Below are 72,089 nucleotides of genomic sequence, written 5' to 3'. Positions count from 1 at the left end.
CTGGGACCACTGTTGTGCACCATTTACATTAACAATTTGAGTGAAAATATAGGAGTCCCTGTTAGTATGGTTATCGATACCAAGATTAGTGGAAGAGTGGGCAGGGAATATAGTTATTGAAGAAGATGTTAATCAACTGGGCCAGTGGGCCAAGGAATGAAAGATGGAGTTTCATTTCGGTGTTGGATTTAGTTCAGGCAAACCAGGGAGGACTAACACGGGTAATGGTTGGGCCCTGGACAGTGTTGTAGAATAGAGAGAGACCAAGGGGTGCAGTTACATTATTCCTTGGACTAGCATCACAGGGTGACAGGGTGGTGAAAGCGGCAATTGGCACACTTGTCTTCATTGGTCAGAGCATTGAGTACATGAGTTGGAGATATTGGTAACACTGTCGTTAATAGTTATCTTGGGCAGAGGAGGCCACGGGGTGACCTGATAAAAGTTTATGCAACTATGTAGTGTCTAGGTAAGGTGAATTGCCAAAGGTAGGTGAGTCCAAAGCTAGAGGCATAAACGTAAGGTGAGAGAGCAAGGATTTAAAGAGGGAGCTAAGGGGCAGCATTATCCACAGAGGATGGCGCATAGAGGGAATGGACTGCCAGAGGAAATGGAAAAACAAGTACAATTACAACATGGAAAAGACACTCGGGCAGGTACATAGAGAGGAGAAGGTTTGAAGGGATATGAGCCAAACACAGGCAAACTCGACTCATTCCATTTAGGAAACCTCAGTCGAACAGTCATGCCGCACAGAAACAGACCCTATGTCTCCAGTTGTTGGAGGTGCAGATTATCGAGACAAGGCATGCTGTAGAGACTGAAGCAAGGTACAGCGATAAGGATGGTCACTGAAGGTTTCAAATACGTGAAATAATTGGTGAGAGGGGAGGAGATGACAGAGATAGGAACTTGTTATAGGAATTAGAATGATTGAAGACACTGGTCCTCAATACAAGCCATAGATACAGTGTTGGAGAGGGAATAGGGAACAGAAAGATCCCAGGCAGCATTACCACCCTCTCGTGGGAGGCCTGCTTTCCCCTCAGTTGTTCTGATGCTCCCTAAGAAAGCACATGCATGGACTGATAACTGACAACTCCCGACGCTGTCTCATTACAACAAAACTTGCCGCAGGCGTGGTGATTGAGCCTGGGGTGTGTCTGTACTGTGCTCCCCCTCCAGCACTTTCTTATGTCATGTCTTGTTAGCTAATGTTTGGATCCCCCTTATTACTTTCTGCTCTGTGCACTGGAATGACCTTACCTGGCAGCAGGGTTTATTGAAGACTCCCGACCTCCCTGACTTTGTCTTTCTGGCTGACTAATCATCGTCCCAACCAGCAGTTGGCAAGTCTATTGAGTCAGGAACTCCATGAGTACCTGCAGAAGACACAGAAATAGGCAGAATGGGAAATTAGACTAATGCTTTGAGGGTTACACAAATAGAATGGCACTGAGCCCACAGAGATCTGGAAAATCCCAGTCTACATTCCTGACCTGTGCTGCCTCATCTTTCTGGAGTGGAGAATTCTGTTGGCTCATGATCTGGAGTAGCTTCAAGAGTGAGAGACGCTGACGGAGGCAGCAATTAGACCCACACAGTCAGGGATACCACATGGAGAGGCACTGAGTCACATCACCAAAGTGCCGGGTCAAACAATTGTGCAGGAAGAAAGGGTTTTGATTCATGTTGCACTGGGATACACAAACCGTGAGCAGGCGAAGTGATACCCTAGTGGCATTATTGTGTGACAATTTATCCAGAAATTCAGCAAGTGCTCTCTGGACACAGGTTCAAATCCCACCATTGCAAATGATGGAATGTGAAGTAAATGCTTCAAAACGATGTAATTAAAAACCTGTAAATGAGTATTAAACGATTGCTGATGTTAAGAAAAATCCTTCGGGTGCATTCCTGTCTTTAGTGAAGTAACCTAAGATGGGACAGGAATATCACAGGTATTAGAGAAACACAGCTGAGGGAGGGACAGGACAGGCAGCTCAATGTTCCAGGGGACAGATGCTGCAGGAAGGACAGAGCTGCTGGTTCTGACTGGGTGAACCATCCCAGCAGGACTGAGAGAGGATATTCCTGCGGGACCGCCCAGTTACGCTGTGTTCGTGGGATTAATCAGTAACAATGGGTCTTCCCTTTCCTCTGATTGTTCTACAGACCCCGAAAGCCCCGCCCTCCTGCGCCTTGACCTTCTCAAGATGGCGGCACTCCGCTCCCTCTTCCCTCAAACAAATGGCGGCCGCTTCCCTGATCAGAGACCGCCGCCTCCTTACCCGGGCCTGGAGGGTCTTTTTCGGTTTTTGTTTACCTCTATCCAGGACTTGTGAATTCTCTCCGCTCCTTTCTCCCAGCGAGGCTCCCACACAACGGCTCTGAGCGCCGCTCTCTGAAGCCGATCGCAGCCGCTGCCCGAGAAAAAGCAGCTCCATGTCGCTCTCTCTCTCTCACACATGATCAATGCGACACTGCGCATGCTCTACATAGAAACCAAACTGCGCGTGCGTCTGAGATTACCGGTGAGTTTATAGAGAATATTCATACCTGCACAGGATCATGGGTGTAATATTCGTCATTAACAATTGCTCTGTCGAGTTACAGTCATTGAGATGATTACCATGTAAATAGATTATTCGGTCCAATTTAACCATATTAGCCAGGTATGTAAATTACCAATCGTTCTGGGAGTTTGAAAATAAATTTCTTACTCGAGTTGTGTAAACCGACCTGTGAATTATTCACGCCGATCTGTGAATTATTCTCAGCTCGTCCCCTACACTATTGCAAAATCACCCATGTGTTTATCTAAGGATTGTTTAAATCTCCCTAATGTATGTTATCAGATTTACATCTCAACTATTTCTTAAATATCTCACATTGATTCATGGGAGAGGTTTAATGCTCCACTATGTAGTGAAAATGATCAATCCTGCAAAATAGTTTGCTTTCTGACCAATCCTGAAGCGTTCACTCCCCGAGAATGCTTTGGCCCCGCTCCTCACTCACTCTGGTTAGACGACCGGCCGCTGCTCGGTCCTCCTGTTCCGCCCCTTCCTCTCAATTGCGGAGTTGATTCAGACGCGACTCAGCAGGCTAAGGGACAAGGGAAGTTAGAGTCGATGCTTTGTCATGTGGTGAAAGTATCCCGAATCTTGGATCGAGAGGCCTGAGTTTATTTCACATCTTGTTCAGTTGTGTGTAATAACAACTTTATTAAGAAAAAACAAGGGAAGGCAGAAACAGAGTAAAAACAGTAGAACATGCAAACAATGTGTTGGGGCTCTCAGTGCTCTGGTGATTTTAGTCTTTACCATGTGTTTCAGGGCCCCAGGGCATCCCAGTACAGACTGTGCCACTCCTCCTTGTGCACAGCCAAATACCACGATTGTGGGGCAAAGTGATGTGGTGGGGTACAGATTCTGGATTAGTGATGCTGGAAGAGCACAGCAGTTCAGGCAGCATCCGAGGAGCAGTAAAATCGACGTTTCGGGCAAAAACCCTTCATCCGGAATAAAGTCAGAGAGCCTGAATCGTGGAGAGATAAGCTAGAGGAGGGTGGGGGTGGGAGAAAGTAGCATAGAGTACAATAGGTGAGTGGGGGAGGGGATGTAGGTGATAGGTCGGGGGTGGTCGGAGGGTGGGGGTGGGGAGAAAGTAGCATAGAGTACAATAGGTGAGTGGGGGAGGGGATGTAGGTGATAGGTCGGGGGTGGTCGGAGTGTGGAGTGGACAGTTGGAAAAGAAAATAGGCAGACAGGACAAGTCACAGGGACAGTGTTGAGCTCAAAGTTTGGAACTGGGATGAGGCGGGGGAAGGCGAGATGAGGGGACTGTTGAAGTCCCTAATGATGCCCTTGGGTTGAAGTGTTGCGAGGCGGAAGATGAGGCGTTCTTCCTCCAGGGGTCTGGTGGTGAGGGAGCGGCGGTGAAGGAGGTCCAGGACTCCATGTCCTCGGCAGAGTGGGAGGGAGAGTTGAAATGTTGGGCCACAGGGCGGTGGGGTTGATTGGTGTGGGTGTCCCGGAGATGTTCCCTAAAGCGCTCTGCTAGGAGCTGTCCAGTCTCCCCAATGTAGAGGAGACACCATCGGGAGCAACGGATACAATAAATGATATTAGTGGATGTGCAGGTAAAACTTTGGATGTCGAAGGCTCCTTTAGGGCCTTGGATAGAGGTGAGAGAGGAGGTGTCGGTGCAGGTTTTGCAATACCTGCGGTGGCAGGGGAAGGTGCCAGGTTGGGAGGGTGGGTTGTGCTGGACGTGGACCTGACCAGGTAGTCACGGAGGGAACGGTCTTTGCGGAAGGCAGAAAGGGGTGGGGAGGGAAATATATCCCTGGTGGTGGGGTCTGTTTGAAGGTGGCAGAAATGTCGGCGGATGATTTGGTTTATGCAAAGATTAGTGGGGTGGAAGGTGAGCACCAGGGGCGTGCTGTCCTTGTTACGGTTGGAGAGGTGGGGTTTGAGTGCGGAGGTGCGGGATGTGGACGAGATGCGTTGGAGGAGGGCATCTTTAACCACGTGGGAAGGGAAATTGCGGTCTCTAAAGAAGGAGGCCACCTGGTGTGTTCTGTGGTGGAACTCATCCTCCTGGGAGCAGATACGGCGGAGGCGGAGGAATTGGAACACGGGATGGCATTTTTGCAAGAAGTAGGGTCGGAAGAGGTGTAATCCAGGTAGCTGTGGGAGTCGGTGGGTTTGTAAAAATGTCGGTGTCAAGTCGGTCGTCGTTAATGGAGATGGAGAGGTCCAGGAAGGGGAGGGTGGTGTCAGAGATGGTCCAGGTAAATTTAAGGTCAGGGTGGAATGTGTTGGTGAAGTTGATGAATTGCTCAATCTACTCGCGGGAGCACGAGATGGCGCCAATGGAGTCACCAATGTAGCGGAGGAAGAGGTGGGGAGTGGTGCCGGTGTAATTACGGAAGATCAACTGTTCTACGTAGCCAACAAAGAGACAGGCATAGCTGGGGCCCATACGTGTTCCCATGGCTACTCATTTGGTCTGGAGGAAGTGGGAGGATTCGAAGGAGAAATTGTTAAGGTTGAGGACCAGTTCGGCCAAACGAATAAGTGTGTCGGTGGAAAGGTACTGTTGGGGACGTCGGGAGAGGAAAGAACGGAGGGCTTGGAAGCCCTGGTCATGGTGGATAGAGGTGTAGAGGGATTGGATATCCATGGTGAAGATGAGGCGTTGGGGGCCGGGGAAACAGAAGTCTTGGAGGAGGTGGAGGGTGTGGGTGGTGTCTCGAACGTATGTGGGGAGTTCCTGGACTGGCGGGATAGGACAGTGTCATGGTAGGTAGAGATGAGTTCAGTGGGACAGGAGCATGCTGAGACAATGGGTCGGCCAGGGTGGTCAGGCTTGTGGATCTTGGGAAGGAGGTAGAACCGGGCAGTGTGGGGTTCCTGGACTGTGAGGTTGCAAGCTGTGGGTGGGAGATATCCTGAGGTGATGAGGTTCTGCATGGTATGAGAGATTATGCTTTGGGGATGGGGGGTGTGGTCATGGTCTAGGGGACAGTAGGAAGAGGTGTCCTCGAGTTGGCGTTTGGCTTCAGTCGTGTCGCGGTCAGTGCGCCAGACTACCACTGCGCCCCCTTTATCTGCTGGTGAAATGGTGAGGTTAGGATTGGAGCAGAGGGATTGGAGGGCTGTCTCCTTACTTGCTCAAGGATGCACCGGCACTAGAGGGGGTTAACTAGGTTGATTCTGGAGTTGAGGGGGTTGGCTTAACAGAGAATGGGAAATATTTATTGTAAATCAGAAGAATGAGAAATATATAAAATAATGAATGGAATGGATAAAATAGAAGTGGAGAGAATGTTTCCACTGGCAGGTGAAGCCAGGACCAGAGGGCATCACCTGAAGATGAGAGGCAGCAAATTTAGGACTGAATTGAGAAGGAACTTCTTGACCTCGATGGAATTCATTGGCCAGGGAAGTAGTTGATGCTAGTTCAGTAAATGTTTTTAAAGCTAAGGTAACTTTTTTAAAAGGAATAACTAATTAATTAAGGGATATGGTGAGAACGTTGGTAAATGGTTCTGCATCCAAAAAATGATCAGCCATGATTTTAATGAATGGCAGAGCAAGCTCAACATGTTTATTTGGAAGCACTCGCTTTGCAGCTTCTTCATCAGGTGGCTGTGTGATTTTTAACTTTGTGCCTCACTCTTGTAACTGATAAACAGCAACAAAAGCCATGAAGCAGTGCGCATGCTCCAGGCAACAATGGGCCCCTGGTGGTTGATGTCAGCGGAAGACCAATGGAAAGGCAGGGGCACAGCTGGAGGAGCTGGCCGGGCATTTGGTCCTCCGCCCAATCAGAGTAAATGAGGGACGGGACTAGACTATGCCACGTGATCATCCTCACGGTGGGCGCGGATGTACGGGACGTGTGGATGGAGAGCTGTTGGTAAGGAAAGAAATAAACAGCAGGGAAATGGTGTTGGTATGGGCTGAGAGATTTTACAAATATTTGGTGAACATCGGAAAATACAAATTTGAAATTAAAAGTCCCGTTGTTGCAGTAAACTGGGAAATAACCTCATCATGTGAGCGCCGCCATCTTTATTCGGGGCAGAGATTCACTGGACACGTGTGCGGCCGCTAGCTTTGTCGGGGGCAAAGTTCAGAGGTGTGAACGTGCAGCCCTCCCTGGTAGAGAGTCATAGGGCAGGATTTACCCAGAGCACATTCAAACCCAGAGAAATGGATTGTTTTTTCTGGATTTGTTTCTTCATCCATTTAAATGATTTGGAAGTGAATAGAGCCGGTATAGTTCGTAAGTTTGCAGATGACACCAAAATTGGAGGTGTTGTTGACAGTGATAAAGGTTGTCTCAGAATACAATGGGATATTGATCAGATGGGCCAATGGGCTGCAGAGTGGCAGATAGGGTTTAATTTAGATAAATGTGAGGTGCTGCATTTTAGAAAAGCAAATCAGAGCAGGACTCACACTAAATTGTAAGGTCTTGGAGAGTCTTGCTGAACAAACAGACCTTGGAGTGCATGTTCATGGTTCCTTGAAAGTAGAGTCACAGGTAGATAGGATAGTGAAGACATTGTTTGGTATTCTTCCCTTCGTTGGTCAGAGCATTGAGTAAAGGAGCTGTACAGGACATTGGTTGGGCCACTTTTGGAATATTGTGTGGAATTCTGGTCTCCCTCTTATCAGAAAGAGGCACTGAAACATGGAAGGTTTGAGAATTGATTGTTTAAGGATGTTGCCAGGGTTGCAGGATTTGAGTTGCAGGGAGAGTCATAATAGGCTGGGGCCATTTTCCTTGGAGTGTCATAGGCTGAGGTGTGATGTTGAAGAGGTTTATAAAATCGTGAGGGGCATGGATAGCGTAAATAGTCAAGGTGTTTACCCTGGGGTTGTGGAGCCCAGAACTAGAGGATACAGGTTTAGGGTGAGAGGAGAAAATTCAAAAGGAGCCTAAAGGGCAACCAAAATTGTAACATTTAAAAGGTATTTGAATAGGAAGGGTTCAGAGGGATGTCGGTCAAGTGCTGGCAAATTGGAATAGTTTAGGTTAGAATATCTGGTTTGCATAGATGGGTTGGACTGAAGAGTCTGTTTTTGTGCTAGACATCTCTGGCCGTGGGATCATAAAAGTGAACACTGCTCTTATTCACCTCTGGGCTCCTTGATGTCCACTTGTTCGTTATCTAGCTTCCTCAGTCTCACATGAGTGTACTTTTGCCATGTTTTGTATTTTACTACTACGTTCACAGACCTTTTTGTAAATGGATTGTCCACTGCTGCCTGACTCCTGACCGTATGCTGCTCCATTATCAGGTTATGTTTTCCACAATATCTTTGACAGTCAATAATTCTTTTTTCCAATAGTGAGTGGATTTTTCTTCTATTTCTGACAGTCAAATTCTGCACCATTTTCATTCCCTATAATTCACTACCTGAAACATCATGTGTATTTCTCCTTCCACAGATACCAGTGATCATTGCCAAAGCCCTGTTGCCCGTGGAGAAGGTGATGTTTGACTTCCTTGTACAGCTGCAGTTTGAATGGTGAAGGCGCTCCCACAACGTGGTTGGGTAAGAGACATTACAGATTATTCACTCAGCGATAGTGAAATGTAGAAGATATCTGTACAAATCAACATGTTTTTAATTTCACAAAAATATTGAGAACTTTTGACATAAGGCCACAGCTGGAGAATACTATGTCCAGTGACCAAAACCATTGCCAAATAAGCAATTTTTCAGGAATGCCTTAAAGGAAGAAAACAGATCTTAGAGGGTGGGAATTCCAGACTGTGTTGCCTTGGAATCTTTCGAAACAGTCACATAGCTGAACTCAAAAATAAACACATCATTGGGAGTCTAAACTAAAATGAGTTATTGAGATATGAAAGGGTGTGTGGTGCAGGAAGATAGGAATGATTACAGCCCGGAATTAAGTCAAGGGTGTGAAAGTAAATTATTGTTGCTTATAAATGGGAGCCTTTTGATGGATCAGCAAGTTCTGGTACAAGTGAGCACTTGGGCAGTAGAGTTTTCAATATTCTGGAGATTATAGGGAGGGTGATTGTGGGATGCTGGCCAGGAGTGGGTTTAGATAATGAAATCTAGAGTGAACAAAATGAATGAATGAGAGTTTCAGCAAATGAGCTGAGACTGTGGTGAGGTCAGATGATATCACTGAAGTTGAAATAGTGGTCTTGAAGTGGGACTGGGCTATCACCCTCCCCTCACCTCTGGAATTCAGCTGTTTGTCAGTTTGTGAATCAAGTCTGTAACAAGATCAGGAGCTGAGTGGCCCTGGCAGAACCCAAACTGGGTGTCACAGAAGGTTATTGCTGAGCAGCTGCGTGACAACACTGTTGATGACACCTTCCATCACTTCACTACTGAGCGAGTGTCGACTGATGGAGGGTAATTGGCTGAGTTGGCTCTGTCCTGCATTTTTGTGTTGAACAAACCTGGGAAATGTTCCACAATGTCAGTAGGTGCCAGTGCTGGACTTGTCTTGGTTGGCAGCAATTTCTGGAGCACAGCCATCAGTAATCTTGGTAGGGCTGACAGCCTTTACACGACTTCTCCATTTCTTGATCTGATTTGAAATAAGTTTTCAACCAAGTTGATTCACGTCTGCGATGTGAGGGACCAATGTAGAAGGCTCATCCACTTGGCACTGCTGGCTGAAGATTGCTGCAAATGCTGTTATCTTGTCTGTTGCATGGATGTGTGAGGCCCCTCCATCAGTAAGGGTGGGGATATCTGTGATGCTTCCTGCAGTGAGTTGTTTAATTGCTCATCACCATTCCTGACGATGTGTGGCAGAACTGCAGAGCTCAGATCTGATCCATTGGTTGTTGGATCACATAGTTCTATTTGGTGTTGCTTGCGCTGTTTGGCATGTAGGTTGGGTAGCTTCACCAGGTTGGCACCACATGTTTAGGTATGCCTGGTATTGCTCCTGGCATGAGCTGTGGAACTCTCCATTGAACTAGGGTTGATCCCCTGGCTTGATGTTAATGGCTGAATGGGGGATATACCAGACCATGAGATTTCAGATTGGGCTGGAGTACAGTTCTGCTGCTGTTTTGGCCCACAGTGAGACAGAAGTTGCAGGGTCAAGAGGGCTGATTGAGTTGTTGTATTTTTCAGTGCATTGGTAGATGTAATGTCGTCCATCCAGTTTCGTACCTTTGTTGAGACTGTGCAGTGATTAATACAATGAGTGATTTGATGGGCCACTGTCAGGAATGCAACTTTTAAAAAAAGGTTTTGTGATTTATGCATGAAAGAAGTGAAGCTATCATGGTATTCGAACAGATGAAAGACTCAACAGACAATCAAGGTATTTTTCAATGGATAATTTCAGTTACATCACACTAAATTTTTGCTATAAATTCTGTGCCTGAGAATTGTGCCCTCCACAATCACCTGATGAAGGAGCGGTGCTCCGAAAGCTAGTGTGCTTCCAATTAAACCTGTTGGACTACAACCTGGTGTTGTGTGATTATTAACTGAGAATATGACAGCACTACTAACAGGGCTGCATGTAAACAGGCTCAGTCCAGTTAATCAATACATTCAGAAGGATTTCCTCCAAGTTTGATGAAGCATTATTCGTCAAAACCATCAACTTCAACCTGCAATGTTGTTATTAACAAAAACTTCAGGCTGACACAAAGCTCCCCACCCCACTGCAATGTGGTAACTGGGCCCGGCCCAGGAATTGGAACTGGGACATTTGTGGACTGTGATCTCAAAGGAAGCGAGCAAACACAATTCTGACAGATTAGTTCTCAAAGATGAGTAGCAAGTTTGAGACAAGGCAGGTGGTATGCTGCCTTGCACTTACCTTAATTGCATTTCTTATTTACAGTCGTGTTTTGCAGAGTATAAAGAACCGGTGTGTTTTCCGTGGTTGGGGAGTTTGTCCTCGTTGATCACAGTTGCTGCCTCTCCCTCCCAAGTCAAACCATAGGATCGATAACAAAAAAATAAACTGCAGGTGCTGGAGATCTGAACCCCAGAATCAAAGTGCTGGAGAAACTCAGCAGTTCTGAGGGCATCGGTGAAAAGAAAAAAATGTTACATTTCAAGTTCACTGACTCTTCATCTGAACGGACAAAGGTCACTGGACTTGGAACTTACAATGTTTAATTCCCCTCAGAGATGCTGCTGGACCTGCGGTTCTCCAGCACTGTGCTTTCTATATTGAACTTTAGTATTTTTCCGATCTGTTTGTAAATAATCTCGAAAAGTGAAAGGTTCATTGCAAACATGAGCATAGTTTCTACACTTGAGTTACACAAGCACGTCTCAGTTTAAAAACAAGATTTACCTCAAAGTAACATTCCATCTCAAAATTAGCCGAGTTACACCAGTAATAAAGCTCATCCACCCAATGAGGCACTTCAGCACAACATCCTGCAGTGTTGCACACAGCCACCTTTACCAAAGAATGATCACATGTCACAAAATTGAAGGCCAAGAGCATGTCTCTTTAAAGGAGCTGAAATCAAACTCAATTTTTGGAAGGATTTTTATTAAACCTGATTGAACATTTAAATCTCAGAGCATAATCTTTGCTTTTTTAAACAAAGTGTGTGGGAAACATCCCACATCTTGCTAAAGGTTCAGTTCGGCCTGATATATAGAGCCAAAGTCAAGCAAACATCACACTTTCCATTCACTTCTACAAAGAGCTGACATCACATTTCTTCAGGATTTATAGTATTTTATAAATTGTTTGTAAAATCATTTGTCACATTAAAGAACTGGATAATAAATGTCATTGTATACAATAAGAGTGAAGCCTGTGACAGCAGATTGAGCTTGGAGGGCAGTGTATGCGCTTTCTAAATTCTGGGAGCACTTTGGGAGATTGCTCCCAGATGGTGATAGTGAGCATATCTGGAATGCATGTTTTAGATTTGGGAATCATTGGGAGACAATCTGTGGTTTAAATAGTACCTGGCTTGCGTTGTTGGTGTACAGTAAGCAATTCATAAAGTTACTTATATATTGTTGTTGACTACCTGCACGGTATTCAAATCTACCAGGTTGCCTTCAATAGATGTGAATGCATCTATTGTAAATATTTGGAATATTCCAGAACTGACCAGTGCTTGGCAAATTCAGGGGGGACAAAAAATCACATTGAGTAATTTGAAATTAAGAATCCAAGAGGACGTAACCACTGAAGTATTCAATTCAAATAGTTAAATGGAGTGCTCAAATTTACAGTAACTCTTATCCATAGGAATAGAGGGACTGACAGAATTGGGATCAAATTCCTGGCTGGGGAGTGTGAAATGTGCTTTGATAAAGTCACCGCATTTACCAACAATAATTTGGCAAGCTCAGAAATTTAAAAAAACAATACGAGCTTCATTGCTACTCCAGTCGGGTCCCAAGCTCTGTGAAAAATATAGCAATGTTCAGGTTTATTGCATACACTCTGAAACACATGTTTCTTCTACAGATCCTGCAAGTTTCCCCAATGAGCATAGTCCATCCAAATGATGTTGCTAACTTTGGCCAACTCATTTCTTTCCGAGCCTCTATAACCTGAAGAGTGACCAGAAGCAATTATTCCACATATGTGGGAACATTACTGACGAAGATTTTTTCCTTCAGAATTGACTTCCATGTTTTCAGTGCCCAGAACAGATAAAAATCTTGTTATCTTTTATAAAGCAACCTTTTCTTGCTTAATAATCAAGCTGCCTAAATTTTAAACATGAACACTTCTTAATAGTTGACTAGATACTAACGAAATATTTTGTGTGAAACAAATCACATGATACATAGTTATTCAGATAATAAAACAAGTTTGTTCATTGAAGAACCCAGAGGAAAAGGTCATGAAACAATGTGAGTTTGATATACCTCAATCATCATTTCAAGTGCATTCTCTGCATAAATTCTCCTTTTCCTCCTCGAAGTATTCAACTTCTTGAATAACTGAGAGAATGAAGTCACAGTTGTACAACACAAAATCAGACCCTTCAGTCCAACTTGCTCATGCTGACCAGATATCCAAAATTAATCTAATCCCATTTGTCAGCATTTGTTCCATATCCATCTTAAACCCTTTCTACTGATTATCAGTTTAATTTACTTTATCAGCACTTGAAATACTGACTTTTGTTTCTCCCAACATTGGTTAAAGAAATTATAAGTTCATTCATCCAAGTTAATTTTGTAATCTTTCACTAAGAAACAAGTGAGTACAACATATAGCTGAGTGCAAAACAAAATACTGCAGCTGCGCGATATCTGGGAACACTTTAAAGGTGAGGCACTGATACTGCACAAGTTTGTCAGTACGGTTTCAATTACTGACAATAATTTAGTCATGTCTTAGCCTTCACACAGTTAAGGCAAATGTGAGATATCTGAATTTCATGAATTGGATTGTGTTGCACTTCGTGATGATTAAACCAAGAATAATTTTTGTTGATCAAAGGAAAAAGTGATGACCAAAGAAGCTGGACATCAGAGTCGAAAAGTGCCATGCTGGAAAAGCACAGCAAGTCAGGCAGCATCCGAGAAGCAGGAGAGTTGATGTTTCGGGCATAAGCCCTTCATCAGGAATCACAGGCTTCAGAAAAATAACTGACATAGACTTATACCAATACATATGTAGAAGGGTCAGAGCATGTTACTATCAGATTAGAGACTAATTTCAGATTTGGTACCATTCATGCAACACTTCAGTATGATATTTACATATGTAACTAAAAGAGAAGTTGTCTAAAATTACAAGCTCCAGAATGATTATACGATTAAACCTGGAAATAAAGCTGGTGAACAAGAATGGCAAAGTGAAGTCCCATCAGTATCGCTGTGGGCAGTGTCAAGTAAGAATTTGACAACAGAGTTATCACTTTGGTGTAACCTGCAGTCTGCACAAATTGCAGCAAAAATCTGTTCAATTTTATCTGCAAACTATTGAATGCAAAATTCTCCTTGCATAATAATGAGGCAGCATTTTGGGATGTCATTTTTAAAATATATTATTTTCAATGTTACTCACAATTAAGAGTGATCACTTGGTGCTGTCTACCTAACACAGTACGCAAAGGAATTAACAAAAAAAACCATTATAACCCAAATTCAGAGTCACTAATTCATTGCTATTGCATGGGTCCAGCATTTATAAGTAATCATTTTTAAAAAAATAAATACAGATACATTTACTAACTATATTGGAGTACAGTCAAGTTTCTTACTGAACAGTGACAGGATTGGACAAAGTCTGCATGGATTTAAGAGGGGAATCATACTTAGCAAATCTACTGAAAGAACCTACAGAGTCGAATATTAAAGAAAGAAATTGCAGGACATTTAGAAAAGCTTATCATAAAACATGGTAGACGGGGTTTTGTGAAAGAGAAACTATATTTGACAAATTTACGACAGTTCATTGAGGAGATAACAAGCAGGGCTGATAAAGGGCAATCCAATGATGTTCTACATTTGGTTTTTAAATATGAAAATGATAAGGTGCTACGCAAAAGTTAATTGCACAATTTAGGAGCTCATGGTATTGGGGTAATGTATTAGCATGGACTGAGGATTGGTTAACCACACTGGCTGTTGCTGAGTCCTCACTTGGAGTGCTGTATACAATGTTAGCTCCCATATTTAATGAAGGATAAACCAACATCGGAGACCATTCAAAAAAGATTCACTTAGGTGCTTCAAGGATGAAAGGGTTGACCTATCAAGAATAGATAAGCAGGGGTGATCTTATGGAAACAAGATTCTGATGAGCTTGACAGAGTAGATGTTGACTAGATCTTCTAGCACCAGTGAAGTCTCAAACCAGGGGACATTACTAAGGGAACATTCATTTTAAAAAACATAAAGAATTTTTTACTCTCAGTGAATGGCTAGAATTTTCTTACCTAAACAATTGTGAAAGTTAAATGTGGGAGGGGAATGGTTGGGTTACTCTTCAGAGGGTTGTTCTGGCTTGTTGGGCTGAAGGGCCTGTTTTCACATAGTAGGGAATCTGCTATTCTATTTCAAATTATATTAAAAGAGGGCAGATAGATTTTTGAAATATTGAGCAGTTGAGGTCTATGCGGATCAAGCATAAAAGAGGTGTTGAGGTCTGGGTTGGCCCAGCCATGATCTGATAGAATGGGGGAACAAGCTGAAGGGAACGAATGCCCTACTCCTGCTCCGATTCCTTGAGGTTCCTTTTCATTTTGTTTGTTTCCAAAGAAGAGCGTGATACAATGTGCTAAAGATCTCAGATGTTGTGAAAAAGTGGTGTTTATGTACTGATTCAGATGGCATTGATTCATCAATCACAGCTATTCAGTCATGAGTAGGAAGGCAATTCCCTCCATGAATAAAGGAAATCTACTGCAGAGCTCACACAAAGGCAATTCTTGCCCTCTGCAAACTCTCCCATCACATTACCCAACATATCAGCGAAAGCAGGACGCATTGCGCATGTTCTCGCCAACAAAGGGACTCCGGGTGATTGATGTCAGCACCGGACCAATGAATGGATGGCGGGCGGAGCTGGAGGACCTAGCGGGACGTTGGTCCTCCAACCAATCAACGTGAATGAAGGGCGGAGCTAAACTAAACCATGTGATCACCCTCGCGCGCAGCGCACAGTCACTGTAATGAATGCTCGGGAAGTTATGGAGAGAAAGGATACGGTAAGGAAAGAAATAAACAGGGAAATGGGAGAAAAACTGTGTTGCTATGAGCGGAGAGGTTTTACAAACAAATTGTGCACGTCAGAAAACACAAATTTGAACGTCCCAGTCCCGTGTTTGTCGTAAATGAGGAATTACCTCAGCGCGGCTGCAGGCCTGAGTGAGCGCCGCCATCTTTATTCGGGACACGTGCGCGGCCGCCATCTTTGTAGGGGGCAAGGTGCAGCCAGGCGCATGTGCAGCCTTTCTCGAGAAAGAGTCATTGTGATCATAGCAGCCAATACTGCTCTGATTCACCTCTGGGCTCCCTCATCACCACTTTGTCAATATCTAGCTTCCTCAGTCTCGAACCATGGGTGTATTTTTGGTCTGTTTACTACTGTATTATGACTTTTATGGACCCTTTGTAAATGAGTTTTTCGCTGTGGCCCAGCCCCTGACCATGTGCTGCTCTATTATCAGATTACTTTTTTCTTGAATATTTTTGACAGTCAACAATTCTTTTTTCCACCAAGCAAGTGTATTTTCCTTCCATTTCTGACTATCAAATTCTGCACCATTTTCATTCCCTGTAATCAATTTTGCACTCCCTGAAACATCAACTGTGTTTCTCCTTCCACAGATACCAGTGATTAATGCCAAAGCCCTGTTGCTTGTGGAGAGGGTGATGTTTGACTTTCTTGTACAGCTGCAGTTTGTGTGGTGAAGGTGCTCCCACAATGTGGTTGGGTAAGAGACATTACAGAGTATTCATTACAGCAACAGTGATGATTTGAAGATAATGTCCAATTAAAGAACAGTTTGTAGTTTTGTTATCCTACTTATAATTTCACAAAAATACGATTGAGAACTTAAAACATATGGCCAGAGATGGAGATATTAGGTCAGGTGACCAAAAGCATTGCCAAAAAGCAGGTTTTGAGGGATGTCTTAAAGGTGGAAAGCAGACCTGTGAGGTTTTGGCTACGAATTTAAGACCATGCTGCTTCAGCAACTGCAGAAACAGCCACACAGGTGAAGTAATGAATTAACAAATGGTTGGGAGTCTCGAAGAAAAAGGGTTGTCGAGGTCTCACAGTGTGTAGGGTGCAGGGAGCTAGGGATTATCACAGCCAGGAATTAAATCAAGTGTGAGACTTTTAAATTGAGGGATGTTGGCCAGGTGCTGGCAGGTGAGACTAGATTGGGTTTGGATATCTGGTCGGCATGAAAAGGTTGGACCGAAGGGTCTGTTTCCTTGCTGTACATCTCTATGACTGTATGCTGTTCATTTTAGTTAGGAGCCTTTTGATTAATCAACAAGCAGAGATTTAGACTTTTTTGAGATTACAGGGAGGTTGAATGTGGGAAGCTGGCCCTGAGTGTGTTTGGAAAATGGAAGTATGAGCTGAGACAAGGGTGGAATCAGCTAGAAATAGTGGTCTTGGCGTGGGACTGAGTTATCACACTCTCCACACCTCTGGGATTCAGCTGGTTGCCAGATTGTGAATCAGGGCGGTAACACAATCGGGAGCTGAGTGGCCCTGGTGGAGCCTAAAATGAGTGTCACTCAGCTGGCTGTTGCTGAGCAGCTGCTGCTTGATAGCCCTGTTGATGACATCTTCCATCACTTTACTGCTGATCGAGTGTGGACTGATAGAGGGAAATTGCCTGGGTTGGATTGCCCTGTGTTGTTGTGTTGAACATCCCTGGGCAATGTTCTACATTCTCGGTAGATGCCAGTGCTGGAGCGGTACGTGGCTTGGTGGGTGGCAAGTTCTGGAGCACAAGCCATCAGTATTATTGCCAGAATATTGGCAGGGCCCGTAGCCTTTGCACTACTTAACCATTTCTTGATGTTATTCAAACTGAATCGAACTGGCTTAAAACTCACATCTGTGATGTTAGAAACCAGAAGAGAAGGCTGAGATGGATCATCCCACTTTGCACTTCTGACTGAAGATTGCTGCAAATGCTGTCATCTTACCTGATGCATGGATGTGTGAGGCCCCTCCATCAGTAAGGGTGGGGATTTCTGTGATGCTTCCTCCAGTGAGTTGTTTAATTGTCCATCACCGTTCACAACTGGATGTGGGAGAACTGCAGAGCTCCGATCTGTTCCATTGGATGTAGGATCGTTTAGCTCTGCTTGCTGCTGATGCTGTTTGATATGCAGGTAGTTCTGTTTGATAGCTTCACCAGGTTGGCACTTCATTTTTAGGACTGCCTGTTGCTGCTGATGGCATGCCCTCCTTTCCTGTCCATTGTGATGGGTGAGAGCAGGATTTACAAACCCATGAGATTTCAGATTGTGCTGGAGTACAGTTCTGCTGCTGTTGATGTCTCACAGTGCCTCAGAGATACCCAGTTTGAACTGTGATAATGTCACTCAACACGATGGAGGTTTTTCTCAACTTTATGGAAAGACTTTGTCTCCGAAAGGAATGTGTGATGGTTGCTCTTACTGATACTGTCATGGCCAGATGTATCTCCGCTGTTCAATTCATAACAATTAGATCAAGTATGTTTTACACTCTTGTTGGTTCCCTCGCCACCTGCTGCAGACTCAGTTGAGCAGCTATATAATTTCGGACCTGACCATCTCAGTCAGTAATTCTGTTGCAGAACTAGTCTCGATAGTGGACATTGAAATCCTGTACCCAGAGTACGTTTGACACCATTTTACTTCCTCAGTGCTTCCTCCAAATGTTGTTCATCATGAAGGAGAACTGATCCATCAGCTTTGGGAGCACGGTACGTGGTAATCAGCAGGAGCCATGAGACTTTCTGGTCTCCGGAGCCAATGCTGTATACTCCCAGGGCAAATCCTCCCTGTCTGTACACCACGGTGCCACCACCTCTGCCTGGTCTGTCCTGCTGGTGGGGCAGGACATATCGAGAGATTTCAGGAGAAAGTGAAGACTGCAGATGCTGGAGATCAGAGTCAAGAGTCTGGTGCTGGAAAAGCACAGCAGGTCAGGCTGATGAAGGGCTTAGGCTCGAAACGTCGATTCTCCTGCTCCTCGGGTGCTGCCTGACTGTTGTGCTTTTCCAGCACCACTCTCTCGACATCTAGGGATGGTGATGGTGGTGTCTGGTCATTGTTTGTAAGGGATGATTCTGTGAGTATGAGTATGTCAGGCTCTTCCTTGATTGGTCTGTGAGACAGCTCTCCACATTTTGGCACCAAAAACCATATGTTTGTGAGGAGGATGTTGCAGCATCGAGAGGTCTGATTCTGTGGTTGTAATTTCTGGTGCCTTGTTAGTTGCCAACTGGTCCATCCAGTTTCATTCCTGTGTTGAGACTTTGCAGTGATTAATACAGTGAGTAGCTGGCTGTGCCGCTGTCAGTTTGGCAGGATTTTTTTCGCCATTGACAATGGTTTCATGGAGATCAGAAGATTCCTAATACGTTGTTTTTTTTCTTGTATTCAGATTCCACCATCTGCCAAGACGGGATTCGAACCAGGACTTCAGTCGTTTGTTTTAATATTCTGGATAAAAGCTAAATACATCAGGTTTGTTCACTCCTTTTAAATATCACTAACCCTTGTTTTGTTTCTGTGTAAAACACTGTCCATCATCCTGTCTCCTCAATCCTCCCCTCCAGCAACGAGTGAGGAGCCCATGGAGTTTCTCTGTCACTAAGACTGAGATAATCCGATCTCCTGCTTCTCACCCTCCCGCTAGACCACCGAGCCAAACTGCATCACGTGGTGTTCCTGGTTTTTGTCCGAAACCTACATCTTTCTCCAGTCTCTTGTCAAGCCTTATCAGAGCTCACCTTGACCCTTTACCCGAATCTCGCTAAACTCATTTTCCAACTCTCTTTCCTCCCTGGCGCGTCATCACCCCCCCTCGCCAATTCATAGATATTGCTCCTTGTTCTGTCTGTTGGTCTTTTCTGGTTATGTCCTTCTCTCACATTCTGTGAAAAACTAATATTTGACCTCACCGTTGTTGGAAAATCCTGCTCCATCTCCACTCTCCATTTCCTTTCTGAATTCCTTGCATTTGGTGTCCCTCAACGATCTATCCTTGGTCTCTCCTGTATCTCACGTACATAGTGCCAGGAGGTGATATCATCCAAAAACACTGTGTTAGGTTTGACATGTACACTGACGATGCCCAGCTCTCCCTCCCCATCATCCCTCTCCATTACTCCACTGTTACTCAGTTATCAAACTGCTTATCACATGCCCACTACTCGATTAGCTGCAATTTCCTGCAATGAAACATTGTCACGGTTAAACCCATTGCCTTACCTTTACCTTTCTACTGCGCCCCTCCCTCCCACTGGGAACTCTCTGAGGCAGAATGACCCTCTTCACAATATTGCTGTTACATCTGACCCCAAGGTGACCTTCTGATCAGACATCCACACAATCCCAATCTCTGAAACGTTGCTTTTCTCCACCTCACCCCAGCTCCATTGCTACTGAAACCCCTTACCCGTGCCGGTGTCGCCTTGATGAATCCAAAACAGAACCCTTGATTCTGTGACTCAGAATCTGGTTTCAGACTCCCCTCTCAGTATTTACCCGCAGGTACATCCTCTCAGTATTTATCCTGTCAAACCCCTTAAGAATTCCATCTGTTTCAATGAGATCACCTCTCTTTCTCCAAAATCCAGTGAGTAGAGTCCCAACCTTTTCAGCCTTTATTTAAAAGATTGTCCCTCCAAACCAGGGATCATCTCATTGAATCTTCCCTGAAATGCCTCCAATAAAGTGACACATTTCCTGATCTAAAGGGACCAAAACCGCTCTCATTACTGCAGATATGGTGGTCTCACCAGCACTTCAACACGTTACTCTCAGGTATATACTCCAAGCTCTAATACTGAACACCTTTGAAACAAAATATTCCATTCCCTTTCCTGGTTCCCTGTTGTAACTTTGTGGTAGCTTTCTGTGTTTCCTGAACAATTACCCCTTGTCCCTTTGTGGTGCAGCTTTCTACGGTTTCCACCATTTAAATAGTACTTTGTTCTTTTATTATCTCCTCCAAAATGAGCAACTTCCCATTTTCCCAAGTTACACCCCATCTGGCAACTTGTTGCCCCCTTCTCCTGTGCATCTCTCTCTTTTCATAATCCTCTTAGACCTTTACAGTTATGCCTTTTCTAGGAGATAACCCCCCTTCCCATTCTTCCAAACATTTAGTGGGAACACTGGGCAGTGGGAAGCAGACAGAGTTGCTATCTTTTTAGGGATACGCTTTGGAGTGATTGGGAGGATCTTCCTACCCATTGATCAGGATGGAAACAACTTGCCCATCGTCAGGCATTAGCCTTTCACACCCATATCTTATTGATGAGGCAGAGCGGCAGCACGGAATGAAAGAAAAGAAAGTAATTCTTGTTCCCCATATCTCACTGACGCTTGGACCATTTTCTCCAATGTGTCAAAGAACTGCTGTGTTCAGTCACATGAGATCGCAAGTGGGCGGCACGGTGGCACAGTGGTTAGCACTGCTGTCTCACAGCGTCAGAGACCGGCGTTCAATTCCCGCCTCAGACGACTGACTGTGTGGAGTTTGCACGTTCTCCCTGTGTCTGCATGGGTTTGCTCCAGGTACTCCGGTTTCCTCCCACAGTCCAAAGATGTGCAGGTCAGGTGAATTGGCCATACTAAATTGCCCGTAGTGTTAGGTAAGGGCTAAATGTAGGGGTATGGGTGGGTTGTGCTTCGACGGGGCAGTGTGGACTTTTTGGGCCGAAGGGCCTGTTTCCACACTGTAAGCAATCTAATCTAATCAAGTTGGAATATCCTAGAAACCCACAGATTTCCCCCTGAGTTGACTGCTGTTCTCCTCAAGGGGAATATGTACATTAATTCTGGGTCACAAGGAGGGGATGGTGTGGGTTTCTAACCTGAACTGAGAGTGACAGATTTTATAAACTTGTATTACAGGATATTACAGGTGGACATTCAGATGGTAATCTCAGTAAATATTCTGCCAAACTCTGATTGAATTACTCAGTATATCAGGACCTGGATATTCGCATTGTGTGTGTGAGTATTGTGTTCCAGATCAATCCCATTCGCTGCTTAAAAATTCTCCTTTGAATCATCGCATTCTCTCAAAAGGTCTCCCAAAACCTTCAATGTGTCATGTAATCCTTTTATGATGACCTGATGAGTGTAAGGTTTATTATTCGAATGTGTAATTTTTGTACAAGGATGTCTCAGAGAGGGAACAGAATATTCTTAAAGGGGAGAATAACCATTTTGCGGGGAGGCTGTTGTTTATTGATATCAATGACATCGGGATAGAGAGTTCACATTATTGGATCATTGGAATCTCTTGTGGGGTAGAATTGACCTCCATCAGAAGGATGGATTGTACTGGGAGTGGAAGGGAACAGTTGCTAGTGCTATTCAGGAGGCATTAAACCAGTGAAGGAATGTGGGTAAACCCAGAGAGAGAGTGAGGGAAGAGCTAAGTTTGACGCTGGCACAGTTCAGACGTCAAACAGTCAAGGCAGACAAGGGCAAGGCACAGAATGAGCAGTTACACTGCATTTATTTCAATGCAGGAGGCCCGGTAGGTCGGGTAGAGGAGCTCAGGGTATGGTTTTGAACATCGCACTGAGATATAATAGCAAACACAGAGGCATGACTTAATGATGGATAGGGCCAGCAGCTTAATGTTTGAGTGTATAGATGCTATAGCAAAGATCGAAAGGGGGCAACAGAGGAGGGGGAGAGGTATTTTTTATTATGGATAACATTACAGCTGGGCTTCAAGAGGGTATTCCTGGGAGTACATCCAGGCAGGTTATATAGGTGGAACTGAGAAATAAGAAAGGGATGATCTCCTTATTGGGATGGTACTATTGACCCCCCCTCCCCCTTCCCCAATAGTCAGCAGGGAGTTGAGAAGCAAATTTACTAAGAGATGACTTCTCTGTAAGAATAGTATGGTTGTGTACAAGACTTGACCTTCTTTGTTATTCATTCACAGGACGAGGGTGTCACTGGCTGGGCCCAAAGGGCAGTAAAGAGTCAACCACATTGCTGTGGGTCTGGAGTCACATGTAGGCCAGACCAGGTAAGGATGGCAGATTCCTTCCCTGAAGGATATTAGCGAATCTGATGTTTTTTTCGCAGTAATCAACAATGGATTCATGGTCTTTAATAGATTCTTAATTCCAAACTTTTATTGAATTCACATTCCACTGTCTGCCGTGACGGGATCCAAACCCTGGGCCCCAGAATGTTATCTGGGTGTCTGGATTATCCATCTAGTGATAATCTCACTAGGCCATTTGGCAGGGTGAGTGACTGAGGTCTCCGTAGGGCAGCACATCAGCACCAAAGATCCCATGGTCTCTGCGGAAGATAGAAAGGGCTGGGGAGGGAGATATATCCCTAGTGGTGGGGTCTGACTGCAGGTAGCGGACATAGCAGAGGTTAATGGAGATTAGTGGGTGGCAGGTGAGGACCGGGGGATTATATTCTTATTGTGGTTGGAGGGGTGGGGGGAAGGCGGAGGTACAGGAAGTGGAGGATATGCGTTGGAGTGCATTGTTGATCAAGTGGGAGGGAAATCCGGTCCTTGAAAGAGGAAACCTTTCTGGGATGTCCTGGAGTGGAATTGCATCTCCTGGGAGCAAATATGGCAGAGGCGAAGGAATTGGGAGTACAGAATCACGTTTTTACAGGAGAGCAAAAAGGGGACTTGAAATATCTCTAGGAAATAGTTTAAGGAGAATCCAAAGAGATTTTACAAATACATTAAGGATAAAATAATAACCAGACGGAGAATAGGACCCCTTAAAGATCAACAAGGCCATCTATGGAACAACAAGATGTGGGAGAAATACTATGCTATTCTATTCTAGAGAGTTTGGAGAAATAAATAGTGATAACTTGAAAAGTGTCTAGATTACAGAGGGGGAAGTACTGGATGTCTTAAACAGTAGCAAGGTGGATAAATCCCTGGGTCCTGATCAGGTGAATACCAGAAATTTGTGGAAAGCTAGGAAGTTGATGGCAGTGCCCCTCCCTGATGTATTTATATCATTGTTTGTGAAAGGTGAGGTGCTGGAAGTTGGGTGCCATTATTTTAAAAAGGTGGTAAGGAAAGGCCAGGGAACAAGAGAACAGTCAACCTAACGTCAGTGGTAGGTAAGTTGTTGGAAGGGATTCTGAGGGACAGGATTTACATGTATTTGGAAAGACAAGGATTGATGAGGGATAGTTAACGTGGCTTTGTGTGTGGGAAATTCTCTCTCTCTAACTTGATTGAGTTTTTTTGAAGATGTGACAAAGATGATTGATGAAGGCAGACTGTGGACGTTGTCTATATGGACACTGAACGATGTTCCACAAAGCAGACTGGTTAGCAAGGTTAGATAACATGAAATGTTGGGAGAACTAGCCATTTGGATACAATACTGATTTGAAGGTAGGAGGCAGAGGGTGGTGATGGAGGGTTGCTTTGCGGACTGGAGGCCTGTGAGCAGCATTGTCCTGCATGAATGGATATTGGGTCCTCAAATAAATGACTTGGATGTGAATATATGAGATATGGTCAGTGGGTTTACAGAAGACACCAAAATTGGAGGTGTGGTGGACAATGATGAAGTGGACAAGTTCAGAATGCAACCGTATCTTGACCAGATGGGCCATTGGAGCGAGGAATGGCAGACTGGGTTCAATTTAGACAAATGTAAGCTGTTGGATTTTGGAAAGGCAAATCAGAGCAGGACTTGTACACTTAATGGGAAAGTCCTTGGGAATGTTGCTGAACATAGACACCATGGAGTGCAGGTACATTGTTCCTTGAAAGGAGAATCGCAGGTAGGCAGACTAGTGAAGGTGGGGTTTGGTATGCTTATATTTATTGGTCAATGCATCGAGTACAGAAGCTGGGACGTCAAATTGTGGTTGGACAGGACATTGATTAAGCCATTTCAGGAATTCTGTTTTAAGTTCGAAATTCCCTGTTCTGGAAAGGATGTTGTGAATCTTGAAAGAGTTCAGACAAGATTTACAAAGACTTTGCTAGGGTTGGAGGATTTGGGCTACAGGGGGAGGCTTAATTTCCCTGGAGAGTCAAAGACTGAGAGGTGACTTCATGGAGATTTGTAAAATCATAAGGGGCATGGATAAGGTGAACAGCCAGGGTCTTTTCCTCCCAGTTAGGTTGGATCAAAACAAGATCACATGGGCTTAAGTTGAGAGGGCAAAGATTAAAAACGGATTTAAGGGGCAAAGTTTTCAAGCTGTGTGTGGTGTATGTGTGGAATGTGTGGTGTATGTGTGGAATGAGCTGCCAGATGAAATAGTGGAAGCTGATACAGTTACAACATTTGAAAGGCATTCGATTGAGTACATGAATAGGAAGAGTTTCCAATGATACGGACCAGTAGCTGGCAAATGGAGCTCCATTTGTTGAGGATTCCTATTTGGTGTGGACAAATTGGACCAAAGGTCTGTTTCTGTGCTGTACATCTCTATGACACTAATAAATGAAAATAAGATGTGTTCCTCTTTTGTGGAGAGCTAACAGAAGCACAGATAATTGTCCTTGGAGTTGAGAAGGTTAAGCAGTGATTTTGACCAGGTGCAAATTTGTTTCTAGGATATCTAATCTGCAGAGAGAGTGGAATTGTTAACAATGTCACAATTTTAGTAACAATTTTCAGGTAATTGGCAAATAATGTGAACATTATTTTCTTCAGTAAGTTCTGAGTATCTGGAACAGTCTGAATGGCAGCTGGACACAGACTCAGCAGTTATTCATAAACAGATTTGGAATTTTACTTTTTAAGGGAAGATTTGGGAGGCTATAGGCAAATGGGAAGGGAATTGGGACAGATTTGCAGCATCTCCAGAGGGAGCGTGTACATCCCAAATGGGTTGAATAGTCCCAGACTCTGTGCTCTGTGATACTGCCCCATTGACTGTGAATATTGTAGCTCATCCCAGGGCAGAGAGAGGGAGGATCCCACCACTCACCTCACAATGGGCCCCGATGATTGATGTCAGCACAGGCCAATAGGGGGCAGAGGGCAGTACTGGAGGACCAGTTTGTCCTCCAACCAATCGGAGTGAATGAGGGCATCCTCAAGGCTGGAACTAAAGAAAAGCACATATCGCAGAGATTTGAGAAACTGGAGGACATGAGATAGGGAGCATTCTGTGGCTGGTGAGGATGTATATAAATAAGGAAGAGTTATGAGGCTGGATGAAGTGACAGTGATCGGGAGAGTTGAGGATGGAGGAATTTAGAGTTAGTGAGGATTAGCGTCATAATGTTATACAGCAAGGAAACAGGCCCTGTGGTCCAACCAGTCCATGCCAACCATAATTCCAAACTGAACTAATTGTACCTGCCTCCGCTTAGTCCACATCCATCCAAATATTTCCTATTTATGTACTTATTTGAATGTCTTTTAAATATTGTAATTGTACTCACAGCTCCCACTTCCTCTGGAAGTTCATTTCACACGTATAATCTTTTTTTTAAAAAACCCTAATGTCTTTTCTCAAATCTTTCTAATTTCTTCTCAAAATGAATGCACCCGAGATTTGAACCCCCCTCTCCCCCGGCTATTCACCTTATCTACACTCTTTCTGATTTTGTAAACCACTAATGAGGTCACTTCTCAACCTTGTGCATGCCAGTGAAAAACATTCCCAGCCTATCCAGCCTCTCCTTAAAACACAATCCCTCCATTCATGGCAACATGCTCCAATTTAATAATATCCTTCCTATAACAGCACAAACAGAACTGGACAGAGTATTCCAGAAGAGGCCTCCCCAACGTTCTGTACATCCTCAACGCAACGTCCCCACTCTTGTACTCAAAGGTGTGAACAATGAAGGTAAGTGTGCTAAGTATCTTCTTAACCGCCCTTTCTACATGTAACACAGACTTCAAAGACGTGAACCCCTTGGTCTCTTTGTTCCCATATCACTACTCAAGGCCGTACTTTTATTGAGTGTAAGTCCTACCCTCGTTTGTTTTGTCAGGATGTAATATTTTGCATTTATTCCAATCCAAAAGTCCTTTGAGTTTTAAGGCAGTAGGAGTATAATTAAGAGGGAAATCAGGAGGCAGAAAAGGGACGTGAGATAGCTTTGGCGAATAGGGTTAAGGATAATCCAAAGGGCTTTTGTAAATACATGAGAAACAAAAGGCTAACTAGGGAGAAAATAGAGACCCTCAAAGATCAGCAAGGCAGCCATTGTGTGGAGCTGCAGGCGATGGGCAAGATAGGAAACAAATATTTTGCATCAGTGTTTACTGTGAAGAAGTACCTGAGAGATATAGAATGTGGGGAAATAAATGGTGACATCTTGAAAAATGTCCATGTTATAGAGGAGGAGGAGGTGCTCAATGAGTGGCTAAGGAGCTAGTGCAGGGGGAAAGGATCCACGTTTTTTGGATCGTTGTGATCTCCTCTGGAGTAGAGTTGACCTGCATAAGAAGGATGGATTGTACCTGAATTGGAAGGTGTCTAATATCTAGGCAGGGAGACTTGCTGGTGATACTTGGGAGGCATTAAACAAGTGAGGGAGTGGGTGTAAACCCAAGAAGATAGTGAGGAAAGAGATATGTCTGAGGCTGGTACAGGTCAGAAGTCAAAATGTCAAGGTCGGAAAGGGCAAGGTACAGAATGAGGTCGGACTGAGCAGTTACACTGCATTTACTTCAATGCAAGAGGCCTGGCAGGGAAGGCAGATGAGCTCAGGTTATGGTTTTGAACATGGCACTGGATATTATAGCAATTACAGAGGCATCACTCAGGGATGGATAGGCCTGGCAGCTTAATGTTCCAGGGTATAGATGCTGTAGGAAGAATAGAAAGGGGGACAAGAGAGGAGGGGGAGTGGTATTTTTGATTCGGGATAGCGTTATGTTTTTGCTTAGGGAAGATATTCTTGGGAGTATGCCCAGTGAAGTTATTTAGGTGGAACTGGGAAATAAGAAAGGGATGATCACCTTATTGGAGTTTTCTGCATGGATTTCGTCCGGGTGCTCTGGTTTCCACCCACAGTCCAAAGCTGTGTAGTTTGGGTGGATTATCCAGGCTGAATTTCCCACAGTGTTCAGGGATCTGCAGGTTGGGTGGATTATCCAGGCTGAATTGCCCATAATGTTCAGTGATGTGTAGGTTGGCTGGCCCTGGGAAATGCAATGTTATAGGAGGAGGTTAGGAGGCTCTCCAGGTCAGTATTAATATGGTGGGCTGAATGACCTGCTTCCACACTGTTGGGAGTCTCTGATAATTCTACTAGTTTTAAAATAGTTACAGAAAATAATATACCAGATCTAAAAGTTAAGGTTCTGAATTGGACAAAGGCCAATTTTGACAAGGGAAGAACTTTCATCTGGTCTGCTCTACCATTCAATAAGATCAGGGCTGATCTTCTCATGGCCTCCGCTCCACTTTCCTGCTCTCACCATAACCCTTAATTCTTTTCCTGTTCACAAATCTTCCTTTTGCCTTAAAGGCATTCAAGTTGATAATGTCAAATGCTTCACTCGGCAGGGAATTCCACAGACTCACAACCCTTTAGCTGAAGAAGTTCCTCCTGAACTCAGTCCTAAATCTGCTCCCCCTTATTTTGAGGTAATGCTCTGTAGTTTGACCCGCCCAAGTGGAAATAGCCTCCCTGCTTCTGTCTTATCTATTCCCTTCATAATTTTATTGTTTCCTATCCAACCACCCATTCTTCTAAATTACAATGACTATAGAACCAGTTTTCTGAATCTCTCCACATACACCAATCCTCAACTCCTGACTCAAACTAGTGAACCTCCTCTGTACTCCCTCCGGTGCCAGTCCATCCTTCCTGAAGTAAGGAGACCAAACCTGTACATAGAACTCCAGGTGTGGCCTCCCCAGCACCTTGTACAGCTGCAGCATAACCATCCCTCTAGCAAGGAAGGACAATATTCCCTTCACTGTCTTAATTACCTGCTGCACCTGCAAACCAACTTCCTGTGATTCATGCACAAGGACACCCAGCTCCCTCTGCACAGCAGCATGGTGCACGTTCTCACTATTTCATCATCCAGTTTGTTGTTAGTCCGACCAAAATGGATGACCTCACATATCCCAACATTGAACTCCATCTGCCAGATCCTTACCCACTCGCGTAACTGATCTGTATCCCTGTGCAGACTTACAGTGGCCTCTGCACACATTGCTCTACCTCATCTTTATATCAAATGTGAACTCTGACACTGTACACTTGGTCCTCAACTCCAAAACATTTGTGTAAATTGCAAACAGTTGTAGTGCCAACACAAAATCCAAACACCCATTTATCACCATTCTTTACTTTTTGTTGGTTAACCGATCCTGTATCAATGATAATTACCCATAATGCTGTGCATCTTTACCTTATTCAGCAGCCTTTTGTGTGGCAACTTATCGAATGCCTTATGGAAATCCAGGTACACCACATCCACCGAGTCCCCCTTGTCCAATGCACTCATCGTATCCTCAAGTAATTCCAGTAAACGTGTTAAACGTGACCTGCCTTTCATGAATCCATGCTGTGTCTGCTCAATGAGACAATTTCTACCCAGATATCTCACCACTACTTCCTTGAGAGGTTCAAGCATTTTCTCCACTACAGAAGTTAAGCTAACGGATCCTTTTTGAAAAATAGTGGCACCGCATTTGCAGCTTCCAGTCTGTCAAAACTAGACATCCAACAAATTTTAGTGAATTATCACGAGGTCTATTTGTTATCCTCTCCTCCCCTCCCCCCAACGTCTCTTTTAGTCCCTGGGATGCATTCCATCAGAGTCAGGAGACCCATCTACCTTTAGGCTGTTATCTTTCCCAACATTACCTCTTTCCTGAGAATGATTGCTTCTGTATCCTCATCTGCCATTGCCTCCATAGGCCTGCGACAATGAGAGTATATAGACAGTATGTTCCTGTTGAGGCCAAGGTTGGTAGGTGTAAAGAGTGCTGCCTGACGAAAGAAATTGAGGGCCTAGTCGAGAAAATGAAGGAAGGATATGGCAGGTACAGAGAGCTGTGTTTGTGTGAATCCCTAGAGGACGAAAAGGACAGTAGGAGTATACTCGAGGTAAACCATGAGGGCAAAAAGGGGACATGAGATAGCTTTAGGAAATAAGTTTAAGGAGAATCGAAGGTGATTGTACAAATACACGAAGGACATACGAGTAACCAGGCAGAGAATAGGTACCCGCAAAAATCATCAAGGCTGTCTGTGGAACCGCAGGAGGTGAGAGCGATTCTGTATGAGCGGAGAGGTTTTACAAACAAAATGTACACATCGGAAAACATGAATTTGAACGTCCCAGTCTCGTGTTTTCATTAAACGGGGAATTGCCTCAGTGTGGCTGCAGGCATGAGTGACCGCCAACATCTTTATTCGTGGCAAGAATTCACTGGACACGTGCGGAGCCGCCAGCTTTGTCGGGGGCAAGGTGCAGCCAGGCGCAGGTGCAGCCTTTCTCTGGTACAGAGTCATTGGGCAGGATTTACACAGAACACATTCAATCTCAGAGAAATGGATGTTTATTTCTGGATTTGATTTGTCATTCATTTTAAATGATTTGGTATCGTAAATGAGTTTGCAGGTCATACAAAATTGGAGGTATTGTGGATAATGAAGGTTACCTCAGATTACAATAAGATATTGATCAGATGGGGTTTAATTTAGATAAATGAGGTGCTACATTTTGGAAAAGCAAATCAGGGCAGGACTTGTACACTGAATGGCAAGGCCCTGGAGACGTTTGCGGAACAAAGAGACCTTGGACTGCAGGTTCATAGTCCTTGCAAGTCAAGTTGCAGGTCGATAGGATGCTGAAGAAGGTGTTCAGTATATTTTCCTTTATTGGTTTGAGCATTGAGTATAGGATGTGGGAGGTCATGTTGCTGTACAGGATATTCGTTAGGCCAGTTTTGGAATAGTGTGTGCAGTTCTGGCCTGCCTCCTATCAGAAGGGTTCTGTGAAACTTGAAAGGTTTCAAAAAAGACTTACAAGGATGTTGTTCGGGTTGGAGGATTTGAGCTGTAGGGTGAGGCATAAAAGGCTGGGGCTGTTTTCCCTGGAGTGCCATAGGCTGAGTGGTGATGTGATGGAGGTTTATACAATCATGAGGGGCATGAATAGAGTAAATGAACAAGGTGTTTTCCCTGGAGTAGGAGTGTCTAGAAGTAGAGGGCATTGCTTTAGGGTGAACGGATAAAATTTCAAAGGGACCTAAAGGACAACTCTTTCATGCAGTGGGTGGAATGAGTTGCCACAGGAAGTGGTGGAGGCTAGTACAATTAAAACATGTTAAAGGCATCTAAATAGACACATGATATGATTAGGAAGCATTTACAGGGAATTGGGCCAAGTGCTGGCAAATGGGAATAGATTAGGTTTGGAGACCTGGTTGGCGTGGATGTGTTCGACCGAAGGGTCTGTGTTGGTGCTATACATCTCTATGAATGTGGGATCATAACAGCTTACACTGCTCTGCTTCATCTCTGGGCTTCCTCATGACCACTTTGTCAATATCTAGCTTCCTCAGTCTCAAACAATGTGTGTATATTTGGTCTGTTTAGTATTTTAGTATTACTTTTACAGACATTTTTGTAAGTTAATTTTTCACTGCCGCCCAGCCCCTGACCATGTGCTGCTTATTAATTATTTTCTGGAAAATCTTTGACATTCGAGAATTCTTTTTTTCCAATAAGCAAATGCATTTTCCTTCCATTTCTGACTATCAAATTCTGCACCATTTTCATTCCCTGTAATCCGTTTTGCACTCCCTGAAACATCAACTGTGTTTCTCCTTCCACAGATACCAGTGATTAATGCCAAAGCCCTGTTGCCTGTGGAGAGGTGATGTTTGACTTTCTTGTACAGCTGCAGTTTGTGTGGTGAAGGTGCTCCTACAATGTGGTTGGGTAAGAGACATTACAGAGTATTCATTACAGCAACAGTGATGATTTGAAGGTAATGTCCAAATCAAGAACAGTTTGTAGTTTTATTATCCTGCTTATAATTTCACAAAAATTTAGTGGGAACTTTAGGTTTAAGGTCAGAGACTGATGGTGTTAGGTCAGGTGACCAAAAGCATTGCCAAATAAGCAGACTTTGAGGAATGTCTTAAAGGAGGAAAGCAGACCTGAGGTTTTGGCTGCGAATTTCAGAAAATGTTGCTTTGGCAACTGTAAAAGCAGCCACATAGGTGAAATAATGAATGAACAGATCATTGGGTGTTTCGAACACAATGGGTTGTCGAGGTCTTCAAGGATGTGTGATGCGGCGAGCTAGGGATGATCACAACCAGGAATTGAATCAAGGGTGAGAATTTTAAATTGAGGGATGTGGGCGGATGCTGGCAGGTGAGACTAGATTGGATGGGGATATCTGGTCGGCATGGACGGGTTGGATTGAAGGGTCTGTTTCCATGCTGTACATCTCTGTGGCTCTGTGTTGTTGATTATGAATAGGAGCCTTTTGATGGATCGACAAATTTTGGTACGATGGAGTACTTGGGCAGCAGAGATATAGTGTTTCTTGAGATTACAGGGTGGTTGAATGTGGGCAGCTGGCCAGGAGTGTGTTTGGATAATGAAGTCTGGAGATAACACAAGGTGGATGAGAGTATATGAGCTGATACAAGGGTAGAATCAGCTAGAAATAGTGATCTTGGAGTGGGACTGGGCTGTCACTCTCACCTCACCTCTCGGATTCAGCTGGTTGCCAGATTGTGAATCAGGGCGGTAACACCATCGGGAGCTGAGTGGCCCTGGTGGAGCCTAAAGTGAGTGTCGCTCAGCTGGCTGTTGCTGAGCAGCTGCTGCTTGGTAGCCCTGTAGATGACATCTTCCATCACTTTACTGCTGATCGAGTGTGGACTGACAGAGGGAAATTGCCTCGGTTGGTTTGCCCTGTGTTTTTGTGTTGAACATCCCTGGGCAATGTTCCACATTGTCGGTAGATGCCAGTGCTGGAGCGGTACGTGACTTGGTGGGTGGCAAGTTCTGGAGCACAAGCCATCAGTATTATTGCCAAAATATTGGCAGGGCCCGTAGCCTTTGCACTACTTAACCATTTCTTGATGTTATTCAAACTCAAGCTAACTGGCTTAAAACTCACATCTGTGATGTTAGAAACCACTGGAGAAGGCTGAGATGGATCATCCCACTTTGCACTTCTGATTGAAGATTGCTGCAAATGCTGTCATCTTACCTGGTGCATGAATGTGTGAGGCTCCTCCATCAGTAAGGATGGGGTATCCGTGATGCTTCCTCCAGTGAGTTGTTTAATTGTCCATCACCGTTCACAACTGGATGTGGGAGAACTGCAGAGCTCCGATCTGTTCCATTGGATGTAGGATCGTTTAGCTCTGCTTGCTGCTGATGCTGTTTGATGCAGATGGTCCTGTTTGGTAGCTTCACCAGGTTGGCACTTCATTTTTAGGTCTGCCTGGTGCTGCTCATGGCATGCCCTCCTTTCCTGTCCATTGTGATGGGTGAGTGCAGGATTTACAAACCCATGAGATTACAGACTGCGCTGGAGTACAGTTCTGCTGCTGTTGATGTCCCACAGTGCCTCAGAGATACCCAGTTTGAGATCCTGCATCTCTTCAAAGTCTGTCCCAATTAGAACGGTGATAGTGCCACTCAACACTGTGGAGGTTTTTCTCAACTTTAAGGCAAGACTTTGTCTCCAAAAGGAATGTGTGATGGTCGATCGTACTCATACTGTCATGGACAGATGTATCTGCCGCTGCTCAATTAATAACAATGAGATCAAGTATGTTTTTCCCTCTTGATTCCCTCACCACCCGCTGCAGACTCAGTTGAGCAGCTATGTCCATCAGGACATGACCAGCTCAGTCAGTAATTCTGTTGCAGAGCTAGTCCCGATTGTGGACATTGAAATCCTGTACCCAGAGTACGTTTGACACCATTTTACTTCCTCAGAGCTTCCTCCAAATGTTGTTCAACATGAAGGAGAAGTGATCCATCAGCCAAGGGAGGACAGGACGTGGTAATCAGCAGGAGCCATGAGATTTCCTGGTGTCCGGAGTCAATGCTGAGTACTCCAAGGGCAAATCCTCCCTGTCTGTGCCACGACCTCTGCCTGGTCTGTCCTGCTGGTGGGGCAGAACATATCCAGAGATTTCAGGAGAAAGTGAAGACTGCGGATGCTGGAGATCAGAGTCAAGAGTCTGGTGCTGGGAAAGCACAGCAGGTCAGGCTGATGAAGGGCTTAGGCTCCAAACATCGATTCTCCTGCTCCTCAGGTGCTGCCTGACCTGTTGTGCTTTTCCATCACCACAATCTCAATATCTTGGGATGGTGATGGTGGTGTCTGGTTATTGTCTGTAAGGATTGATTTCATGAGTATGACTATCTCAGGCTGTTCCTTGATTGGTCTGTGAGACAGCTCTGCACATTTTGGTACCAAAATCCAGATGTTAGTTTGGAGGACGTTGCACCATCGAGAGGGCTGATTCTGTGGTTGTATTAAATGGTGCCTTCTTAGCTGCCGAGTGGTCCATCCAGTTTCATTCCTTTGTTGAGACTTTGCAGTGATTAATATAGTGAGTAGCTGGCTGGGCCACTGTCAGGTTGGCAGGTTTGTTTTCCGCCATTGACAATGATTCCATGGACATCAGGAGATTCCTAATTCCAGGTATTTTTTCTTGAATTCAGATTCCACATCTGCCAAGATGGGATTCGAACCAGGACTTCAGTCGTTTGTTTTAATATTTTGGATAAAATTTAAACGCATTACGTTTGTTCACTCACTTTAAATATCACTTACCCAGGTTTCGTTTCTTTGTGAAACACTATTCATCATCCTGTCTCCTCCATCCTTCGCTCCAACAAGAGTTTGGAGTACATGGAGTTTCTCTGTCACTAAGACTGAGATAATCCGATCTGCTGCTTTCCTCCCCCCTCCCCCCTCCCCCCTCCCCCCTCCTCCCTCCTCCCTCCTCCCACTAGCCCACTGAGTCAAACTGCCTCACGTGGTGTTCCCGGTTTTTGTCCAAACCTACATCTTTCTCCAATCTCATCTCATGTCAAGCCTTATCAGAGCTCATCTTCACCCTTTACCCTAATCTTACTAAACCATAGACTTTCCAACTCTCTTTTCTCCTCCTCTTCATCAGTCCCCCTCACCGATTCACAGACATTGTTCCTTGTTCTGTCTTTTCTGGTTATGTGCTTCTCTCCCATTCTGTGAAAAACTGACATTTGACCTCATTTTTTTGGAAAATCCTGCTCCATCTCCACTCTCCTTTTCCTTTCTGAATTCCTTGCATTTGGTGTCCCTCATGGATCTATCCTTGCTCTCTCCTGTATCTCACCTACATACTGCCAGGAGGTGACATTGTGTAAAAGCACCATGTTGGGTTTCACATGTACGCTGACAATGCCCAGATCTCCCTCCCCATCATCCCTCTCCATTACTCCACTGTTACTCAGTTATCCAACTGCTTACCACTTTCCCACTACTCGATTAGGTGCAGTTTCCTCCAATGAAACATTGTAATGGTTAAACCCGTTGCCTGACAAATTCCTTTCCCTTACTGCTGAGCCTCTCTCTCTCACTGGGAACTATGCAGCAGAACTACACTCTTCACAGTATTGCAGTTATATCTGACGCTAAGCTGACCTTCTGATCAGACATCTACACATCCCAAACACCAGGAATTCCAATCTCTTAAACGTTGATTGTCTCCTCCTCACCCCAGCTCCATTGCTACTGAAACCCCTTACCCGTGTCAGTGTTGCCTTAAACTTGACGAATCCGAAACAGAACCCTTGATTCTGTGACTGACTCAGAATCTGGTTTCAAACTCCCCCCTCAGTATTTACACTCAGATACATCAGTATTTATTCTGTCAAACCCATTAAGAATCTGGCGGTCTGGTCTGATTGTAGCTGGTGGAAATGGCAGAGGATGATGTGTAGTATCTGTGTGGAAGGTAAGGACTTGGGGGGGGGGGGGTGGGAGGTGTTCTATCCTTGTTGCAGTTGGAGGTGTGGGTTTCAAAGGCAGAGGTGCGGGAAGTGGAGGAGAGAGAGTGGATGGTAGTGACACATGGGAGTGGAAATTGCAGTCCTTGAAATACGGGGCCATTTTGTATGTTCTGGCCTCACTGGAACATTGCAGTAAGCATGAGACAGAGATGTTGGCCAGGGAACAGGCTTGTGTGTTAAAGTGGCAGGCAGCTGGAAGCTCGGGGTCTGTTTTTGCAGCAGAACGTAGATCATCAGTCGCCATTTCCACCACCTCCACTGAGATGCTGCCAGACACAGGTTCCTGTCTCCTCCATTAACAGCTACGCACCCTCCCAGCCAGATCGTAATCCACTCCTTTGTCTTTCCAAATGTTCGGGTCTGTCTTTGGGTTCTGTCCCTGCCGATGATTTCCTCTTTAACCCCTATCTCCTGCAGTACAAAGATCTGCAGGTTAGTTGAATTGGGGGTAAGGTACAGTGAGGCGCATGTGCATGTCCCCTTCCGAGGATTGGGAGGGGGGGGGGGGGGGGGGGTGGCGGTGTGCGATTTGAAGAGAGGCATTTACACATCAAGCACATACCAAGAAAAAAGTATGTCTTTACATTCTTCCTGTACTGACTGTGAGTTTTGTTTTGTGAATTCATTTCATAGGATATTAAATCACAATAATTGAGGCTGGGATCTCAAAAGCAGTTTTTACAGTCAATGGAGTCATCGGGATCTGAATATCATGGGCATTTAACTGTGGAAGGAGAAAGGTTTGTCTGTTCTGTTTGTGGGAAGATATCTCCAATATTCTTGTTAAGCAGAAAAATGTACAAATTCGTGGTTGGATCACCCTTTGGGTGTGTGCTCTGTTCTGGGCCCTGCAGCTGAGCAAGGAGATATTGGCCTGCGAGGGAGCACAGATTTATCCAAATTACACCTCGTCTCTTTGTACGTACTCTCAGATTTAGACCCAATCACCCACTTCATGATGTTAACCTGTAAACTTCAATTACCTGCAAACTTCCCATTAAAAATCCTTTTGGATTCAAATTCCAGTACCTTTTCAGGTGGAATGTTCCAGCTTCTGACAACTGTCTGTTCATCCAGAAACTGCTGACGTCCACGTTGACTCTGGGGTGACAAAGGGCTGAATTAAAAGATGAGGTGCTGCCCCTGAGCTCCCATTGAGATGCATTCGAACAGTACAGGAGGCTGAGGGCAATGTAGGTATGAGCAGACAATGAAAATGACAGGGCTGCACTGTGAGGGCTGCTTGGCTCAATGAGAGTGTTCTGGAGTTGGGTGTAAACAGACTGATGTGAGACTGGGAGAAGGTGAGGCTGAAACTCAGTTTTAGTTCAGGCCGTTCAGAAATTCACATGATCCCAAGGTGAACAGCCAGTTTTTAAGTGATACCTGCGGAGTATTTGTTAACAGTTTTTAAAGTATTTTTCCTGAGGGCAGTTGAGAGTTAACCACATTGCTGTGGGTCTGGAGTCACATGTTGGCCAGATCAGGTGAGGATGACCGTTTCCTTCCCTACAGGACATTAGCGAACTAGGTGGGTTTCTAACAATTGACAATAGTTTCATGGTCATCATTCGCCTTTTCATTCGAGATTGTATTGAATTGCGATGCCACCATCAGCCATGTTGGGATTCTATCCATAATCCTCGGAACATTGCACATGTCACTCATCTGGCAGGAATACCATTCAGCCATTGCCTCCCTTTTAGCAATGTTTAAAAGAAAGTTCCATCATTCTAGGTGTACACTGTGAGATAAAACACTGCAACGTCCATGTGTCAGCCTCTCCGAAAGGTCAATCAACAGAAATATGTTTGGGGGCGAAATATTTCACTTTTTATGGGGGGGGGGGGGGGGGTTATTAAACAAAAATGAATCCAAATAAAAATCTTATGCCACGGACATGTAATTTCTGAAGCCGGAGGGGGATTACAGAGACAGGGAGGGTTGTGGGGCCAGAGGGGGATTGTTGTCCAAACATCACTGTGGTGTACATGGACTGCAGCATTTCAGGGAGGCAGTTAACCACCACTTTCTCCAAGACAAGTGAAGGTGGCCAAGAAATACTGGTCTGGGCAGCAAAGGCAACCCTAGTGAATAAAACCAAGCAGTGACCTCTCTGAGCTGACTTGCTGTGAAGTTAAAAACCTCTCTGGAAATGGAGTGGGCAGAGAAGGGAAACAGAGACATTTCACAGCTGCCCTCAGAGAGACCTCACCCTTGGAAGTACTCCGAGCCGGGGATCAGTTCAATGAGTTTCAGTCTCTTCAAATATCAATCTTAGTCGGTTTTATTTTATTCAATCTACAATAGTGAGTAAGGTGAGGATTTATTTTTAATGTCTTCTGGTCTCTTGATTAAATGTTTAAGATATGAAACGTAAGCATTAAGTTATTCTCGGGCAGTATTTTTCGAGCAGTAACACTGTGCCTTTGTCTTGGTCTGTACATTGTTAAGGCGGAGAGATGGCCTGTTGTAGAGTGGCGTGCTGTTCCTGTCGAATGTGGGAGATTAGGGAGAGTATCAATGATCCTGATGATTGTCTGCAGGAAGTGTGATTGCTAATCCTATGGGATCGCATGAATTGGTGGAGGAGTGATTAAAGGCAGCGAGGAATTGACAGTAGCCGGGGGCTGTGACAGGTCGCAGTCTCAGGAATGCAGGATACTGCAGACACAGGCAAGTAGATGGATTACCGCCAGGAAAGCTAGGAGGGGTAGGCAGGAACTGCAGGAGTCTCCTGTGGCTATCCCCATCTCGGACAAATATACTGTTTTGGAAAATGTAGGTGAGAGGGAAAAGATTTAAAAGAGATCTAAGGGGCATCTTATTCATGTTGAGGGCATTGCAAGTATGGAATGAACTGCCAGAGGAAGGGGTGGAGGCTAGTACAATTGCAGCATTTAAAAGGCATTTGATTGGGTATATGAAGAGGAAGGTTGTAGAGGGAAAAGGGTGAACCGCTGGCAAATGGGACTCCATTAACACTGTCCGTTATTGGTCAATGCATTGAATACAGAAGCTGGGACGTCATACTGTGGCTGGACAGGACGTTGATTAAGCCACTTCTGGAATTCCATTTTCAGTTTGAATTTCCCCGTTCTGGGAAGGATGTTGTGAAACCTGAAAAGGTTTGGACAAGATTTACAAAAACGTTGCCAGGATTGGAGGATTTGGCCTACAGGGAGAGGCTGAATAGGCTGGGGCTATTTTATCTGGAGAGTCGAAGACTGAGAGGTGACTTCATGAAGATTTATAAAATCACGACGGGCGTGGATCAGGTGAGCAGCTGGCGTCCTTTTCCCTCAGGTTAGGTGCGTCCAAAACGAGAGCACATGGGTTGAAGTTGAGAGGGCAAAGATTTAAAAGGGATCTAAGCGGCAACGTTTTCAAGCTGAGTGTGGTGTGTGTATGGGAGGAGCTACTAGATGAAGTAGTGGAGGCTGATAAAATCACAACATTTAAAAGGCTTCCAATTGGGTACATGAATAAGAAGGGTTTCGATGGATACAGGCCAATAGATGGTAAATGGGAATCCATTAGTTTAGGATTCCTTGTTGGCACGGACGAATTGGACCGAAGGTCTGTTTCTTTGATCTTAATAAATTAAGATGCATTCCTCTATTTTGTGGAGAGCTAGCTGAAGCACAGATAATTATCCTTGGAGCTGAGAAGGTGAAGCAGTGATTTCGATCTGGTGCAGATTTAGTTCCAAGCTCTTGAATTTGCAGAGAGAGAGAGGAATTGTTAACACTTTCACAATTTTTAGTAACTACTTTCAAGTAATTGGCAAATAATGCAAGGTGAAAATGTGAACACTATTTTACTTAGTAAGTTCTGAGCATCTGGAACAGTCTGAACGACACAGATCCAACAGGTATTCTGAAACAGACTTGGAATTTACTTTTTATGGAAAGATTTGGGGGGCTGTGGGCACATGGGAGGGGACTTGGGACAGACTTGCAGCATCTCCAGAGGGAGAGAGTACAACCCCAATGGGCTGAATAGCCCCCAGGCCCTGTGCTCTGTGATACCGCCCCATTCACTGTGAATGATGAAGCTCATCCCAGGGCAGAGAGAGGGATGAGCCCTCCACTCTCATCACAATGGGGCCCGGCTGATTGACAGCAGCTCTAGACCAATGGGAGAAGAGTCTGTGTGGTCCTGCAGCCAATGGGATTGAATGAGGGGTGTGGCCAGCAAGACAACACCTGTCCATGAGCTGTGCGGGTGCAGTGTCACTGTTTGGGGTTGGGAGAGACAGCAGAGACTGGGACAGAGGCTGTTGGACCTGAATTACAAACTCCCGGTAAATTAAAACCAAAAGAACTGCGGAAGATGTAAATCAGAAACAACAACCAGGAGGTTCTGGAAAAGCTCAGCAAGTCTGGCAGCATCTGTGAAGAGAAATCAGAGTTAAAGTTTAAGATCCGGTGTCCCTTCCACAGAACTGATGTTACTGAGAATAAAAGTCAGTTTATGTGCAGAAGATAGTGTGGGGGGAGGATAAAAGGAGTAAAGGATATGTGGGGATAGAGTGAGAAGAACAGTTGGATAAAGGATAACCATCTGGCTGGGGGAGGGTGACTAGTTGTTAATGGAGACTGTTAGTGGCTAACCATAGGTAGTGTGTAATGGCAGGCTGTGAGAACAAGGCCTGGTGTGTGGGGTAGGGGCTACGACATGACGTTGTTAACCTATGGTTAGCCACTGTCTCCATTGTAAGCTGTTGTCCACCTATATCACTCCACCATTGAAGCTGCCAAGGACACAAACCTTTGGAATATCCTCCCGAACCCCCTCTGTCCGCCTGAAAGATGTATCTAAAAATCGTTCTCTTTAATCAACGTTTCCATCATTCATGAAGCATTTTTGGAGATTTGTCAATGTGAAAGGCTCCATACAATGCAGGTAGTTGTTGTTATTGTCTGACATCAGGAGAAATAGGGATGAGCCCTCTCTTTCTTACACCTGATGAACAACAGCAAAAGCAGGAAGCACTGAGCATGCTCCAGCGCACAATGGGCCTCGGATTATTGATGTCAGCGCAGGACCAATAAGAGTGGGGGAACAGGGTCTAGAGGTGCTGGTTGGGCCTTCAACCAATCGGAGTGAATGAGGGGCGGGACAATACTCAACCACGTGATAAACTTCACTGACAGCACAGTGTTGTTGTGGCCAAGGCATTGGAAATGTGTGAAGGTGAAGGGCAGGGGAAAGGAAAGACATATTGACCAGGAAGAGGAGGAAATTTTCATGGTATGGGATGAGAGGTTTTATAGAACTTAGTGCACATTCTAAAACGCAAATTTGAAAATCCCAAATTCTGCACCATTTTCCCTCCCTATAATGCATTTTGCACTCCCTGAAATATCAAATGTGTGTTTCTCCCTCCACAGATACCAATGATCAGTGCCAACGCCCCATTGCCTGTGGAGAAGGTGCTGTTTGACGTCCTTGTACAGCTGCAGTTCGTGTGGTGAATGTGCTCCCACAATGTGTTTGGGTAAGAGCTGTTTTAGATTATTCACTCAGCGACAGTGAGGAGTTGACAATGTATGTGCAAATCATCAACAGTTTTTTTTTAATAGTATTCCACAGAAATACTATTGAGAACTTCTGACATAAGGCCACAGATGGGAATATTAGGTCAGGTGCTCAAAAGAATGGCCAAATAAACAGGTTTTCAGGAATACATTAAAGGAGGAAAGCAGGTCTGAGAGGGTTAGGGTGGGAATTCCAGACCCTGTTGTCTTGGTAACAGTAGAAACAGCCAGACAGGTGAAGCAATGAATAAACACATCGTTGGGAGTCTGAAAGAAAATCAGTTGTAGGGGTCTCACAGGTTGTGTGGTGCAGGGAGACAGGGATGTTCACAGCCAGGATTTACATCAAAGGTGAGAATTTTAAATTGTTGCTTGTTAATAGGAGCCTTTTGATGGATCAACAAGTTTTGGTACAAGTGAGCACTAGGGCAGTAGGGTTTTAGATACTCTTGAGATTACATGTAAGTTGAATGTGGGAGGTTGGCCAGGAGTGTGTTTGGATAATGAAGTCTGGAGATAACACAGGGATGGAGAAGTATTTCAGTAAATGAGCTGAGACTAGGGTGGAGTTGGGTGATGTCACTAATGTAGGAATAGTGCTTTTGGAGTTGGGCTGCTCCTCCTCTTCATCGCTCCTCCTCTTCATCGCTCCCCCTCCCCAATTCACAGATATTGTTCCTTGTTCTATCTGTCTGTCTTTTCTGGTTATGTCCTTCTCTCCCATTCTGCTGCAAACTAATATTTGACCCCACCGTTGTTGGAAAAACCTGCTCCATCCCAACTCTCCCTTTCCTTTCTTAATTCCTTGTATTTGGTGTCCCTTAAGGATCTCTCCTCGGTCCCTCCTATTTCTCATCTACATACTTCCAGGAGGTGACATTGTCCAAAAGCACCGTGTTAGGTTTCACATGTACACTGACAATGCCCAGCTCTCCCTCACCATCATTGCTCTCCATTACTCAGTTATCAAACTGCTCATCACACTCCCGCTACGCGATTGGCTGCAATTTCCTGCAACGGAACGTTGCAATGGTTAAAGCCATTGTCTTCAGTTGCTATTACAAATTACTTTCCCTTATTGCTGAGCCCCTCCCTCCCACTGGGAACTATCTGAGACAGAACTGCACCCTTCACAATATTGCTCTCATATCTGACCCCAAGATGACCTTCTGATCAGACATCTACACAATCACAAACACCAGGAATTCAAACTCTTAAAATGTTGCTTATCTCCACCTCACCCCAGCTCCATTGCTACTGAAACCCCTGACCTGTGTCAGTGTTGCCTTAAACTTGACGAATCCAAAACAGAACCCGTGATTCCGTGAGTGACCCAGGATCTGGTTCCAGACTCCCTCATGATGGGAAACATCCACTCAGTATTTACCCTGTCAAACTCCTTAAGAATCCTACATGTTACAATGCGATCACCTCTCATTCTTCCCAACTCCAGTAAGTAGAGACCCAATTTCTTCAGCCTTTTCTTAAAAGATAATCCCTGCAATCCAGGGTTCATCCCAGTCAATTTTCTGTGAAATGCCTCTGATGAAATGACACATTTCCTTAAATAAAGGGACCAAAACATCTGTCATTACTCCAGATGTGATCTCACTCGCACTTTATAAAGTTACTCTCAGGTATATACTCCAAACAACTCCGTTTAAACTTGCACAGATGATGTTGGAAATGCTCAGCAGGTCATGCAACATCTGGGAAGAAAAAATCAGTTAAAGTTTCGGGTCTGGTCACCCTTCCTCAGATACGTTAACTCTAATTTCTTTTCACAGATGCTGCTAGACCTGCTGAGCTTTTCCAGAAACTTCTGTTTCTCTTCCTGGTTTCCAGCATCTTCAGTTGTTTCGGTTTTCATATCCTTTAAACTTGCCAACTCTCCTATAGAATTTGTCATTTCCACCTTGGAAAAAAGATTCACATTTGTTTGGTTTCCCCTACCCTGGGAAAAAAGACACCATGACTAGTCACCCTATCATTGCTCCTCATAATTTTATAAAGTTCGATAACGCCACCTAAAGTGTCCAGTGCTGCAGGGAAATAGCCTCAGCCTATTCAGCCTCTCCCTATGGTTCAAATGTTCCAATACTGGCAACACCCTGGAAAAACTTTTCTGAACTCTTGCAAGTTTCCCAACATCTTTCCTATAGCAGGGAGACTGGAATTGAAAGCAGTCTGGGATTCCAAAAGTGGCCGAGCCAATAAACTGTACAACCGAAACATGATCTCCCAACTCCTATACTCAATGCACTGCCCAAAAACAGCTAGTATACCGCACACCACCTTCACTGACCTGTCTACCTTCAACCACACTTTCAAGGAACTATCCACCCACACTGCATGGTCTGTTTGTCTGTCAACACTTCCCAGGAACTTGTCATTAAGAGGTTGAGTCCTATTCTCGTAATAACTTTCTGAAATCAGGGAGACCACAATTGAATGCAGTATTCTAAAACTGGCCTCACCAATGCCCTACTCAGCCACAACGTGACCTCCTAATCCCTATACTCAGTGATAGAATCCCTACAGTGTGGAAACAGGCCTTTCGGCCCATGAGACCATTCCAACCATCGGGACAGCATTCCACCCTAACTCTGTAACCTACCATTACCCAAAGCTAATCCAGCTAACCTGCATGTCTTTGGATTTGTGGGCGGAAATTAAGAGCACCCAGAGGAAGCCCACGCAGACACAGGGAGAATGTGCAAACACCACACAGAGAGTGGAATCGAATCGAATCAGCACATTCCATTCAATGTTAGTGTCCCAAATGCCACCTTCAGCACCTGATCTCCCTGAAACTACTTTCCAAGAACTATACAGTTGTTCTGAGCCCTCCAGAGGGAATTAAGGTGAGGAGGAGAAAACAGGAACAGGGTTGAGTTTTAGATCTATAAAATAACTCTCCATCTTCCCCCTCTGTTCCCCCGTCTCTCCCGCTCTGTCTGCTCCCCCCCTCTGTCTCCCCCCACTCTGTCCGTCCCTCCCCTCTGTCGGCCTGTTTTACCACCCCTCCCCCCCCGTCGGCCTGTTCCCCCTTTCTGTCAGCCTCCTCCCGTTCCCCCTGTCTGTTCCCCTCCTCTCTAATCCCACTTTCTGTCCCCACCTATCTCTGTGCCGCCCTCTCTGTCACCCCCCCCCCCTTTCCCCAGCCATTTCTGTCTCACCCCTCTCGATCCACACACCCCCTGTCTGCCTACCCTCCCTCCCAGTCCCCTAGTTCTGTACTCCCCCCACTGCAGGGCAAATATCTTGTCTATTTACCATATCCATGCCCAGCCTGATTTTAAAAATCTCTTTCAGGTCACCATTCAGCCTCTGACGCTCCAGGGAAAACAGCCTATCCAACCCTGGCAACATGCTATAATTCTTTTCTGATCTCTTTAAAGTTTAAGAACATCCATCTGATAGGAAGGAGAACAGAATGATATGGAATATTGATTCAGCAACTTTTGTAATGTCCTGTACAGCCGCAATATGACCTTCCAACCCCTATACTCAATGCTCTGTCCAATAAAGACAAGCAGACCAACTGCCGTCTTCACTATCCTATCTACTTGCTACTCTACTGTCAATGAACTATGAACCTGCACTCCAAGGACTCTTTATTTAGCAGCACTCCCCAGGAACTTGCTATTAACTGTATAAATCCTGCTAAAGTTTGCTTTTCCAAAATGCAGCAGCTCGCATTTTTCTAAACTGAACTCCTCAGTCCATTCACCCATCTGATTCAGATCCTTTTGTACTCTGAGGTAATCTCTTCACTCTCAACTACACCTCCCATTTTGGTGTCACCTGCAAACGTACTTACAATACCTCTTATGTTCACATCCAAATCATGGATATAAATGGCAAAAAGTTGTGGATCCAGCACCGATCCTTGTGACACTCCACTGGTCACAGGCCTCCAGCCTGAAAAGCACCCTCTGCCTTCTACCTTCGGGCCAGTTTTGTACTCCATGCGATCTAACCTTGCTGACCAGTCTCCCATGAGGAACTTTGTCAAACACGTTACTGAAGTCTATGTAGACCATATCCATGCTCTGACCTCTGCAATCCTCTTTGTTACTTCTTCAAAAAAACTGAGTCAAATTCATGAGATATGATTTCCCATGCACAAAGGTGTTATTAGTATCCAGGATTTAACTCTGTACATTGGGGTCTGCGTTGCCCAGTTATAGGTGTTAATATTCTGGATGAAATTTAAGTACACCAGCATTTTGTCAGTGACTCTGTATTGAGTCTTGTTAATGTCACCAACAGAGGTGAGTTCCTTTTGAAAGGCAGTGCCTGTATCCCTTGCCCACCAGGAAATAGTGTAAGTGTCATTACCTCTGGACTAGGAGGATCAGGCTCAGAGTTGAGTAACAGCATCTTTGAAGAGGCTGATTAGTAAACCTGCCCAAGCCACCAGGCCATGCTGTCTCTCAGCTGTCCCTGCCTGAGCCTCCAAACAGAACCTTCCTGTAGTTTCTCTCCTGTCAGACTCTCCCATTGCTCAGTTTGTCCAGTATCCCCTCCTGCTGCTGCACTGATTCTGTCCCTCACTGACCTGTCCATCCCTCAGTGTCCTCCTCATTCATTCATTGTTAACAATCCCATTGACCCAGTCCTCCAGCCCCGCCCCCTCCCGTCGATAGAGACGGCTCAGTGGTTAGCACTGCTGCCTCACAGCACCAGGCACCCGGGTTCGATTCCGGCCACGGCGACTGTCTGTGTGGAGTTTGCGCATTCTCCCCGTGTCTGAGCGGGTTTCCTTCGGGTGCTCCGGTTTCCTCCCACAATCCAAAGATGTGCAGGGCAGGTGAATTGGCCTTTCTAAATTGCGCATAGTATTAGTTACATTAGTTAGGGGGAATGGGTCGGTCTGGACTTGTTTGGCCAAGGGACCTGTTTCCATACTGTAGGAATTCTGATATATTGGGCAGCAGCTGCTGTCAATCACCCGGACTCCTGTATGATCGGGACCACGTGCTGTAGGAGGGGAGACCAATGCATGGGTGTAGTGCTGGCAACTGTGGGAGTATGCGCAGTATAGGTCAGTGCCTGGGAAGGAGGCTGTTGGTGTGAGGGATTAATCTATCATTAGCAGCTTCATCCCTCTGTGAGCAGGACCCAGAGGAATGGCCCTTTTCTTGCTACCCTGACATGTGATCAGACTATCAGTGGTGCAGCGTTTTGCAGAAAGTTATCAGAACTCTTTTGTGAAGATTCAGGGTTGTTATGGAATGGGACAAGAATGGGTCTGCAATTAGAATTCTAATTTGGCTCATTTTAGTAAGATGGGTCATGGCCAGAGAGTGGAGGAAGCAGTGTATGCAGGATGGTTCTCATCAGGAGCTAGGAAACTGAATTCGAAGAGAGACTGTGTGAGAACTGGGTGTGGAGGAAAGGAGTGGGAGATTGGTTTGGATTTCAGTTCACAGAAGAAAGAAATTGTGAGACTGAGGTTTAAAGCTTTGGGGGAACAAGGAAACTACAGTTTAATCTACAATTGTCTTATGAATTTCCATCCTGTATTAACAGTGGTAACTTGGGTGCTCTGTTGTATGGTACTGAAAGGGTGGATTTGCGGATGAGAAATACAAATTGAACTTCATGTTCAGATCTGATCGTTACTTGAGCCGTGCCGATCTGAAGATCATTGGCCTTTTCATCTGGAAGGAAAGGTGTGCATTCTGTCTGTGGGCGAATATTCCAAATCTCAGTGTGACTGCAAAAGTACTGAGACACAGCCAAGTCCATGTCAGCATGGTGAGTGTGGAGAGAGGTTTCATTTGTTTTTGAAAATCTGAAAAATCATGGCACATTTCCCAGGAACAATTAAGCCACAACTTTGCTTTGTAGAAAGACAAGTCTTTAATTAACCATGCAACCAGAAAGAGACAAGGCTACCTGCACCATGGGAAACACTATGAAAACGGGATTGTTGTAAAGGAGTTCATTCTCGATCATGGTTTGTAATCCATTGCCATTGTCACGTCGGTTCCAGCACCGTGGAGAAATACTGGAAATATGATGAATGTAATGTAGGTTTCAGTTATTAAACTGTAATAAGTGCAGAACCATTTACAAGGATGTTGCCAGGGGTCTGAGTTATAGGATTCTCATGTGGAGGAGCCGGTGTTGGGGTGCGGTGAACAAACTTATAAATCACACAACACCAGGTTATACTCCAACAGGTTTATTTGGAAGAACAAGCTTTTGGAGTGTGCTGTGATTTGTAACTTGATCAGGATTATCTCTATGGTAACAGTTAAGTGCTTCAACAATTACAGAGGCCATATGTTCTCCACACAATAGGTTCCCCTCTAGCAGTGTAAACTGCTATTCTGGCCTTTTTCTCCCCCAATCCCATCTAGCTTTCTGTTGATCTTTAAAGTTTTTCTAATCTCCTTGGTCTTTGGCAATTTGTATGCATTTTATTTCAGTTTTATTTTCATAGACTCTCTTATTTCCTGGGTAAAAGCAATGACTGCAGATGCTGGAAACCAGATTCTGGATCAATGGTGCTGGAAGAGCACAGCAGTTCAGGCAGCATCAAGGAGCTTCAGCAAAATCGACGTTTCGGGCAAAAGCCCTTCTTCAGGAATCATGAAGGGCTTTTGCCTGAAACGTCGATTTTGCTGAAGCTTCTCTTATTTCCTGAGCCACCCATGGCAGATTATTCCTTTTCCTACAGTCCTTCTTTTTCCCTGATATATACTTTTGCTGAGCACTTCAAAAAATTGCTTTGATATTCCCCCACAGTCCGTCAACTTTCCCACCGTAAAGTCTTTGTTTCCAGTCTACATTAGCCAACTCCTGCCTCATCCTATTGTAGTCTCCTATTGTTTAAGCACAGGATCTTGGGAGCGGATCTAATCTTCCAGCTTTCCATCAGTGTTCTAAGTTCAATCAGACTTATCAGAAGTCTTTTATCAGATTACGAGGGGAGGCGATGTTTCCTGGGTGTTTTGGTTTTCATTGTCAGTGACCTTGGCTTTGTAATAAAGTACAGGATATATATTCACAACAGCGTACTCTGGACGCTGCCAATGTACGACGCAATCTAAAACCATAAATCACTGTCTCCCCTCAGTTTAAAATTGCAAAATCATTATCTCCTACACATTTCCTCACTATCTAAGCTTGGAATGCTAATCCACCTGACTATCTGTCATTTTCCGAAAATCTCCTTTGGTGAAGGTGGTGATTTTTGGATTCAGCTTTCCAGTTATTACCGTAAGAAGATAAGCACTGGGCACAGGAGAACCAGCCCCACCATTTAATACGGTGATGATTGAGCTCACATCGGTCTCAGCTGGATTTTCCCACCTGCTCTCTCTCACCCTTCATCTCATTGCAAATTCAACATCTGTATCTCTTCATTAAATTGGCTCATTGTCCTGGCATCCACTGCATTTTGAATAGGGAATTCCACAGATTCACAACACATCGAGACAAGTACATTCTTCCTCATGAGAATAGAATAGAGTCTCTATAGTGCAGGAATAGAGTCTCTATAGTGCAGAAACAGGGTATTCATCCATCGAGTCCACACCAACCCTATGATGAACATCCCATTCAGACCCACTCGTTCCCTGTAACATTGCATTTCCCATGGCTAATTGTCTAACCGGCACGTGCATGGACACTGTCAGCAATTTAGCATGGGAAATCCACCTAACCTGTGCATCTTTGGACTGTGTGAGGAAACTGGAGAACTGCACGAAACCATGCAAACATGGGGAGAATGTGTAAACTCCACACAATCACCTAAGGTCCCTGACGCTGTGAGGCAGCAGTGCTAGCCACTGAGCCACCTCTTCTTAAAGCCTACTGCGCCTTAATAACCTCCCTATCCCCCAATTGGCTGAATCTATGTTCCTTACGTCAGAAATCAGGTTGTCTAAGCGGATGTCTCAGTAAATCCAAGTGACAGCCCGCATGTCCCATGTGTCTGAATGGGAATCCAATACACAACATCCTCCATCCCACACTTTTCATTCATGTTCCAGAGACAGGGCTCCAGTGCCTGCATGAGGACTGCAACTCCCAAATTCCGAGGCAGGGACCACACGTCTGTGGGGAAACCTGGCACTGCACAAGTACAGAATGTGGGTGAGTTTTGGAGCATGTGCTTTGGGGTAACTAATGAAAAGTATTTCACACTGTGTTTATCTGGAGGAGGAACGTATTTGCTTGTAGTATTGATCTGTTGGAGAATCAAAGTATCACCACACCTACATGGGACCAAGTTACATTCCCAACTTGTCATAACACGAGAATCAACCAATGAGAAACAAAGAATGTGACCCATTCTCCCAGACTGCAGCTTCCTGTTCTGTCCAGGGTCTGCCACCTCCCTTTCTGTTTCCTTTTGTTTCATTCTGCTGTTACATTATTGACTTGCAGCAACTGAGGGAAAGGAAGTGAACCCAGAAAGGGTGCAGAGTCTAACCAGGGACGGGAAGTGGTGGCATAGATCTGTTTATCAACAATTCCATGAGAATGGGGAGGGTGTACATTAGGGGGTAGTAGAGTCAGAATGGTGGGAGAGAGTAAGAGAGCTGGAGGGTTACAGCTTTGGGGGAAGAAAGGGGAAAAAGATATTCCAGAGAAACTAGAATTGTCTGTTCTGAATTTCTAATCTGTACATATTCCTTTATACAGGGTGCGAGATGGTGAAGATTTGCAGACTGAAACCTCAAAATCATGTGCAGATCGTGATTAAGTTAAACAACATTTGAAGAACCAAAGATAGAGAATCACTCAGCCAAAATCCTGCAACACTCACCCTCCCAGCATTGTCGGTCTATCTGCGCCAAATAGACTGCGAATGGGTCAAGACAGCAGCTCACTACCATCTTCTCAAGGGTAACGAGAGATGGGGTATAAATGCTGGCTGAGCCAATGATGCCCATATCCTGGAAATGGTTTCTATCTCTAGTTGCTGAAACCCAATTGATGTTACTGCAGGATGATAAGGAATGCTGAGTGCATCCTCCAGAAGGCAGCACCATCACATTAACCCTGCCTACACCCACACAGTAACATAGCAACGTCACTGGAACAAAAGGCAGTGAAACCAAAGGAGGACTTAGATATAGCTCTTTGAGGTAAAGTCATGAAAGGGGATTGGAACAGAGCAGGAACAGGAGACTGAGCTGGATGCTCAGCTGTTTCCCATTGAATGGTGGAGCAGGATTGAAAGGCTGAATGGTCTCCTCCTGCTGCTATCTCCCAGGTATGTATGTAGTCATGGAGCCCGGGTAGCAAGGATTAGGCAGGGATTCTCCAGGAGATTGCACTTCCACAACAGTTTTCAGTGAGGGATGGTTTGATGAATTTTATTTAACATTTATCTTTCACACAAGGTTTGTAAATTTTGGTTTTAAAATGTTGTAAAAGTTTTTTGCACAACAAATAAAATTAAAGAAAATAACGTAAACTGTCTGACTATAACAGTTTTAAAACTTTCAACCTTTGTAAAACAAAATCCTGTCTATTCCCGGATACTATCACTTTCCAGCTACTCAAACTCCAGGGACATATTCCCTCCCTGCCTGAACCTTTGGTTTGATTTAAATGCTTTTCAGTTCTCGCTGTGAAGCGTTCTTTTTCCCCATTTCTCCGACCCAGAAATGTTATCACAGCAACATTCCCACCATCAGAATCATCATTATGCTATTTTGCTTTTGGTTAACATAATCACCAGTGGTGCAAAAGTGAGGACCACAGATGCTGGAAACCAGAGCCTAGATTAGAGGGGTGCTGGAAAAGGGCTTTTGCCAAAACGTTGATTTTCCAGCTCCTCGGATCCTGTCTGACCTGCTGTGCTTTTCCAGCACCACTCTAATCCAGACACATAATCACCAGCAGTAAACCATTTGTGTAACCAATTGAATATTTCCAAACAAAGCCCATTATGGGCCAAGCAAACCATTATAAGTGACAGAGTGAGAAGGGACTAAATCAAAGTAGAGTTGTGCGGAGGGGGCAGTGGTGGAGATAAAGCACTATAATCCCTACGGTGCCCACCTCTAACTAAAGGCATCGAGAGTATTGATGCACACCACATGCTCCTTCTCCAAGGACACCTTCTGTGTAGCTTTTATCCTCAATCATAGAATAAAATCCCTAAAGTGTGGAAGGAGAGCATTGGCCCATCAAACCCCAGCGACCATCTGAAGAACATCACGCCCAGAGCACTCTATCACTGTAACACTGCATTTCCCATGGCTGATCCACCGAGTCTGGTCAATCCTCGATCCTGTGGACAATTTAGCACGACTGATCCACCTGACCTGTACATCTTTGGACTGTGGGAGGAAACCAGAGCACCTTGAGGGGACCCACACCACCATGGGGAGAATGTGGGAACTCCACACCGGCCGTTGGACAAGGCTGGACTCCGGCCGTTGGACAAGGCTGGACTCCAACCTTGTACCTGATGCTGTGAAGCAGCAGTGCTACAGTCACAATTTAAATCAAAACATATGATCCCTGTTTATTGTCACATTGCTGTTTGTGGAGACTTACTGCCCAGAGAGAAATCCTCAGGTTCAGAAAGTGGCAAAATAAATTCAATCAACTCCAGCCCAGTTAATGTGGTTAACAACAACATCAATACTCCAACAGTGTCATCATGAACAAGGTCCTGTCCTGACTCTGATGGACAGTAACATCAGAATCAGAGTCCTGCAGTCCACACGGAGCAGGTGGATGACCACTTCCCTGTGAGCACTCACTGGTCTCTCAGTCGTGTTGAAGATGCAGCAAATCCCTTGTCAAACAGAGGGGTGAACAGCTCCTACCCAGTGTGAACCCGCTGGGGTCTCAGGGGATGGGATGAGTCACTGAATCCCCTCTCCCACACTGAGCATCTGAATGAGCTGTCCCCTGTGTGGGCTCACTGGGGTCTCGGGGGGGGGGGGGGGAGGATGAATCACTGAATCCTCTCTCAAACACTGAGTATCTGAATGGCCTCTCCCTCTGTGTGGGCTCATTGGGGACTCCGCAGGTGCTGCATTTGAGTGAATCTCCCCCCACACTGGGGACAAGTGAATGATCTTTCCCCAGAGTGAGCTCGCTGGTGTTTAAGTAGGTCAGAGGACTGAGTGAATGCTTTCCCACACACTGAGCAGGTGAATGGCCTCACCCCGGTGGGAATGCACTAATGTCTCCGCAGGTGAGAGATTTGAATGAATCCTTTCTCACACATGGAGCAGGTGAAGGGTCTAAATCCACTGTGCTATCTCTGGTGCCTCAGCAGATTGTAAGATCGAGTAAATCCCTCCCCATACGTGGGGCAGGTGAACAGCCTCTCCACAGTGTGACTGTGTTGGTGAGTGTCCTGATGGGAGGGTTAAGTGAATTCCTTATTCTAATTGAGCCCGTCCTCCTGTTTTCTCTCAGTTATTATTGACAATCTCACACCAGAACCTGTTCCAGAGTGTGTTCCAGAATAGGCAGAATGGTCAGCTGCAGCTGGTCACCTGACCGGTCACTGGTCCTAAAAGGTTCACTCTCCACAGATGCTGCCAGATCTGCTGAATTTTTCCAGCAATTTCTGTTTTTTTTTCTGTTTACCCAGCACTTGCAGATGTTTAGTTTTCCAACACTCATCTTGTCTGTTGCAGAGGAGTTTATTGATGAAATTAGAGTGTTTTGAAAATTGTACGTTAGGTTACACATCAGCTATGATCATCATGAATGGCAGAGCAAAGTTGAGGGGCTGAATGGCATCCTCCTGTTCCAATGAAAGTTATCCATCGTCAACTTGTGGTAACATTTCCCCTCACTGCTCACTTCATCTCCACGTCGAACACATTGTTACTGACTGAACAAACCTCCTGTGTTTGAAATAAACTTGCTAATGTTCAGTGGCTCCCTCTCCTGCCACCCGGGTTTAACTCTCATCATGGAATGCTGTCTTGTATTACTGCGGGAACGCCCACAAGGACTAATCCTGGAGTCTGTATCCCCTGGGATCCACAATCACCGTTTATTTCCTTCTTCCTCTCTCATTCTGGCTATTGAACTCTCGGTTTCAATCCTTTCTCCTGTCATGCTCTTCAACATGTCCATGTAGTTGGACGAGATGCAGCTGGGATTTAATGAAGGGAAGTGGGAATTAGGCGGAAGTACGAGGAGAGCTGACAGCAAAGATAGTTCTCATTGTACCGGCAGAGTTTCTCCGTGACCCAGTGAGTGGTGAGGCACCTGAGTTTGTGGGGGAGGCAGATTCACTCAGGGATTTGGTAAGACACTCAGACATTGACCTGTCCATCTGATAGTTAACTCAGACTGACTGAAAGAAAGATGCACATTTAGACAGCACTTTGATGATCTGGGGCAATGAAACATGCTTCCAACCCAATGATTTCAACCTCAAATCTCTGAAAACATAGACACAAAGCTTTCTACTTGTAACAGGTTGTCTCTGAGCCTCCTCCTCTTGAGAAAAGCGTTTTGAGCTGTTCAGCCTTTCCTGGTGATTATAACCGCTATGTTCCTGTAAGATTTGTGACTGAACCTTTATTTTCCTGTTCCTTGTGAGTGATGAAAGTAGCAGAAACATTTCCTGACCTGTGAGGGGTTTTGGTTGGAGTATTTATATTTACAAATCCATTCCCACCCTCACATTCAGTGTGAAATTGATGTAAAACTGAAGGAAATGAGTGAGTGAGCACTCACAGAATCATATGTATGAGTTGAATGAACCTGGCATGAGGAAAACATGACAACAATCACAACTAGTTAGAATCACAGAATCCAGTGGGTGCAGAAAGAGTCTATTCGGCCCATCGAGTCTGCAATGACCTACTCACCCACCCTACCCCCATAATCCCACATTAACCATGGCTCGCCCAACCCACCTAAATTGCACACTGCAGGCCATGTTAGCATGGCCAATCCAGTAACGTAACACATCTGTGGGAGGGTCACAAATTACATCCAAATGCTGGGAATTGTGGATGAAGGCTCACAAATACTTGACTCTGACACAAATGCTCTGCTTTTCAAAATAAAATCTGGGGGATACTGCAACCAGAAAAATTTCTGATTATCTCAGGAGGAAAAGAATTCAAAACTCGCGCCATTGACCCAGGGAACGCAGTGAAAGTTACAGAGGTCTGGGAACCATCAGAAATGTAACAGGTTGTGAGCAAGGTCGGGGTGAGACAAGGACAAAAAGACAGTCTGTCACACGGGGGATGGCAGGAGAAATTAAATAGCAGAAATGGTAGTCCCTCAAGGCCACGGGGAATGGAGTTTGAGCTGGGAAAGAAACAAGGAAAGAAGATGTGCAGCTGCCAAAGAAATATGTTAAAAAACAGATTATAAAAGCATAGAGGGCAGAGTTCAGTCTGAAATTTTTACTCTCAATGGTGAGTACAAGAAGCTGTAAAGCCTGGGGAGTTCTATTACAGCCAACATATACCCAGGATTGGCCAAGTGTGCTGTAACTTTCTGATAATTTTTTTTCTGACATTTGTAGTTCAAGTCTGATGACGATAATAACTTTTCAAATTGGACTGGAGTTTAATATTCTGGAGAAGTGTCAAATAAATCACATTGATCACAGTTTTGCAGATCTTAGTCCATAACCCTGCATGTTCCAGCATTTCAGTGACATCCATGTCCTGCTGGTTGGACAGGACATACAGGGATGGTGACGGTGGTGTCTAGGACATTGTAAGCTATAATTCTGTGCATATGACTGTGTCAGCTTGTTGCTTGACTAGTCTGCGTTCCAGCTCACCCAATAAGATGTTGGCGGGGTGAGACACTACAGTTGGAGCTCCTCTGCTCGCCAGTTCCTTTCCTTTCTGCTTCTTAAAAAAAATTATTTCTCTCTCACTCTCCCCTTTGCAGACTCTGACGCAAGTGTCTCAACCTTGAACCATGACAATTAAAAAAAAACATGTCTCTACAAGAAAACCAATGGAGGAAAATATATTATTCTTGCATCAACTGCATTTTTAAACAAAAACAATCCTGTTCAATAAGCACTGTCTCATTTTTTCCTTAAATTCTATCAAGCGAGCTATTATATTTTGTCCCTCAGTTTACCGATCTTAATAAATATCCAATCAATTTCAGAGCAACATGCTGACAAAGTATTGAACCAATTTACCTGTTTAGGTTTTAGCATTAGCTATCAAGTCATTACCATTACAATAATTGCATAATAATTGGTCTGGGTAACAAGTATACTGAGGTTCACAATTTAATTTATTGACTGTTTGAAAAATGGTACTATATATCCTTTTTTCAGGAATCTAAGACTAATTGTTAAGGCATTTGCATGACAATAATTATAGTATACTTTAGTTTAGTCTTGCTACCAACTACAGTGAAGTTTATATTTGAATTTAATCCAATATTCCCTAGTACCTATACAGTAATATAAAAATCCATTTTATTTCCAATCAACACACCTACGAAAGAATCCATTATTTCTGATGCAACGCGCACTGTTAAAAATATGACTTTTCCTCATTTGAATGATCTGTGTAATCCCAGCCTTATAAATTTAGAAAAACCTAATTGCTTTCCCTGCAACAATTCCTGTTCATTTTTGCAGATAGCACAGTCAAATAGCAAGATGACAGTTATCATTATTCTTAAGTATGCTAATAGAATTTTGAAAATCTATATGTTGCTAATAAATAATAATTGTTCATTTCAGTCCATAGAATATAGAACAGTACAGCACAGTCAGGGCCCTTTGGCCACGATGTTGTTCCAACCTTTTATCCTACTCTAAGATCAAACTAACCAACATGGCCTTCATTTACTATCATCCATGTGCCTATCCAAGAGTCGCTTAGATGTCCCTGATGGATCTGAATCTACTACCACCACTGGCAGTGCATTCCACACACTCACCACTATCGATAAAGAAACTGTCTCTGACATCGCCCCACAACTTCCCCCATTCATCTTAAAATTATGCCACTTTGTGGGGAAAAGTCTTTCATTGTCCACTATGCCTTTCATCATCTTACACAAAGCTATCAAGTAAACTATAATCCTCTTTCACTGCAATGAACAAAGTCCCAGCTCTGTCAACCTTTATTCATAAGACATGCCTTCCAGTCCAGGCAACATCTTGATACATCTCATATGCACCTTCTCTAAAGCTTTTGCATCCTATGTCTAATGAGGTGATCAGAACAGAACACAATATTCCAAGTGTAGTCTCACCAGGGATCCATCGAGCTGCAGCATAACCTCGTGGCTCTTAAACTCAATCTCCCCGCTAATGAAAGCCAACACACTATGCACCATCTTAATAACCCTATCACCTTGGATGTCAGCTATGAGAGATGTATGGACGTGCACCCCACGATCCCTCTGTTCCTCCATATTGTCAAGAATCCTGCATTTAATCTGAAAATATGCATTCAAGTTTGATATTCCAAAATGAATAACTTCACAAATCACAAAGAGCAGAGGTCCCAGAACTAATCCCTTTAGAACACCATTGGTCACCGTGCTCCAAGCTGAAAACTATCCATTTAATCTCACCCTGTCTTCTATGGGTCAACCAATTTATTATCTAACCAGGCGGGTTTCCCTATATCCCATGCCTTATTACTTTCTAAATGAGCCTACCATGGGGAACCATATCAAACACGTTGCTAAAGTCCTTATACACCACATCCACTACTCTGTCCTCACCAATGTGTTTGCCACAACCTCAAATAATTCAATGAGGCTTGTGAGGCATAACCTGCCGCTCACAAAGCCATGCTGACCATTTCCAATCAATCTATGCTTTTCCAAATAATCATAAATCCTGTCTCTCAGAATTCTCTCCAAACATTTGCCCACAACTGATGTAAGACTGACTCATCAATGATTCCCAGGATTATCTCAATTGCCTTTCTTGAATAAGGGAATAACGTTTATCACTCTCCAATCATCTGGTATGACTCCAGTGGACAGTGAGGTTGCAAAGATCATTGCCAAAACACAGTGATCACTTTCCTCCCTTCTCATAACAACCTAAGTTATATCCTTTCTGGCCCAGGGGACTTATCTATCCCCATGATTTTTAAATATTTTTAGCACATTCTCCGCCTTAGCATCAATCTGTTCGACCATATCAGCCTGTTTCACGCTGTCCTCACAAGGAACGAGGTCCCACTCACTCGTGAATACTGAAGCAAAGTACTCATTAAGGACCTCCCCTACCTCCTCTGACTCCTGGCACAAGTTTGCTTCACTATAAGGGGTATAAATGTGGAATTATGTCTCAGCACTGAATTAATGTAAAGACATCGCAGGGTACAATCACTCGACTACTTTGAATATTGAACTGTGTTTTAACTGAGAGAACACAGTTGAATTGATTTGATTATATTTCACGTCATGCTAACATTTATTGTATTTTGAACCACAAGAAGAGTTTCCTTTTTCCATATATGAAACTTACTTAAATTAATCACATGTTTACGTGAAGAAAATAGAATTAACATCTGCTTGTTCCTTCCTTTATCAATGACTGTTCATTTTGAAATTGTGGAAGTTGTACATTGTTGAAAGGAAGGGAACTTGTCTTCGGCTGAATATTCACATTGAATGACTGATGCATTTTTAAAATTAAAGTACAATGATCACGCAGATTTGTCAATGTGTCTATGAAAGAATTGTCATGAGATTCCTCTTCATTTAAGACTATCATTCATTTATTCTATTGTTATTGTAAAATATTGTTTAATTTCCAGTCCATTACACACAGAAAGTACCTAATTAATTCCCATTCGAATTACTACAATAAACAGCTGATTAGTTTTCATTTGTGTAACCACTTTAACATAATATTGCAGTCCTGCCGTCCTGACTGGGAAAATTATGAAAGGAACCTGTGGAGCTGTGGCATTGTCTCTATTACCAGACCCGACGGAAGGTTTCAAATCACACCTTCACCAGAAATATATCAAGAGCTATCTTGAATGGTGATTAGAGAGTACCTAAGCACAGACTGAGTTGCTTTTCAATCCAACATTAGATCTGCTTTTATCTATTATATCAATAATCACAAAATCTGATACTTACTTGTGTCAGGGAACCAAGAAATATGTGTTGGAAAATTCGCTTTAGCCACTTTGCTTTTACAAAAGACTTACATCTGTCCCTGTTTTCTCTAACTGAAAGAAATCTGAAGAGGATTTTCACTTTTACGAAAAAAGGGGAGGTGTTTCCCATATAAATTAATGCTTCTTCGATCTACGCCTTTTCAGTTTATGTAAGGTTTCATAATACCCTCTATTTTCGGATAGTGGGGATATCTGTATCTAATTCTGTTGCTTATAAGTTCCTGGAGAATATTTGAAAATGTTGCAGAATTAAAGATTACGATGTCTAAGTAATGAGATTGATCTTTTTTTGTTGCAAAGGGGCAAGTCCAAAAAATTGAAACACATTAAACATTATTCTCTCGTGCTATAAATTGGAAATAAAGTTGATATCTTCTTCAGTAAACTAACAAATGCTACCACCTATTACCTGTCAGTCAGCTGGTTACCTACTTTGTAACCAAATGTTGTGATTCATCTAAATATTCCTCTGTCCTTTGATCAAAGTGAATATGTAATTGTTGTTCAGTTTATGAATTGTCAGAAACTTGTTTTTATTTTTCCATTCACCTGTTCATTTTGACCGTAAGATTGAAATGCTTTGAAAATATTGGAGTTTGTTCATTTAAAAATAAGGTTTGCACATCTCTCACAAATCTCACTTCTTGTACTATGACTCCAGAATGTTTTCTGGTGGAATTCTAGTAAATACCAAACATTTGTTGGCTCCAAATAAGGTCTTTAACACCCAGTTATCAATCTGTTATTAATGTTTCAGCTGTTACATTGACATTGATTAGCTACTCATTCAGAGAGATCAACCGACAATTATAAACTATTTGCAGGATCATTGAATTGAGAAAAAGATATAGACATGGAAACATTTTTTAGAAGGAATTGCTTTTTCATTCAAATGTGTAGGCTGTTCAAGAATTCTATATCGCCTTCCATTGGTTTTCTTGTCGCGAATGTAAATGTATAATTCATGTGAATTTTAATGTGTTCTTTATTTAGAAATTTGTATCAGATTTAAGAAGAAAAAGAGGAGCAATTAACATGAAAACTTCAGTGAATAGAAAGCACAGTAAATTAAATTGACAGAGGTAACTTCTGGTATTGTCTCTGAATACTCAGTCAAATATTTCTAATGGCAAGAGAGTGGTGCCGGTAAAGCACAGCAGGTCAGGCAGCATTCAAGGAGAAGCAGAATCGACGTTTTGGGCATAAGCCCTTCATCAGGAATCTTTTCGATACTCCTGCTCTTTGAATGTGCCTGCACTTCTCCAACACCACAGCTTTCCTCACTTTCTCCAAATATGCTTAATGAACATGAACTGAAAATGTTAGGATCAGCAGTTGAACAAGACCAAATAAGCACATTTTTTGCAATATTTATAGTGAAAACTTGTTTGATAACGTGCAACAAATAAGATAGAACAACATCTCTTGCCGTTAGAACCCGTGGCCCTTCATAATAAAGAATAACCATGCTTTGAACAGCCAGTGTGGTGTGTAACGACTGAACTGAAATACCAGAGGATAGCGATTGCATTTATTGAAGGGAATGATAACCAGATCCTTACTGTGATAGTGGGGATTGATCTCAGAAACAATAAAATTTTACTGTGATTATTCCACTGAACAGTAATTAGATGGTCATGAAGATCTTTGTGTGGCTTTATGTGCAGTGTTTTGTTTGAACATTGATTTCAGTAACATTGAGATATTTTACAAGATTGACAATTGACAGTTAAAGATAAGTTTTAAATGCAACATTAAAAAAAAATGTCAGTTATGTTTAGCGAAACACAATTCTACGTTTATGGAATCCCTACTGTGTGGTAACAGGCCATTTGGCCCAACAAGTCTACACTGACGTTCCAAAGAATAATCCACTCAGCACCATTCTGCTCTCAGATTACTGGACATTTACCCCTGACTAATGCACATTACCTACACATCCCTGAACAGAACGTGCAGCTTAGCATGGCCAATGTAACTAACCTGCACATTTTTGGATTGTGGGAGAAAACCAGAACATGCAAACTCCACACAAACATGTGGCCGAGGATGGAATCAAACCCAAGTGCATAACACTGTAAGACACGAGTGCTAACCACTGATCCTCTGTTCTTAATGCCCAACCGCATGTTCAAGAGGTCTATGTAGCTGTTCATTGGTTCTCTTGTCAGATACTAATTTATAATTCATATCGCTTTTATTGTGCCCGGAATTTTGAGATTTGTCTCAAAGTTATGAAGAAAACGAGGAGCAATTAATATGAGAACTTGAGAGAATAGAAAACACAGTAAATTTAAATTACAGACTGTGAGAAACAAAGCTCACTCACTTCAATAATTTCAGCCCAAGACAAGATCTGAAGCAATCAGTTTGTTTATTAGATGCTTGCAAGCGTGGTGCCTGGAATAAGGCACACAGAGTTTAGCAAATACATACCTTATATAGGACTCAATACTCCAAACCCGCTGCCCATTACTATTGTTTCTCGCTTGCCTTATCCGGCCTTGTACATAATAACGTACAAGTTTTACTTGGTCATTTCACCACATCCTGCTGTGGTCCATTGTTAGGTATATCCTCCATCACTATTATCTAAATCCCCCACTTGTGACATTTCTTCCCTTTCCCCAACCATATTGATCCTTATGACCTTTTAATTGGGGTTTGTTTTTGTGTTTTTGCAAAAGTGGGAAACAGATGTTTATAACTACTGCTTGTACAAACATATCTGGCTTAACCTACATCCTCACAACACCTTATCTCCTTGTCTGTAACATCTACCATTGCTTGCAGGCACGTTTCATTCTTGTATGCACATTTTAGCTAATACAAAAACAATTATATATTTCCTTCACATAGTTTTCATTCTTGTTGACTCAGCTCTTGGTTGAAGCAATTATACACTGGTGTGAGTGCATAAACCTTGCATAAATAATTATGATTGCAGAAGTGACACTACTTTACCTATATCCCAAAATTTCCCCCTTTTTCTTTAATTACCATTTTTTATCTTCTGCATTTTTCTTTTTAGCATTGCCCCCAAAATTCGCAAGCATCATTCTGGAGATTTCATCCATCTTGGTCTCACTCATCCCCTCATTATTTAATCGACAAAGTTCCTCTGCCTGATTCCATTTTAGGGGTATCTGTTTTACTAAGGCTGTCTGAATCAGTCTTTGGGTGAGTCCTCGTATATAGGGCATGATACAGCAGCCAATGGCTACCAATACCCCGGCTACTACTATCAGGGAAGTAAGGACGGAAACCACCACCCCCTTCCATTTTCCAAACCATGATTCACGCCATCCCGTGAGAGATGTATCTACTCCTGTATTCTCAGCCAGTTCCTCTGCTAAGGTAGTCAATCCCCTTAAGGCCCAAGTAATTAAACCATCAGGTGCAGTGTTATTAGGAATAATGGTACAACAGCTTCCTCCTAACATCACACACACACTTTTTCCGCTAAAATCATATCAAGGCCATTCTGTTTTCCCATGCCATCCTACTTGTCGCATCAAGCTGTTCTGATATTCCTTTAACCGCATCTCTTGTATAATTTATAAATCGCTGTTGATTATAGAAAATGCAATTTATCCAATGTACATTTTTATTAATTGTTGCCTACCAAAAGAGAGCTGACTCAAAGCCTGCTGCAATCTGGTTACGAGCCTTGAACTCATCAGGTACTCCCCTAGGGACTCCTACAGAATCGAGATAAATCCTGTCATCGAATGAAGTGCCTAACAGTGATCTCTTATCCCTTCCCTTTTTCCCTACTATCTTTTCCTTCTCAAATGCCAAGGTAAATGGAATTGCCAATTGTACAATTGCACATACCCTCTCCAATCCGGTGGTAGGGTGGATCTAAATATTTTGCCTCCACAGTACCACCACAGATCCGCTCGGGGAACCTTTGGTGCTGAATAGTTCCCTCCCTTCTCCGTTTCGGTAACATTCTTAATCTCTGAACATACTTTCGGCTCCCCCAAATCTCTAGACTGACTTGTATCTCGTCTATGCACACACGTCGTGTGATTTCCGACTGCAGCTGAAAAAGTAGGGGGTCTTTTGAATCTTTCTTCTCCAAGGGAGCGAACATCAGAGATAGGGAGGTACAATTCCTATCATTCCATGCAGTCTTATCCTGTTACAGGACTATTATACATTTCAAGCCCTTCCTGTCTCGCTTACACCCGAGCGGAAAGGGAACCACCTGGGTCACTGGCCTACCGGAGGCACATGCATAGCAATTGCTCTTGTTCAGACTGTTTACAGTATACTTTACCCATTCAACCCAGGCGTTTGCATCCCTATACCCAGTTTCTATTTCGATAGTCTGTTTCAAGTCCTTTATCTCTATAATGTTTAGATTAGATTACATTACAGTGTGGAAACAGGCCCTTCGGCCCAACAAGTCCACACCGACCCGCCGAAGCGAAACCCACCCATACCCCTACATTTACCCCTTACCTAACACTACGGGCAATTTAGCATGGCCAATTCACCTGACCCTGCACATCTTTTGGACTGTGGGAGGAAACCCTTTACTAGTTCAGGATCATCGGGAGGGGTGAAAGGTTGTACCTTATTCTCCAATAGTTCTGAAGAAGGGCCTATGCCCGAAACGTCGATTCTCCTGTTCCTTGGATGCTGCCTGACCTGCTGCGCTTTTCCAGCAACACATTTTCAGCTCAATATCCAATAGTTCTGCCCGTTTTCCCTGTCTTACACTAATTTGAAAACAACAGCCCTAGAAATCCTTCCCGTTTGCTTACATTTCTGTCCCAAATGTTACATCTAATTGTATCTCATAGGTGCCCCACCCCCACCCCGAGAATTGCTTTGTGCCATGTGGTTTTCTTTATCATTAGGTATATTGGGTTACGCTCTTTATCGGGACAATTGAGAGGTGATCGGAAGATGGCCCTGTGTATTGTGACAAGACTATTATACCAAGTACCATCCCCAAAGGACTTAAGATGTATCTCTGAGCTGCGGTACTGTCTCTGATTATCTACATCCCCACAATTTACTAAGCTACATGCATCAGATCTATTACTTGCGGATTATCAGACTCAGAGACCGTTAATAACACATATGAAAATAATATTTGACAAAATCCCATTACTAAGAGAGCTAGCATCATAACTCTAAGCATCCCCAACATTCTAAAAATTGTGCTGAAGCACAAAAAAACTTAATATACAATCCTACAGAAATAATCCCGCGCTTGCGTCGCCACTGTATAATCAGTTACTCTAAGTCTCTTTAGCCTGAGTTTCAGCGCGTCTTGCGTTGATTCGGCTGTCCAGACTTCTTCCTCAACTGGAGATTTCACTGGCCCGAGTGTAGTGAGTCCAGCCTTTCTCCGCTGTCCTTATTGTCGTTTCGGTAATCAAAGGATCCTGATACAGCCCTTCCCAGTCCGGCTGCAATTTAGTCTCTGTCCATGATTTTGCCACGACCCAATCTCCTGGCCGCATGGGGTGAACGGTGAATTCAAGGGGCGGAGTCTGTGCCAATAAACTCTGTTTCCTGAGGAGAGACAAAGAGGCGGACAAGCCCAGTATATATTTATTTAGAACAAGTCTTTAGTTTCGGGAATTGTCAATTCTCCGTTCGTTCCCAGGTAAGGTAATCCAAATAAGATTTCAGAGGGGATAGTCCCAAATCTTTCCTTGGGTCTGTTCATACTCGCAAGAGAGCTATAGGTGAACATTTGGTCCAAGGGAGTCTGGTTTCTATTATCAATTTAGAGAGCTGTCGTTTGGTTCATTCTCTCAACCCTTCCTGATGATGTTGGGTTCCATGGAGCATGGAACTCCCAGGAAATTCCCAACCTTTTCATTATCTCCTGTAACACTTTAGAGGCAAAATGAGTTCCTTGGTCGGATTCTATACCGTTCACTGGCCCATATCGGGGAATTATGTGCTCTTCTCTTGTTTCAGACACCACACTCGCAGTGGCGGTAGCTAGGGGGTATCCCTCAACCCAACCAGATAGTTGATCTACTATGACCAACATATATTTTAGTCTTCCTACTCTGGGTAGTTCAGTATAATCTACTTGTATACTCTGGAAGGGTCTGAATCCTGGGTCACTTCCTCCCGGGGTCTATTTTCTCAAGACTTTCTTATTTACCTTTCTGCATATTATACATTCCTCACATATTTGTTTAGCAATTGTATATATTCCTTTACATCCGTATTCCCTAAGAACTAAAAGATACGTTGCTTGTACTCCCCAATGGCTGACTTGATGTAGGACAGCCATAATGTCTCGCATCATCATTTTGCTCAACATTTCCTGTCCATCAGGTAACATCCATTGCCCGTCTGCTGTTTTTTGCAGCTCCAAAATCTTTCAATTATTTTTCTTCTCGTTCAGTAAATATAGGAGCTTCCGGGGATCAGGGACAATAGGTATTAGGGAATGAATCAGCACCCCTTGTGGGTTCAAGGCGGCTTCCCTAGCCACTTCATCGGCTGATCTATTCCCCCTAATTTCTGGGTCATTTCCTTTCTGGTGACCATTTACATGCACTACCGCTATTTCTCGGGGGGGGGGGGGGGGGGGGGGAGTAATAGGGACTCCAAAACCCGTTTAATCAACTCCTCATTTGCTAATTCCTTCCCCCGGCTATTGATCAGTCCTCTTTCCTGCCATATCTTTCCAAAAGTGTGCACAACACCAAATGCATATTTAGAGTCACTGTATGCTGCTCCCTCTTTATTTTCTAATGCCCTAAGGGCGCTTTCCAATGCATAGAGTTCGCAGGTCTGAGCTGACCACCCATTTGGCAACCTTCCTGCCTCCACCACACTACCGTTTGTCCCGTCTACGACTGCATACCCATTATGTCTTTTCCCTTCAATCACCCGGGATGATCCGTCTATAAAAAGTCAGGCTCCTGCATGAAGCGGAACATCTCTCAGGTCCATGCGGACCTTAGTTTGGTATTCTATAATGTCAAGGCAGTCGTGCTCTGGATTCTGAGGAGATTCTCCTTCCCCTTTCCAAAGAAAGGCAGCTGGATTTAAACAATTGTCCGTGACCAACACTAAATCATCCTTTTGTATTAATATTGCCTCATATTTCAGAACCCGCGAGTCTGCCAACCATCGCCGAGCTTTTTGGTTTAGGATCATTCTCACTTGGTGTGGGGTGCTTACTATTGGGACTCCCCCAAATGTAAGCTTCCTGCTTTCCTCCACCAACAGTGCAGTGGTAGTCACGGCCTGCACACACTCAGGCCACCTCCGGGATATTGGATCCAATAGCTTTGAAAGATATGCTACTGGCTGTCTCATTCCTCCCCACCTCTGGATTAATACTCCCAAAGCCGCTCCCTTATCTACGGTAGCAAAGAGATGGTAAGGTTTATCTCGAGAAGGTAAGGTTAACATGGGGGCATGGATTAGATCACTTTTGAATTCTTAAATACTTCATTTTCCTCTTTTTCCCAACTCAGACACTTTGGTTCCTCCTCTAATAGTTTGAGATATAATTTATTCTTCTTTTGAGCATAAGAATCAATCCACAATCTGCAATATCTCGTTAAACCCCCAAAAATTGCGTAATTCCCGTTTGGTCCTGAGCAGTGGAATCCCCACTATTCCCTTTAACTGTTCCAGGCTTACCTTTCGCTTTCCCTCACTAACTAAATGTCTCAAGTATTTCACTTCTCGCTCCACATATTGTATTTGGTTTTTAGATACTCGCAGGCCCTGCTGGCCCAGAAAATGCAATAATTTGTTAGTGGCTTCTACTACTCTTTCTCTTCTTATTCCTGATACTAAGAGGTCGTCTACATACTGCAACAGGGTAGTCCCCTTGGGGCTGCTAAATTTCTCCAATATTTGTTCTAGCATCTGTACAAATAAATTCGGGGATTGCGTAAACCCCTGGGGGAGCACAGTCCACCGGTATTGCTGTTTCCGTTCTGTCTTGGGATCTTCCCATTCAAAGGCAAATAAATTCCTACTTTCCTCCGCCAAGGGACAAGCCCAAAAGGCATCCTTTAAATCTATCACAGTAAACCATTTGTGGTCATGAGGGATCTTACTTAATAACGTATTTGGCACCACTGGGTGCCTGACCTGTTCTATTCAATTCAATGTTCTCAAATCCTGCACCAATCGATAAGTTCCATCGGATTTCGCACTGGTAGAATTAGGATATTATAAGGAGACATAAATGGCTCCAACAGTCAATCTCTAGCCCCTCAATTACTGGCTGCAGTCCTCGTTTACCTTCTATGGAAATGGGATATTGTCGCTCATAAACAACGTCCCCTTTCCTTTTTAAACTTATTTCTAGGGGACGGATCTGTATTTTTCCACGATTCCCTTCTCTAGCCCATATAATAGAGTCTACCTCTCTCTCCACATCTTCTGTCAACATTGCCATTTGTACAACTAATTCTTTTTCCTGAATTCAAATCTCCAGTCCTAAGAGGGTAATTAAAACTCTGCCTAGTTAGTTACTTCCTATATCAGGGATATACAACAGTTCCCCTGTGACTGTATCTTTCAGACCTTCTATCATCATAGGTTCAAATACTGGAACAGGAAATCCTTCCCCTTTTACCCCGGAAACAGTAATTGACCGTGTTGACATTCCGACTGTCTTTGGTTTAAAATTCAGTGATGACTGTGCTGCTCCCGTATCTTCTATGAAGACTACCTCTTCCCCACAGGGTCCCACTTTCAAGTTTATCAACAGTTCATCGTGGCTCCCCGGGGGCACGAACCCCTGACACCCCTATTCTTCATCAAAATTCATAAGCGGAATTGCCGTTTCTACCCTTTGTAGATCAGGACACTCCCGCTTAAAATGCCCGAGTTTCTGCAATAACATCATTCTGCCTATGGAGACTTCCATCTCTGCCCCTGTCGCCCGAACCCTCTATCAAATGCTCCCCCTTGTCTTCTCCCTCTCCCTCTTCCTCACTGTCGTACATGCTGCCACCCGCTGCTCCGGTTGCTCACTATTGGTTCCATTCTTTTCTTAACTACATCATCAATCGTAGCTACCATCATTTTTGCCTTCTGTTTTTGTCTTTCATCCTCTCTCTTTGCAAACACTTTCTGTGTCTCTCTTAACAATTCATCTAATGGTGTTTCACTCCTCCCTTCTATCTTCAGTATCTTTCTCTGTGTCTGGCCATGCATTTGTCACAAAATATATTTTCAAAAGACCCTGTGCCACTGGGTCCTCAGGGTTCATTCCAGAATATTTCCGCATTGAGTCTCTTAATCTTTGCAAGAAAGCTGGGGGTGTCTCATCTTTCTCCTCTTTAACTTCAAAAGCTTTAGTCAAATTCTGCGACTTCGGAACTGCCTCTCTTATTCCTTTTAGAATCAGGTCTTTCAATTCCATCATTTCTTCCCTATGCTCCGGGTTTTGATTTTACCACTGTGTGTCTCTGAGGGGAACCTCCGTCTCTCCCTGTCCAGTATCCCCATTCCCAATGGGAAGTTCCCTGTCCCATATTTTAATGGCTGCTCCTGATATAAGTCCCCTTTCTTCCCCAGTAAATAGTACATTCAAAATAGACATTAACTCAGTCCACGTATACAGACTGGGCCCCAGGAATTGATCAATTTGATCAGACAGCCCTACCAGATCCTCAACCAGGACCTTCATCTCCTTTTTAAATGTTCTGACCTCCCCACTGGTGAGGGGGACACTTACAAACCCAATCTCTTTGTCTCCTATTGGTACCTCGCGAAGGGGATAAGTCTTTATATTCTTCCCCTTTTTTGTTTTTGTTTTTCCCCCTTAGGCTTTCGTTTAGTTACTCCAGAGGCCTCCTCTACATCTACTTTATCTTCCCCTCCTTTTGTTGCAGATTGAGGGTCGGGAACAACAACATCCCCGCCCACCGCCCCTTCGTTCTCGTCTTGTGGGTCATCCGTTCCCTGTCCCTGTCTGTCTATCTCTCCACCTCCCCCATTTTCACCTAATCTGATTTTATGGTACGGGGGGCGGGAGTGCAAACAGGCAAAAGGATCCCAGGGACTGGGGGGAGGGGCAGAGGGGGAATCATTTGTCTTTACTACCATCATTCCCAAACTTCCCTTCCAACAGGATGCATAGTCCGCCTCTTTTTCACTAAAAGTTTGTTTTTTATTCACATGCAAATCTAAATATTGACATACCCAATCCTCATCCGAATCATACTTTGGCCAGAAGACAGCTGGATGAAGGATTGGTTCTTTGGTCCATACCAAACAACAATATTTAATCATTTTCTTTTTATCTTTTTCCCTTGTACAAGTGTTACTTGTCCATTCCCTCAACATCCTCCCCAACGGACTTTCAGGAGGAAAGTTACCAGGGACTTTTTCTTCCTTTACTCCGTGACAGTTCGACTTACTCTGCCGACCCCCCATTTCTCGGGGCCCTCACCAGTCCCTCAGCGATTAAATATCCCTTTTCCCGGCCACCAAGTTAATACTTAAATGTCAGTTTTCTGACGTTGGTCTGTGCACAGAATTGGCTGGCCCCCTTTTTTCTTTACTTTTTATTGACCTTCTTTCACTGTCTGATTCAGATGTCTCTGTTGTGGGATTCGTACCAGTCTCCCAAGGGAGCGGACAAAACCGGGACAAGAAACCACTCCTCAATTGTGAATGGGAGGCATCTTCCCAGTGTCCAGGGCCAGCCACTTCCCCCGGCGATGGAAGAATATCCCGGATGATCCCCCAATTATATGAAACTAAGCCCACTTACTTCAATAATTTCAGTGCGAGACAAGATCTGAAGCAATCAGTATGTTTATTACACGCTTGCAAGCGTGGTTCCTGAAATCGACTCGCAGAGTTTAGCAAGTACATAGGATTCACTACTCCAAACCCGGTGCCCATTACTAATGTTTCTCTTTTGCCTTTTCCGGCCTTGGGCATAACAAAGTACAGGTTTGACTTGGCCTTTTCACCACATCTTGGCTGTAGTCAACTGTTAGGTATGTCCTCCTTCACTGCGATCCATTTACCACACTTGTGACATTTCCTCCCTTTCCCCAACCATATTGAACCTTACTACCTTTTAATTGGGGTTTGTTTTTTTTATTTTTGCAAAAAATGGGAAACAAATGCTTATAACTACTGCTTGTATAAGCATTTCTAGCTTAACCGACATCCTCACAGCACCTTATCTATTTGTCTGTATCATCTACCATTGTCTGCAGACACCTTTCATTCTTGTATGCACATTTTAGCTAATATGAAAACAATTATATATTTCCTTCACATTCTTGTTGACTCAGCTCTTGGTTGAAACAATTGGACACTGGTGTGAGTTCATTTACCTTGCATAAGTAATTATGACTGCAGAAGTAACACAACTTCACCTGTAACCTACAGTTGGTAGTGCAGTGAACAAAGAAGAACAAAGAATACAGAAAATGTGCAGCCCAAGAACAAGCCCTTTGGACAGCCGAGCCTGAGCCAATCCAAATCAACTATCTAAACATGTCGCCCAATTTCTAAGCATCCGTATCCCTCTGCTTCTCACTTACTCATGCATCGGTCCAGGCGCACCTGAAATGAATCTACCATGCCTGCCTCTACTACCTCTGCTGGCAACGCATTCCAGCACCTACCACCCTCTGTGTAAAATACTTTCCATATCTATCTCCCTTAAACGTTTCACCTCTCTCATTGAACGCGTGATCTCTCATTATTGAATCCCTCATCTTGGGAAAAAGCTTATCTCTATCCACCCTGACTGTACCCTTCATGATATTGTAGACCTCAATCAGGTCCCCTCAATCTCGTTTTTTCTCATGAAAGCAGAAGTAACCTACTCAACCTCTCTTCAGAGCTTGCATCTTCCATACCAGGCAGCATCTGCGTAAACCTTCTCCGCATTCTCTCCTAAACATCCACATAATTTTGATAATTTGGCGACCAAAACTGTACAGAGTATTCTAAACGCGGCCGAAACAACCTCTTGTACAATTTTAGCAGGGCTTGCCTGCTCTTATACTCAATGCCCTATCCGGTGAAGGCAAGCATGCCATATGCCTTCTTGACCACTCTATCCACCTGTGCAGTCAACTGCAGGGTACAAAGGACCTGAACTCCCAGATCTCTCTTCTCATAAAGTTTACCCAAGGCTGTTCCGTTTACTGTATACTTGGCTCTGGAATTAGACTTCCCCAAATCATCACCACACATTTGCTTGAATGGAACACCATTTGCCACTTCTCCGCTCAACTCTTCTGTCTATCTATATTCCACTTCATTCTTTGACAGCCCCCTATGTTTTCTGGCTACTCCACCAATCTTTGTGTCATCTGCAAATGTAGTGGCGAGATACTGGGCTAGCAACCCTTGGAGATTGGAACATGGCAGTTGTTCATCCCATGCAGCAAGGAACCATGTTTGGATGCTTGTTCCCAGTGAAGTACCACTGTTTCCTGATGTAGATCAATAATTCAAACTTTTTTATTAAGAGTCATGATTTAGAAGTTTACTGACGATACATAGTCGTGTAGTTGACTATGATGAATAATGTCAGGGACCGCAGGGATGTATCCATCAGGTGGAAAGAAAAAAGGCGAATGGAATTTAATCCAGACTAATGAGTGGTAGTTAATTTGGGGAGTTGTAACAATAACAGTGAGAATTCTGAGTGGTGTACATGAACAAAGAGATCTTGGAGTGGACATTCACAGATCCCTGAAGATTGTTGCACAGGTAGATCAGTTGTTCGAGAGGTTTTTGGATATTTTCTATTGTTGACCACATGATATTCGATCTTTTGTAACCGCCAGTTTAGGAAACAACTAAAGGAATGAGCACAAGTCTGGTCCATGCAATAATCTACATTTTAAAAAATTGAAAGTTGAAAGATAGAGGGCTGAAGTATAAATCTTTGCCCATCAACCTACTTCACCACTCAATGAATTTACCACTGATTCCCCTCCAGGTAATGCTGGTATGTGCCTCAGAGGGTAATTTGCAAATGGTGGAGGTTCAGTGCATCTTCAAACTTGTCCTTATAGTCAGTACAGTTTTTGAGCTTTGAAGGTTCTGTCAACAAAGCCTGGATGACTTACTTCAGTGAATCTTCTAGGTGGTGCACTCTGCTGCAATTGTGCCTTAGCAGTTAAGGGAATAAATATTCAGGTGTTGAACAATATACAGTTAAGTGACTGTATTGTCGTGGAGGGTGCCCAGTTCCTTCAGTGGCATTGAAGCTGCACCCACCGCGGCAAATGGAGAGAGTTCTGTTAAACATCTAGTTTGTGCGTTGCGGACGATGTAGGCTTCACGGAGACAAGAGTTGAGTTAATAATCAAACAGAGTCGACCCGCGGACAGGTTCTTGTCGTCAACCTATTTATATGGGTGGTCAGGTTACATTTCTCCTAAATACTATCTCCCAGGAAGATTACACGGAGGAATTCAGTTACATTGAAGCCATTGAATGTCAATCGAATATGATTAGATTCTCATTTGTCAGAGTTATCTTCGCTGCATTTGGTCCTTCTGTGTGTCAGTACGATTCTAATCGCTTTCTGATTTCAAGTTCCAATTCCCATCTGCGCCTGAAATTTCAACCCGTTTCCTCGCCGGAATTTCTCCAACTACCTTCATTACATGTAAGGGACAGCGCAGATGTACAAACATGTTGCTAATTCTGTATACAGTAGAACTTCGTGGAATGATTGGTTAGGCTGGGATTATTATCCTTGAAACAAAGGAGGAGGAGGGGAACTTTATAATCACATAATAACAATTATAAACGTTCAACATTCGTGGGATCTTGACAGGGTAGATACGGGCAGGTGGCTTGCCCTATGCTCTGAGGAGAGCACCAGAGGTCATAATCTCAGAATTAGATATTGCCCATTTAATTCAGAAATGACGAGTAATTTCTTTGCTCAGCGGTCAAAGAATCTGTGGCATTTTCCAGTAACCGCTGTTGAGACTGTGTGGTTGGGTATATTCAAACTGTGCCAGAAAGTTAATCAGAAAGATGATGAAACTTTGTCGAGCTACGTGAGCAGAAAGGAATTCAAGATTATCAGATTAACTACGTTAAAAATCACACAACACCAGGTTATAGTCCAACAGGTTTAATTGGAAGCGCACTCGCTTTCGGAGCGACGCTTGTTTATCAAGTGATAGTCAGGTGACTATCACCTGATGAAGGAGCATCGCTCCGGAAGCTAGTGCGCTTCCAATTAAACCTATTGGACTACAAGGTAAAAACAATGACTGCAGATGCTGGAAACCAGATTCTGGAT

The 72,089-nt window shown here is 43.9% G+C and overlaps 1 long non-coding RNA gene across 2 annotated transcripts; it reads left to right on the top strand.

Moving 5' to 3' along the window:
* The first annotated feature begins 15,476 nt into the window (after nucleotides 1-15,476).
* LOC122547971 (uncharacterized) lies at nucleotides 15,477-49,582 on the top strand. Of its 2 annotated transcripts, none has more exons than XR_015760803.1 (5): nucleotides 15,477-15,551; nucleotides 15,807-15,913; nucleotides 18,601-18,683; nucleotides 21,081-21,182; nucleotides 49,386-49,582. It is a non-coding gene; the product is annotated as an uncharacterized LOC122547971 (long non-coding RNA). The 2 variants fall into 2 exon arrangements; XR_015760804.1 differs by lacking the exon at nucleotides 49,386-49,582 and adding an exon at nucleotides 22,135-22,227.
* Nucleotides 49,583-72,089: the final 22,507 nt, after the last annotated feature.

The sequence above is a fragment of the Chiloscyllium plagiosum genome, unplaced genomic scaffold (genome assembly GCF_037043375.1).
Source record: "Chiloscyllium plagiosum isolate Xiang-an unplaced genomic scaffold, Cpla_swu_hap1 HiC_scaffold_21, whole genome shotgun sequence".
NCBI classification, from domain to species: domain Eukaryota; kingdom Metazoa; phylum Chordata; class Chondrichthyes; order Orectolobiformes; family Hemiscylliidae; genus Chiloscyllium; species Chiloscyllium plagiosum.
The sequence above is the reverse complement of the archived record's forward strand: the minus strand, read 5'-3'. Positions and strand labels throughout refer to the sequence as shown.